The sequence below is a fragment of the Triturus cristatus genome, chromosome 2_1, assembly GCF_964204655.1.
Source record: "Triturus cristatus chromosome 2_1, aTriCri1.1, whole genome shotgun sequence".
Taxonomy (NCBI): Eukaryota; Metazoa; Chordata; class Amphibia; order Caudata; family Salamandridae; genus Triturus; species Triturus cristatus.
The window spans coordinates 210005776-210077864 of NC_140581.1; positions in this window are offsets into that span (position 1 = coordinate 210005776).

Genomic DNA, 72089 nt, shown 5'->3' on the forward strand with positions numbered 1-72089 from the left:
GGCCCTCCCCCTTCCCTCTGCCCCCCTTCCACAGACATCAGTCCTGGCAGCTCGCCCCTCGCTCTCCTGCTCCCTGCGCCGGTGGGCGGGCGCACAGGCTGGGAGCTGCAGTGTTGTGTTTCACTGGCTGGGCTCGGCGGCTGCCCGCTTCCTGCCTGGCTGACACAGCGCTTCGCCGCGGCAATGCCTCCAGACAGGAGCTAGGGCTGCTCTGCCTGCTTTGCAGTCTTCAGCTGCTGGAGCAGGCACTAAGTTGGGGCGCCTCAGGTCACTCAGACGCCACCGCCCCCCAACTACAAAGTGCATGCTCAAACCGAATTACACACAGGCGTAGGCGCCTCATTTTAAACGTTAGTGTGTTGTTCTTTTGTTTTTTTTTATCAAAGAGTAACAGGACGGGCAGCGCGAGGCGAATACATCGTTCAATAATAATCAGTGCTGAAATGAACAGGATGCAACGAGGGGCAGGCACCCCTGAGCCGGAAATAAAGGCTGCGCCGTTAAAGGAGGCAGCCTGGCTCTCTCACTCGCGGGGCGCCGTGAGGGTGGGCATGCGAGGCGCTAAGGTAGGCAGCGAGCGGCGCCACTGATTCAAGCAGTACTACGAGGGGGATTGCAATGCCAGTCAGACGGGAGTGAGTGTAGTGTGTGAAGGTGAGGTCACGTGGAGGCCAGAGAGGAGACGTCCGAGCTAGGAGGGAGGTGAGAGGCCTGACAGGAGTGAGGGGGTGTCTGCGATAGACGGGGAGGAGAGGGTGGCAAGTACCAGCGATTGCGAGATAGGTGGGAGGGATTCACATGTATAAGTGCGGGCGAAGTGGTGTGGACTGAAGTGAGGGGGAAGTCTGACCTAGTCACCTAGAAGCGGTGTGGTACAGACATCAGGAGGAGAGGGATGCCTGAACTGAGGGACATAGAAAACAAGGCAGAGCAAAAGGCAAGCGCGGTCCCGAAAGTGAAAGAGTCTTTATTGGGCCATGTGTTTGAAACACATGGCCCCATAAAGATAAGAAACCTTTTGCGACACACTGAAGGCAGACGAGCCTGGCCAAGTGAGCCGTCTGAAAAAGCCTAAAGTGAACGTCACAAAGAGCTCTTTTCCAATGGCTGGCCACCATTTATTATAAATGGTGACACCAGCCAATGGGAAAGAGGGGCGGGGCTTAAAGCCCTTTACAGAAGTAACTCAAAATCATTAAATCTTGCCGAGCGAGCTGCGCATGTGCGCAGCCACGCTAGTCGAGACCTAAAAAAGGCTAGGAGAAAGGCAAAAAGATGACCCTGCAAAAAGGGCCAAGTCCAACAGTTTGATATTGCTAGAGATAAATAGTGAAAAGAGCATGTAAAGAGAAAGAGAGAGGGTGGGGCACACTAATAGCAGAGGTAGAAAGAAAGGTAAGGTTGAAAGATAGATAAGTTATAGACCTTTAAATGCAAAAGTAGATATTGCAGTAAACAGTTAAAGAGGCGAGGTTGTGACAAAAACATAGAGAGAAGAAATGTAGAGAGGGAGGTGAGGATGAGTGAGGAACAAAATGAGAAGAAGTATAGAAAGGCAAGTCAGGTGAAGAGATCAGTGGGGCAGAGAGAAAGATAGAGAGAGGATGAAGGGTAAAATGAGATGAGGTGTGGAGAGAAAAGCAGCAAAGTAGAGAGAAACATAGCTGAGGTAGAATAAAAGATGTGAGGTTGATACTGTGGTAGAGAGAGAGAGGGGTTAGTAGAGAGAATTGTGAAAAGTGAGACAGATAGGAACAGAGAGGTGAAGTAAGGAAATGTATAGAGAAGGGATGAAGTGGAGAGGAGTCGAAATAGAGAAAGTGCAGACAGAAGGGAGCACGAGGAGATAATATTAGCTAGGTAAAAAGAGACAGAGGTAGAGAAAGAGAAGTAACAAGAAAGGAATGAGGTAGTAAAAGATGGGAGCTAGAGGGCGAAGAAATAGTAAGAAGGGGTGAAGAGGTGGGAAAGCAAACACATTATGATGCACACTGAGAAGTTAATGAAAAGAGGTAGCGTAGAGCAGGATGGGGTTGTGAGAGATATGTGAGGTAGAGAAAGGTAGAGAGAGGTGAAGTAGAGAGAAGATCGAGAGAAAGGTAAAGAGAGGTACTATACAGAGAAATGGAGAGAGTGCTTAGGTAAACATAGATTAGGGTGATATACAGGTTAAGTAGATGGAGGTGAGAACAGCAAATAAATGCAGAGGGGGAGGGAGAGAGAAAGAGACAGAGAGTGCTGAGACAGAGAGAGGCCATAGAATAGTAGAGGCATAATGGTAGGAACAAAGAGTGGTAGAGAGAGATGTGACTGTGCACGTGAGAAAGAGTGGGGGGAGAGGTGTATTTGGAGAAAGGCGAGCAGAGAGGTGAGGAAGAGAAATGTGAGATAGAGAGCGGCATGCAGCAATAGGTAAAGAGAGGGATGAGATAGAAGATGTATAGTGAAGTGAGGCGAGAGACACAAGACAGAAAGAATATTTGTACTAAATTACCACCATCTACCTGCGTGAGAGCGCAAGGGTCAGTGAAGTCTGCGTGTTCTGTGGACAGATTAAAAAAGATGCTGTTTTCAACGCACACATTTATCATCGCGGAAATTCTGACTCACATTTCTGGGGGCGTTTGGAAGGTTGTGGCCGGGGCTATTATCCACCTTACTAATTCCTTAAATCAGCTCCGATGATGGAAACCCAAATGCGATAAGAAAACACGAAACTATTACTGGGCTATGGGGTTAGTATTTAAGAGTTTTTCAGCCCCGTAGTTTCCTACTTTTGCTGACTCCTCAGCTGAGCCTCCCACCTCTGACTTACACAACAGAGGCCTCCATCTGCCCTAATGGAGCTGATGCCAACCTGGCACGTGCGCACATCACGCCCTTCATCACCCTCACTCAAAACTATCAGACTGAGCGCAAGTTTGCTAGAACCACTCTCATCACTTCTCTTCCCTTTTCATTTAATTTGGGAGCAATGCAACGCTGAGCACACACTTTTCTCGCTTCTATTTTTTGATTGCTTTTGACTTTGCAACATATTTTTCTGACTCAGTCTGCACAGCCTGCTTATTGCTCGTCGGCTGACCTCTTGAATCTTCTCCCCCGCACTGCGCCTACTCTTTGCGCAGTGCCTACGGCGGCTCTCATTGGCTGAGCTGGGATGTTTGTTACTCAGTTCCACACACAGGCGCCAAGAATAACGTCACGTATAGTTGTAATGCTGCTCCTGTGCCTCAGTGGATGGAGTGAGAGCAGCAGGTTCCGTACCCGGATTGGCGATTTGTCAGCATGTTGCCAATCATAATTTTCTTTATTCTGATAAAATGCAATGCAACCCCAGTTGCTACTTTAAACGAGCATTGCCATAGGCAATCGGTCCCGCCTTTGGGACCTAATGTGTTTGTAGCCAGGCCACACATTATCCTGGGTGCTGTGCTGCAGGGATTGAAGAACTGTACAATTCCTACACAGTGGGTCATACAATGTGATTGAGGAATACATGCTTGCCTCAGGAAACATTTATAGGCACATTCCAAGGCTTTTTAACACACAGACAGAAAGACAAAGGCCTTGATGCAGGTCAAAAGCACTATAACACTCTGTGTGCGACTCCATCACTAGAGTATTGAACAGCCTATGAAAAAAACGCAATGAAGTACTTTCCCTTGGCGGCGACGTCCCTCCTCCCCTAGGCCTCTATCCACCTGGCACCCTTCTTCAGAGTATTCCATTCAAAACACTGCTTGCACCATCCGTTTATCAGCAAGCACCCGGCCCCACCTTCTGTCCCAGCCCTCTGGGTATGGGAGCACGAGACATAGCAACAACAACAAAATGCTCCCATTTGTCAGGTAGAGGGGAAATAGTGAATAAACAGAGACAGCATGCACCTAAAAACAAAAAAAAATTCTTGATCTTGTGCAATGTAACTGGCACTTTTGTAAAGTGCTTCAATACCTAGGGATCAGTTGAGTTCGTGCTCTATAAAAATGCCCCCAAAAATCGGGTCACTCAAGTTCATATTATACACTAAAAAATGTCTCACAGTCCCTATGAAGCTGCTGTGAATGTGCTTTGAAATTAGAGCTCTGAGAGGAGAATGACAGGAAGAGCCAGCGGGTTGGGCATGCAGCAATATCGGAGGAGGTGGGTGGGACGGATTCTGCTCTCATTTGTCAGGTAGAGGGGAAATGATGAATAAACAGGGGCCGCCTCAGACTCACATAATCTGGCGTACCTAAAAACAAAAAAATGTACCTGACCTTGTGTAATGCAATTGGCGCTTTTTAAAGTGCTTCAATACCTTTGAGTCAGTCGAGTTCGCGCTCTATAAAAATGCCCCCAAAAATGTATCATTTTTATGTAACACACGGTTCCTTTTGGGGAAATACTTGTATACTTGAAGAAACAAAAACACAGTCATACGAATAAAAATATATAGCAGGATGCACACAGGGAAGACTCAACACTGAGAATACCCACAAATAATGTTTCAAAACATAAAAGCAGTTGTGATGATAATTAATATACATTGTTCAAAGATATCTACACAATATAACATGTCCAATGAAAATACGAACCCAAGGGAAACTTATAAAAAAAAAAAATCATATCCATTTATAAGACTGTAAATGAAAAAAAACAGGGGTTTCCAACGCCAACAACAAAGAATCCCACTTTATGCAAAAGGTTTCAAACCAACCCTTCGAGTCAAAGGATTGGGATATACAGTTCGTTTGAATTGTTAAAATAGAGAGTGTTGCCGTAGTCAGGTCTGCTGCTGACAAGCGCGTGTGTAACCTTTGTCCTGAACCCGGTGGGGACCCACTGTTGTGTAGTTCCTATAAAACTATATAGGATCTGCACGTTTAGACAACATACACTGTAGGATTGATATCCAGACTGATTCTAGACACCCCCACCGGGTATGTTAGCCTGTATACCAGCTAGCCCACAGTGCCACTTGAAACCCCTCTTACCAAGGAGAGAATAGTTCTTGGCAACTATCGAACATGACAACCCTGATCCCTCAGGATCATGGAAACAGTGCGATACTTTTAGCTCAGTCACTCGTGCTCACTTCTTCTCAGAGAGATACATAGAATAAACGGTGGGGACGTTTTTCAATAGGCATTTATTGAACCAGCGTTAATGTAGTGTAAAATAGGTGTGCCGAAACAACCACTAAACAGTAACAGATACAAATGATTATAAGCACTAACAGAGTAAAAGGATGGTAGATTTCTACCATTGTGCTAAACAATGAATACAGGCAAGTATATAAAATACATGACATGTACCTTAGTGTACCTACCATGTATGTGGGTGTAAAGCCAAGAATCCCTCTAAGATAAAGTCAACTCCATTACCTGAAGTGAGAGACTGTGGAGCCCTGTCTTGGTCTCGAGATGATTATCAAAAAACTACCTGAACAGGTCAAGTAAACAGGAACCTAAACAGGAAGAACAAATGGTGTTGGAAACAATTTGATCCTGAAAAACACCGATTGGAAAGAAAGGGAAGGATTATCTCTTTCTATAGTCCCCTCACTCACCAGGGTTTCCCCACGGTGACATGCTTCATCATAGGGGTCCTCCCAGTCCTCTACGGACTGAGGCGTGCTACGACTTGCGGTGTTACGTAGGAGCACTTAAAAACTGTGGGCTATGTGTAGTGTAAGTGAAGAGGTGGTGGAGTGGGATAATTAAAATAATCAGCTAGTGGGCTAGGAATAAACTTTATTAGTGCTCTAAGCTGAAAAAATTAAAAACGGGGTAATATGACAAGGAAACCTAACTGTAATGGAAAGGTGTGCCTAGCATATGTTCTGGTCAACTAGTTTCGAGCTTCCCCAGCTCTTCGTCAGGACTACACTGGGACCAGCCCAGTGTCGAGAAACTTGCCACTCCTAGTTAACCTGAATTAGGTGCAATAAGTGTGATGCCACAATTGTAAGGCATGCGTTTTAAAATACATACGTAATGTACGTCAGCACAATGGTTTAGGCTTGAAGCGAGGTTTGGCTTCCATTAGGTGTCATTGTATGCGGGGTTCGACGTACAAATGTACGAGATCGCCGCATCCCCTCCGGTGACCATGAAGCACAGTGTTGCTTTTTTCTAAACCATTGTGCTGACGTACATTACGTATGTATTTTAAACCCTGGTGAGTGAGGGGACTATAGAAAGAGATAATCCTTCCCTTTCTTTCCAATCGGTGTTTTTCAGGATCAAATTGTTTCCGACACCATTTGTTCTTCCTGGTTAGGTTCCTGTTTACTTGACCTGTTCAGGTAGTTTTTTGATAATCGTATTAGTGGAGGGTGAACCTAACCTACAACCTCTACTTCCCCCTCATGTTTTGGTCTCGAGATGGACACCCCACAAGCGATGTCAGACCAATGCGCTCTAAAATGTCTGCGTGCAGGAACCTCAGTGTCTCGCGTCAGTATGTCGGCATGGAAGTCCTTTTCTCCTCTGACTTCCTCAGGAAGATATGGTGTTTATATACTCAAAGTGGTACCCTCAGGGGTTCTACCTTGCTGTGTCATGTCGGACTTAGGATGACGGAAAGAATGACCCTTGTACATAGTAATTATGCAAGAGATGGTAGGGAGAATATAGGTGAAAAGTTTAGGTGACTACCTGAGCCTATATAGGGGTACCGATATGAAACATAACACCCACTCCTCATCGGACTGGACGACATACTAAAAAATTCTAACATACGGCTAAATGTTGTATGCAAACTATTAATAAGTCCATCAAAAATAATACTTAAAAAACATACTTTTTTTTTAAATGCTAAAAAAGAAAATATATTGCATGAAGTTTGTACTGAATGTGTTCATATATAGATAGTCCGAACAATGAGTGACTGTAAGCCATGCAGTTTTGAAAAAGTGTCTTGTTTAAAATTCCAATTTTGGTTGTTTTTTAAAAAGCCGAATTTTCCCAGCACACGATGAACCAAATGTTTATGTGTCCTGTCTGGGAGACGCAACATCACTGTTTCCTGCAATCGCAGACAACGGTCCCTGCAACACCTCGCAGATCAGGTCAACCGAGCACAGATGTTCTTCTGCATTATCCACAGCCAATGCTGGGGAAGCCTGTGTGCAATACAAGGCCTGAGTATTTGTTGAAGAGCAGGTATCCTTTCCGACAGGAGCTAAAACATCCTGTGGTGGCTCTAAGAATGCAGACATCAACATTGGAATACGCTGAGGACACTGCAGAACGTGGGCCGTTATCGGGTCCAGTAAAGCATTAACGTCAGGTGGCGCAACTGGTGGAAGTGTTAGACAGAGATCCAACATGCATTCTTGTCCGCAGAACAGGCATCAAAGGGCAGGCAGAATACAGTCGATCCAGACTGGTCAAATGATAAGAACCAAGATTCACTCAGTTCGCAAAGGCGAGGTGTGCCCAGATAGAGTACCATGCAATCACGTTATGGGCGCTCCAAGAGCGTTTTTTTCAATCGACTTGGTGAGTGAGACATCCGTTGTATAGCAGAAAAATGACAATCAGGATACTTGCTATTAGGAAGAGGATCAGCGGAAGCCCTTCAAAAATCGTTCAGAATATGGAGTGTATGATGTTGGGAATAACTCTGAGGATTGTCTGAAAGGTGCTTAACAGTCCAGAACCCATGATCCTAAATAGGTGAACTATTCCTGTCATATCAGACATGTTCAAGATATGTTGTACCATTTCTGTGCAATGGAAAGGGCAGTGTCCGAACTAGTGCCTGTATCTCAGCTGAAGACCTTGCAACCTGAAGATCATAAGTTTCTCGGGCGGAGGTTACAGGCACGGTTTGCTGTAAAAGCATGGCTTTCATTCGGCTCAGAGTATCAAACCGTATGAAGAGAACATTCAACGAAGGCCATAACGGTGCCTCCCTGACTGCCTGTTCCTCAGTAAGGAATATACAATCATGAGACTCCTGTGACTGAGACTGAGTTACCGGATATGGCAACAAAGCGGCTAGGTTTAGTATCGCACATCTCTTTAGTGTAATGTGAGGGGCCAACAATGTCGATTCGTATCCTGTCAGACGAGCACTAGTTAAATGCTGCGTCTTTGTCTGATTTAAAAGGGCATCAACCGCATGGGGTACTAGCACCAACAGCTTATGTGACAAAACTATCCCTTCACTCTGACGTATTGACACAGCTGTTGCTGCAACTGAACGGAAGCATCCAGGTAACGCACGAGCAACAGGATCAAGTACTGCTGAAAAATATGCACAGGGACGCTGTTTGTCACCGTGTGTCTGCAATAAAACTGACAATGCGCATCCATCTTTCTCATGTACATAGAGTGTAAAAGGCTTCGTATAATCTGGAGTACCTAACACTGGTGCTGAACAAAGAGCTTGTCGTAACTGTCGGAAAGCAGTCTCACATTCATCTGTCCATGGGAGGGGCATTGGAGTATCTTTAGTCAAAAGTGCTAGCAAGGGTTTAACAATGTGTGAAAACCCTAATATCCATTGCCTACAAAAAGAAGTAAGACCAATGAATGCATGGACATCTTTCTGAGTACGGGGTACTGGTGTGTCTAAAATAACTTGAATACGATCTGGTGTGAGTGCACGGCCCTCCTTAGACAGAAGGTGACCTAAGTAGGTTACCTTCGGTCTACAATATTGCAATTTCTTTCGTGACACTTTGTGATGATGGGAAGCAAGAAAAGAAAGCAAGGACAAAGTACATTTCTCACACTGTTCAGGGGTATCGGCTGCCAACAAGATGTCATCGACATATTGTATGAGAGCCACACCTTCAGGCAAAACAAAAGAATCAAGTTGTCTTTTTAATGCTTGACTGTAAATACTAGGACTCTCAGTATAGCCTTGAGGAACTCTACAAAATCTATACGATCGATTATTCAAAGTGAAACCGAACAAATATCGGCTATCAGGATGAATAGGGATCGAAAAGAAAGCATTCTTCAAGTCTATCACAGAGAATGTAGTTGCTGTCGGAGGAACCTAAGTAAGGAGTGTCGTTATGTCAGAAACCACGGGGTATTGTGGTACTACAATCTTGTTAACTTCTCGCAAATCAATAATGAATTGGTAAACCCTAGTGTCAGTATCTTTTTTCAGAATAGGAAGAATCGGACTGTTACAAACATTGTAAGGAACTTCCTCAACAACCCCCACTTCAATGATATCATGGACAATACGTATGAGTGCTTCTTCGCCTTCCTGTGAAATTTTGTATTGAGGCAAACGTGGCAGCACAGCGCCCTCCTTGACACTAATATGTACTGGTGAAATAACCATTTGCCCTACATCAGTGTCTGAAGTAGCCCACAAAGTACTAGGGAGTGAACCTAATGCAATATCCTCTTTAACAAGACAAGCTCTCTCCTTCACAGGATGGTTGTCATTCAAGATAACACCTACACCTTCTGGAGAACATCGTATCGTAGCCCTGAAATATTTGAGCATATCAAGACCCACAATATTGTCTGGTGTATTCGGGGAAAGCAAGAATGGACATGGAGCAGTAAATTTATCCACATGGAATGCAAGTGGTTGTGACAGTGGGCTAAGGGAAGGGGTTCCATCAAAACCTATCGATATAATGGTTAAGCCAGACAGGGGAGCCCTTGGAACCAATTGTTTAGACAAGGCGCTACGAGTAGCTCCTGTATCAACCAGAAACTGATCAGTAGAACCCAACACATTTGCTGTAACATAGGGACCCCTCTGATCTACTGGAACTTCAACTGATTCCTTAACCCATCCTAGGCAATCCTATGCATGAGCAGAATCTTGAAAATCAGACGGCACATAGTCAGACATTTGATATTGGTTCCTTCTATCAAAAGTGTCAAACCCATCCTGCCTACGTGTATTAGCATCAAACCTAGCACGATCACCTGTGCTTCCTCTAGGCCCTGAATATCCTGAACGATTTCTCATTTGTCCCCGACCACGTGGACACTGCTGAGCACGCAGTGCTGGACAATCGGAAGCCCAATGCCCAAATTTCTTACAGTACGCGCACTGGTCAACAGACAAATTCGAACGAGTATAAGAAGGGAAAGACAAACCATAAGATCCACGTCCACCTCTATCACTACCTCTAAAAGGCGGACCATAAGCCTGAGCCAACATAACCTTAGTTTTTAATTCTTTAGTCTTTTTATACTCATTACCCTTTGCTTCTAATTCCTGGCGTTCATAATACTGAGCCATAGTCAAGAGAGAAACCGGAGAAGAGGTAGTCCATGATCTCTCACTGGCTTTTAGGCGACTAGCTATTCCTGGCAACAGGTTAGCAACATATTTATCGACAAACAGATGTCTGCCCGTGTCATCTGTCAATGACTGGCCACTAAAATCGTGGAATGCTTCTTCAAAACGTGTAAAGAAATCAGAGACTGATTCATCTGCCTTTTGCTTACAAGACGCTAAAACAGTCCAATCTATCTTTTTAGGGGGAATAATAGTTTTTAACTTAACTAATATAGCTGCGGGAAGATCTAAAATTAACTGACATGGCTTCTGTGCGGGTTCCCTTTCTACATCCATTTGTTCTAAGTCTTTCCATAACGCCCCAAAAGCTGCACGATCATCAATTTTACGAACAGTTCTCCACATATCAGGTGGTAATGTCAATCCGAAAAATAAATCAATATCAGGCAAAGTCATAGTACAAGAGCTAATAGCACCCTCAACTTCCTCATAAAAAGCGGCTGGATTTTTCCGCGGATGAGGCAATGAAGTTTTAAGTGCCATGACATCCGTCCTATTCCAAGGAGTGTGAACCCAATTATAAATAAAATAACCCTTTGCATCGAGAGAAGCCTTATCATCACTTGTACCCTGTCCTTTAGGAGGAACATACAAAAGCGCGGCCTCCCGCATAGGTTTCGCATGAACTATCATAGTCTTATCTGTTCCGGAGATAGAAGCTTGTGCCATGCCGGTCTGAGATGTCCATGCAGCTACGTCTGCAGCCTTTTTCTCCTCTGGCAAACGGACTGCATCAACATGCAGTTTAACCAAACGCCTGATTGTATCAGTCACCTGGGAGAAAACAAAAAGACCATCACGCATTTGCTTACAATTATCTGCTACATCGTCGGGCTCTACCTCCTCAGAACATTTCCTAAACAGCTCAAGGACCTCTGCGGCAAACTCCTCAGTAAAATACAGCTGCTCCCTTTCCTGCCACCCTTTCATACTATCTAGAAGTTCAGAGGCGGGGGCAGTGCTACGAACTGCTTTAAGAGCAGCAGATCTAAGCTGGGACGCACGCTCAGCGGTCAACATAGAATGAGTTTCTCGTGCCTTGTGTTCCTCCGAACTAGAGTCCTCATCTGACTCATGAGGGGCAGAAGGAACAGTATACGGAGGTGGAGGACGATCTAATAATAAGTAATCATCTTGTGGTTTATTAAGTATAGGATAAAGGTGCCGCCGAACAGCGTATTGGCCAGTTACCTGTAAATTGCGCTCCCTATCTTCTCTCTCTTTTAACTCTTTCATTTCTTTGTTTTTCAACTCTAATGCTTTCGCATAAATGTTCTTTCGCTGTTCTTTTTCAATCAAGGCTTGCTCACGCTTCATTCGTTCACGCACTTCTTTCTCCCACATTTGTACACAGTCAAACATATCTTGCCTAGTCTTTCGCTTAAACATACATTGTTCCACATACTCATTCTTTCGTAAATCAAATGACCCATGCATAGGCCAACGCAACTCAGGATCCTTACGAGTCTATTTATTCCATAATGTGCTGTACATTATAGAAGAAAGACCATACTTAATATACATATCCCTATTAGGCGTCCCCTCCGGGGGGGCCGGTTGTGCTTCATCGAGTCTCAAATTGGTACCACTACAAAAGCAACACATCCTACGAAGTGTGCTAAAAAGAGACATGCCAAAAATAGTGCAGAATATGCAGTATTAAAATCAAAGCAGCACTTAAGGTACCTTTAGTACGATGTGCCGTTCAAATCAATTCTCCTCATTATCTGCCTATATAAATTGCAATTTATATATAAGTCACATAGAAATCCAAGTTGGCTAACACAAATTCCAAAATACAAAAGCCGCAGTAAGTGTTACTAAACTACCTTACCAATCCCAGGCATAAAAACCAACAGCAAGCGCCACAGAATGACACTTACCAATCACTTGGTGTCCAGATTCCAACTGCCAAGTTCTAAAATCGACCAAATGGTCACTGCACGGCGAATCAACAGAAGAGATCTCAGTCGAGGACCGGCACCACCTGGATGGTCAGATCAGAAAGAAAGGAAAAATGCCGTGGTTGCCAAGACTCGGGTCTCATCGGGCAGCGATCGCGTCCAGAGCGAGATTCCAATCCTTCGTCGCGACCAATCCTTTGGGCATCCGAGTCGCCGATGAGCCCCACTGGTTGGGCGCCAATTTGTAGAAGTGGGCCTCAGCTAGGCCTACCAGTGCAAGGGGTTCGCCCTTCTCTGCACAGAGTCCTCAGACCAATAGGAAGAAGTTGGCACAGAAACTGGATTAGAAAATACAAAGTTTAATAAACTTCATGAGGTGGAACTACATTCACACAGCACCCTTCGGTATTGAATGAAGTAGCACACTGCACAGAAGGAGCATGGTCCTTTTCTACCCACACAGGGGCTTAAAAGAGGGCGGTACAAGTACAGGAGAAGGTTTTATGTACATATAAGGTCATATAGAAATGCACAGTCGACAAGTAGGAGGAGGTAACAGTTTGCCAATGCTAGTAAACACATCCTGACAGTTACATACTACTAACAGCTGCAAGGACAGTCGATTCGTATCTTGTCAGACGAGCACTAGTTAAATGCTGCGTCTTTGTCTGATTTAAAAGGGCATCAACCGCATGGGGTACTAGCACCAACAGCTTATGTGACAAAACTATCCCTTCACTCTGACGTATTGACACAGCTGTTGCTGCAACTGAACGGAAGCATCCAGGTAACGCACGAGCAACAGGATCAAGTACTGCTGAAAAATATGCACAGGGACGCTGTTTGTCACCGTGTGTCTGCAATAAAACTAACAATGCGCATCCATCTTTCTCATGTACATAGAGTGTAAAAGGCTTCGTATAATCTGGAGTACCTAACACTGGTGCTGAACAAAGAGCTTGTCGTAACTGTCGGAAAGCAGTCTCACATTCATCTGTCCATGGGAGGGGCATTGGAGTATCTTTAGTCAAAAGTGCTAGCAAGGGTTTAACAATGTGTGAAAACCCTAATATCCATTGCCTACAAAAAGAAATAAGACCAATGAATGCATGGACATCTTTCTGAGTACGGGGTACTGGTGTGTCTAAAATAACTTGAATACGATCTGGTGTGAGTGCACGGCCCTCCTTAGACAGAAGGTGACCTAAGTAGGTTACCTTCGGTCTACAATATTGCAATTTCTTTCGTGACACTTTGTGATGATGGGAAGCAAGAAAAGAAAGCAAGGACAAAGTACATTTCTCACACTGTTCAGGGGTATCGGCTACCAACAAGATGTCATCGACATATTGTATGAGAGCCACACCTTCAGGCAAAACAAAAGAATCAAGTTGTCTTTTTAATGCTTGACTGTAAATACTAGGACTCTCAGTATAGCCTTGAGGAACTCTACAAAATCTATACGATCGATTATTCAAAGTGAAACCGAACAAATATCGGCTATCAGGATGAATAGGGATCGAAAAGAAAGCATTCTTCAAGTCTATCACAGAGAATGTAGTTGCTGTCGGAGGAACCTAAGTAAGAAGTGTCGTTATGTCAGAAACCACGGGGTATTGTGGTACTACAATCTTGTTAACTTCTCGCAAATCAATAATGAATTGGTAAACCCTAGTGTCAGTATCTTTTTTCAGAATAGGAAGAATCGGACTGTTACAAACATTGTAAGGAACTTCCTCAACAACCCCCACTTCAATGAGATCATGGACAATACGTATGAGTGCTTCTTCGCCTTCCTGTGAAATTTTGTATTGAGGCAAACGTGGCAGCACAGCGCCCTCCTTGACACTAATATGTACTGGTGAAATAACCATTTGCCCTACATCAGTGTCTGAAGTAGCCCACAAAGTACTAGGGAGTGAAGCTAATGCAATATCCTCTTTAACAAGACAAGCTCTCTCCTTCACAGGATGGTTGTCATTCAAGATAACACCTACACCTTCTGGAGAACATCGTATCGTAGCCCTGAAATATTTGAGCATATCAAGACCCACAATATTGTCTGGTGTATTCGGGGAAAGCAAAAATGGACATGGAGCAGTAAATTTATCCACATGGAATGCAAGTGGTTGTGACAGTGGGCTAAGGGAAGGGGTTCCATCAAAACCTATTGATATAATGGTTAAGCCAGACAGGGGAGCCCTTGGAACCAATTGTTTAGACAAGGCGCTACGAGTAGCTCCTGTATCAACCAGAAACTGATCAGTAGAACCCAACACATTTGCTGTAACATAGGGACCCCTCTGATCTACTGGAACTTCAACTGATTCCTTACCCCATCCTAGGCAATCCTATGCATGAGCAGAATCTTGAAAATCAGACGGCACATAGTCAGACATTTGATATTGGTTCCTTCTATCAAAAGTGTCAAACCCATCCTGCCTACGTATATTAGCATCAAACCTAGCACGATCACCTGTGCTTCCTCTAGGCCCTGAATATCCTGAACGATTTCTCATTTGTCCCCGACCACGTGGACACTGCTGAGCACGCAGTGCTGGACAATCGGAAGCCCAATGCCCAAATTTCTTACAGTACGCGCACTGGTCAACAGACAAATTCGAACGAGTATAAGAAGGGAAAGACAAACCATAAGATCCACGTCCACCTCTATCACTACCTCTAAAAGGCGGACCATACGCCTGAGCCAACATAACCTTAGTTTTTAATTCTTTAGTCTTTTTATCCTCATTACCCTTTGCTTCTAATTCCTGGCGTTCATAATACTGAGCCATAGTCAAGAGAGAAACCGGAGAAGAGGTAGTCCATGATCTCTCACTGGCTTTTAGGCGACTAGCTATTCCTGGCAACAGGTTAGCAACATATTTATCGACAAACAGATGTCTGCCCGTGTCATCTGTCAATGACTGGCCACTAAAATCGTGGAATGCTTCTTCAAAACGTGTAAAGAAATCAGAGACTGATTCATCTGCCTTTTGCTTACAAGACGCTAAAACAGTCCAATCTATCTTTTTAGGGGGAATAATAGTTTTTAACTTAACTAATATAGCTGCGGGAAGATCTAAAATTAACTGACATGGCTTCTGTGCGGGTTCCCTTTCTACATCCATTTGTTCTAAGTCTTTCCATAACGCCCCAAAAGCTGCACGATCATCAATTTTACGAACAGTTCTCCACATATCAGGTGGTAATGTCAATCCGAAAGATAAATCAATATCAGGCAAAGTCATAGTACAAGAGCTAATAGCACCCTCAACTTCCTCATAAAAAGCGGCTGGATTTTTCCGCGGATGAGGCAATGAAGTTTTAAGTGCCATGACATCCGTCCTATTCCAAGGAGTGTGAACCCAATTATAAATAAAATAACCCTTTGCATCGAGAGAAGCCTTATCATCACTTGTACCCTGTCCTTTAGGAGGTACATACAAAAGCGCGGCCTCCCGCATAGGTTTCGCATGAACTATCATAGTCTTATCTGTTCCGGAGATAGCAGCTTGTGCCATGCCGGTCTGAGATGTCCATGCAGCTACGTCTGCAGCCTTTTTCTCCTCTGGCAAACGGACTGCATCAACATGCAGTTTAACCAAACGCCTGATTGTATCAGTCACCTGGGAGAAAACAAAAAGACCATCACGCATTTGCTTACAATTATCTGCTACATCGTCGGGCTCTACCTCCTCAGAACATTTCCTAAACAGCTCAAGGACCTCTGCGGCAAACTCCTCAGTAAAATACAGCTGCTCCCTTTCCTGCCACCCTTTCATACTATCTAGAAGTTCAGAGGCGGGGGCAGTGCTACGAACTGCTTTAAGAGCAGCAGATCTAAGCTGGGACGCACGCTCAGCGGTCAACATAGAATGAGTTTCTCGTGCCTTGTGTTCCTCCGAACTAGAGTCCTCATCTGACTCATGAGGGGCAGAAGGAACAGTATACAGAGGTGGAGGACGATCTAATAATAAGTAATCATCTTGTGGTTTATTAAGTATAGGATAAAGGGGCCGCCGAACAGCGTATTGGCCAGTTACCTGTAAATTGCGCTCCCTATCTTCTCTCTTTTAACTCTTTCATTTCTTTGTTTTTCAACTCTAATGCTTTCGCATAAATGTTCTTTCGCTGTTCTTTTTCAATCAAGGCTTGCTCACGCTTCATTCGTTCACGCACTTCTTTCTCCCACATTCGTACACAGTCAAACATATCTTGCCTAGTCTTTCGCTTAAACATACATTGTTCCACATACTCAATCTTTCGTAAATCAAATGACCCATGCATAGGCCAACGCAACTCAGGATCCTTACGAGTCTATTTATTCCATAATGTGCTGTACATTATAGAAGAAAGACCATACTTAATATACATATCCCTATTAGGCGTCCCCTCCGGGGGGGCCGGTTGTGCTTCATCGAGTCTCAAATTGGTACCACTACAAAAGCAACACATCCTACGAAGTGTGCTAAAAAGAGACATGCCAAAAATAGTGCAGAATATGCAGTATTAAAATCAAAGCAGCACTTAAGGTACCTTTAGTACGATGTGCCGTTCAAATCAATTCTCCTCATTACCTGCCTATATAAATTGCAATTTATATATAAGTCACATAGAAATCCAAGTTGGCTAACACAAATTCCAAAATACAAAAGCCGCAGTAAGTGTTACTAAACTACCTTACCAATCCCAGGCATAAAAACCAACAGCAAGCGCCACAGAATGACACTTACCAATCACTTGGTGTCCAGATTCCAACTGCCAAGTTCTAAAATCGACCAAATGGTCACTGCACGGCGAATCAACAGAAGAGATCTCAGTCGAGGACCGGCACCACCTGGATGGTCAGATCAGAAAGAAAGGAAAAATGCCGTGGTTGCCAAGACTCGGGTCTCATCGGGCAGCGATCGCCTCCAGAGTGAGATTCCAATCCTTCGTCGCGACCAATCCTTTGGGCATCCGAGTCGCCGATGAGCCCCACTGGTTGGGCGCCAATTTGTAGAAGTGGGCCTCAGCTAGGCCTACCAGTGCAAGGGGTTCGCCCTTCTCTGCACAGAGTCCTCAGACCAATAGGAAGAAGTTGGCACAGAAACTGGAATAGAAAATACAAAGTTTAATAAACTTCATGAGGTGGAACTACATTCACACAGCACCCTTCGGTATTGAATGAAGTAGCACACTGCACAGAAGGAGCATGGTCCTTTTCTACCCACACAGGGGCTTAAAAGAGGGCGGTACAAGTACAGGAGAAGGTTTTATGTACATATAAGGTCATATAGAAATGCACAGTCGACAAGTAGGAGGAGTTAACAGTTTGCCAATGCTAGTAAACACATCCTGACAGTTACATACTACTAACAGCTGCAAGGACAGCTGAAAACTCACTGGGCATGTGCAAAGGTGGAAGATGCTAAATATAGTTTGTTTCTAGGCAGATTACAAGAGCAGTCAACACTGAGGGAGGACAAAGCACATGGCAGCACATGGCAAACAAAATGGCTGCCAGAAATAAAAAATGGATTCCACAAAATGGACAAGATAGCCTCTAAATACAAGATGGATTCCGCTAATGCTAATCCAATCGCTGCCAATTTACAACACTGGATAGAGATCTATTTTCTCTAAACTTTTGTTTTTTATTTTTATTATCCCGTTTCTTCTCTCAGGTGCTTGTTTGGTGTTATCCTTTTCAGGGCCACCCATGAGTTGAGGTTTTGTTGCTCTAGCTCCCAAACTATCTCTACATAATTCAGCATAGGTGTCTTCAATAATTTAAGGTAATTCACGTTATTGTTGTAAAGGAGTGAAATCCCTGAAGTTTTGGCGTATTGCCACGGTTGCTGACTCCCCTTTTATATTTGCTAATATTATAGCTGATACCTGGGCAAAATTACCTAATAATTTCATCCCTAAGTTCAGAGCAGGTTCTTCTCCATAATCAGTTTGTATTTTTCTCAATATGTCTGGTATTACTACTAATTACGGGATACCATGTGTTCTGGTATATATGGCATACAAAACACAATGGTCCTAGACCTTTAATTTGAAAGGATATGATTCAGTTCTCTATTCAAATGTAATTTAATGGTAATTCATATGAGCATTGTTAGGTACCATGTACCAACTCAAAATATTAAATACCTGATTCAATTATAGCATTCAAACAGTGCAAGACCCATTATTTTAATCACCAAGCATTTTATTACGTCAATGGTGTATAATTACAATTTTTTTTTATCAAATTGTTAGGCATCCAACATTAGATATAAGGTTGCTCCAAGCGGAACGTGCAGAAGAAAAGTGCTCAAGTGCAAAAGAATGTGAAAAAGGAACTACAAAGTAGTGACATATAAAACAGAAGAATTGATATTTCTAAAACAAGTAGACCGGTTGTAATTCACCGTCCTATTAGGCCTGGCCGCATTCACAATAAACAACAAGTTGATTACACTTCACAGTTTAAGCAAAAAGCAAATTCTTGCATTGCACGTTTATTAACGAAAGAATATAAGGTCCAGGCTAAATGTTAGGGGCGTCGATGTTTCGACCCGACTTGTGACCACGAGGGTGATTAAACCTCGGTCTTGCGGGTCTTCCTCAGGACTGGGTGGAGCAACCCGATTACTTATAGAGCTTAACCATATACCCGTCAATCTACAGGTAACGAATTCCCATTAAATGGAGGTCCATGAAATTTCTATGGGCCAAAGAACATCTCAACCAATGAATGCACGTAAAGGCACAAGCCTTAGTTCTACTGAATGTCAAATATTGTGCAGTAGACGGTCCTTAAGCCCTTCCGGTGCTGAATTAAGCATTAATCCATGTCGTTTCTAAAGGCACCTCAAAGCCGTCGTCTTAGTTATACTGGATGTAAGGGAACGTTCCTTACGACAAAAAAGTTTTTCCTCTTCACCGTCGCAACTGCCCATCCAATGACTTGTCTCCGTGAATAAATCTATGGTTTAGTCCCAGTCCTTGACCAATTTAGGGTTACCCCATTTTTGTAATGGCCTGGTATATATGGCAGCGAAAAATTTACCCCAAGAGGTACAATCCTCTATCTGGGGAGCTATCCCCATTGGCAAGCAGATTGTTGCCATTCTGTGTTTTTCTTGAGGGCTTGTGTGTGGAAATACCGCCTCTAGCTGTATTACTTTCTGAGCTATCCAGAATGGCATTTGCTCACTATTAGTGTGCATTTTACCCATGACTGCGTGTAGCGTATGTGGTGTTATTTTAGTTGTAGATCCCTGAATTTGCCCTTGTTGGCGGAAGTGTGAGCGTTCTCATCATGAACTGTGTCAGGTTTCTGTAAAGTTTTATTATTTCTTTATGAAGTGGATATAAGTCTGCCACTGGCATTGAGTCTATCTCTGGGTGTGGTGTGTAAGCTGCTAGGACAGGCCAAGTGGATCCATCTCTTCCGAGAGGACCTAGTCTTACTTTGTCTTTTGTGTGGGGGAGGACGCCTTTAAACCAGTTTATGTGCTCCTGGCAGGTGAGCGGAACTGCACTGTCCTCATACGGACAGTATTCATCTGGTGTTTCATCTTCAGTGTAAGAATGAAATGTATTTGATTGTGCATCTGCTTGTGGGAATTTAACCCATGAATAGAATACCTCTGTTCTATATGACTCGTGAGCCTCAATCACGAAGGTTACATTCCCACCCCTGACTGTAACTCCGTAGTCTGTTAACTTTTGAGTAAGGGCAGTTCTAACATTTTCTGAAATGTTGATTTAACCATCCTCTTCTTACTCCCTGATTCCAGCAGGTTGTGCGTTCACAGCGGCTTCCTCGTCAGCCATTGTTGACAAAAGTTTCTCAAGGAAGAGTTTCAAGGAAACCGAGATAAGGTTTTATGCACAATAGGAACTGTTTGTCAAAAGCAGCTATCAATGATATCATGTTAGCAAAGATAGCTGATAAGTTCACAGTCTATAGGGAGACACCTTATGAATGCGGTGAACAAATCGGCCATACTCTTTTAGACCCGGACAAAAGCACGGCCGGAGTGAAGTTACGGAAATTCGGGATCCACTACAGGGTATGGTTTCTGATCCAGTAGGAATCAGGTTGGCATTTAAAAGATTCTATCGGACACTGTACTTAGAAACCAGTAAGGGGGATGATGATGATATCATCAATGATCTAGATTCCCCCAGATTTGATGAAGAAGAACAACTGGGTCTAGAGGGGAGTCCTCATTGGGAAGAGATTTTAACTGCTATCTCCATTCTGGCGACAGGGAAGGCAGCCGGCGTTGATGGTATACCCATAGAATTTCTATAGAGTATTCATGCTGGAACTGAGGGATTGCCTAACTGGGCTGTTTACAGATATTTTTGAAGGAAACAAGCCCCCACCTTCTTTGTCGCAGGCATAGATTGTGGTTTTCCCCAAAAAGAATAAACCTGTAATGGAACTCGGGTCCTATAGACCGATTACATTGATTAATGGGAACTCCAGAATATATTTAAAGATTCTAGCCTCCCGACTGTCCCCAATCATCAGCAAGGTAGTAGTTGAGCGGCAACATGGGTTCATATGCAGTAGAAGCACTATGGACCACATTAAATGTGTGATTGCACTGTTCGATGCAGCCCAGGTTGCAGGAGACCCTATGGCTTTGATTCTGCAGGATGCAGAGAAAGCTTTTGATGGGGTCTCCTGGAAATACATGTAGAATATGATACAAAAGGTAAATATACGACCTGAGCTCTTAAGGCTCTATATGTTAAACCAGAGGCCAGGGTGTTTGTCACAGGGGAACTCTTGGACTCATTCGAGATCTCAGGCAGGGGTGCCCGTGCACCCAACTTATATTCACCCTTTATATAGACCCATTTATATGAGGGTCAAGCTTAATGCTAGGATCCTGCCCATGGTTTTCAAGAGTTTGGATACAAAAACAATTGCCTACACTGACGATATTGCCCTAGTCATGACCAAACCCTCTACAGCACTTGTTGAGATTGAGAAAGAGGCGGCTGAGTTCGGACGCATCTCAGACTGTTCACTAAATAGGGAAAAAACTGCAATATTGGTCAACAATCAGATTTCCCTACAGGACTCACGGGTATCCACTAGCGGGGTATATCTAGGAGTGGCCTTTTCTCCCGATCTGGATCTTATCACTAAAGATAATCTCGAGCCCTTGAACGAAAAATCCCCAAAAGATTTACATATGTTAAACAACATGCACCTATCCCTGGCCAGCCGCTGCAACGCTATTGAAATTATTTTTTCCCCAAAATCCTTTATCTTTTTCGTGCTGTCCCTCTAGAGATTGGAACCCTCTGGTTAAAAAAATTAGATGAAATGATCTCTCGGTTTGTCTGGTCATACACAAAACCAAGGAGAGCTCTACATTTTTTTTACCATTCCTATAGAGATGGGTGGGGGCTTCCGAATTTAAAGCTGTATTATTGGGCTGCTATTTTGCAGAATATGGGGCCCTTGGATATGAAATTGATAATAAATGTATATATTTTTTAAAAGGAACTGTTTGTCCTACAAGCTTGATTAATCTACAGCCAATACACAGGATAGGACTAATCAGCTGTGGCGGATAGTTCCCTTCCCACTCCATATATCTGTGGGGAAATGTGAGTAGGGGTCTCTGAGAATAGCACAACTGAACTACCAAACCAGTACCAAACCAACGTTGGCGGTGCCATGTCGTGTAGTTCCTATAAGCCTATATAAGATCTGTGCGTTTAGACAACATACACTGTAGGATTGGTGTCCAGACTGATTCTAGACTCCCCCACCGGGTATGTTAGCCTGTATATCAGCTAGCTCACAGTGCCACTAGAAACCCCTCCTACCAAGGAGAGAATAGTTCTTGGCAACTATCGAACATGACAACCCTGATCCCTCAGGATCATGGAAACAGTGAGATGCTTTTCCCTCAGTCACTCGTGCTCACTTTGTCTCAGAGAGATACACAGAATAAGCGGTGGGGACGTTTTTCAAAAAGCATTTATTGAACCAGCGTCATTCTAGTGTGAAATAGGTGTGCTGAAACAACCACTAGACAAAAACAGATATAAATGATTATAAGAACTAACAAAGTAAAAGGATGGTAGATTTCTACCACAATGCAAAAAAAATGAATACAGGTAAGTGTATAAAATACATGACAGTAGAATGCGTACTCCTACGATGCGACCCCAACTAGATCTACCTTACATGTACCTAGCATGTATGTGGGTGTAAAGCCAAGAATCCCTCTAGGATAAAGTCAACCCCATTACCTGAAATGAGAGACTGTGGGACCCCGTCTTGGACTCGAGATGGACACCAATCAAGGTATGTCAGACCACTGCGAGCTAGAGTGTCTGCGTGCAGGAACCTCAGCGTCTCGTGTCAGTGTGTCGGCATGGAAGTCCTTTTCTCCTCTGACTTCCTCAGCAAGATATGGTGTCTATATACCCAAATTGGTAACCTAAGGGGTTCTACCTTGCTGTGTCATGTCGGACTCAGGATGATGGAAAGAATGACCCTTGTACATAGTTATTATACAGGAGATGGTAGGGAGAATATAGGTGAAAGGTTTAGGTGACTACCTCAGCCTATATTGGGGTACCTATATGAAACATAACACCACTTAAAAATCTTCTGAAGCAGGCGGAGCGTGTGGAAGCAGGAGGATGAGACGATTTGGTGGTACATTGAGAGTGAGGAGCCTAGGATGATGCAGCAGTTTTGGGCAATGGTCCGTGGGTCTGGTGGTGTTCAGAGTGGGCTACCAGGAGTTGTCCCAAGAGGAGGGGGTAGGCCCATGATGAGGACTTTGGTCTTGTCTGGGTTGAGCTTGAGGCAGTTGTCCTTCATCCGGGTGGCGACTGCCTTCATCCAGTTGTGGAAGTTGCTCTTGGTTACTGTGGGTTGGTCTGTGAATGAGAGAATCAGCTGGGTGTTGTCGGCATAGGAGATGGTATTGAGCTCATGGCTGCTGACGATGGTACCCAGGGGTGTGCTTAACAAGCTTTCATGGCGTTCATCCTTTACTTCAGATCCTTTACCTCCTATGGGACTGCATGTCCTTTGTGGGAGGAGAGGTGCCTTGCCGAATCCTACAATTTTGGCATTTGTTCAGTCTCACTAACTTCATCAAAATGTATTATATGTCCTCATCCTCGACCACCTCGCCGCTCTCCTAGAGTGTTCATACATGAATACAGGTATAGGGGAAAGAAGGGCTAGCTGTACTGTTGGCAAGTGTACAAACTGTTGCTGCAGGACTCACGGGTATGCACTAGCGGGGTATATCTAGGAGTGGCCATTTCTCCCGATCTGGATCTTATCACTAAAGATAATCTTGAGCCCTTGAACGAAAAATCCCCAAAAGATTTACATAGGTTAAACAACATGCACCTATCCCTGGCCAGCCGCTGCAACGTTATTGAAATTATTTTTTCCCCAAAATCCTTTATCTTGTTTGTGCTATCCCTCTAGAGATTGGAACCCTCTGGTTAAAAAAATTAGATGAAATGATCTCTCGGTTTGTCTGGTCATACACAAAACCAAGGAGAGCTCTATATTTTATTTACCATTCCTATAGAGATGGGTGGGGGCTTCCGAATTTAAAGCTGTATTATTGGGCTGCTATTTTGCAGAATATGGGGCCCCTTTTGCAAGAGAAACCACCCCAGCAAACAGGAGTCGAGTATTTCCCCTCTCCAATTGAATTAATGGTTGGTGAAGGGGTGTGGGAGAATATATGGAGGCAAATCGACTTGAACTACTTTAAGCGGGTTCTCTTCAAGACCTTACTGAACTCTTTTACAATCTGGTCAATTGTCCATAAACTAACGGGTCTGGGCAAGCTAAATGTTTACACCCCCTAAATGATAATAAGTATTTGCCAGGTATTTTTGGGGATCAGCACACCCTACGCTGGTTAAAACTTGCCTAAATAAGGTGGTCTTTTTCTTCTCTCCTATGGGTATAAACTAGTTCCAAGAGATTAAGAGTGAATTCGACATTAGCCATAAAGACTTTTTTAAGTATCTACAGGTCAGGGATTTTTTTAAATTGTAAGGGAGGTGGCCTGATCGGATTCAAAAGGTGTGATTTGTGTGAGGCTCTGACAGGGGGCGCAAATCTCCAATTGGTGTTTTTAACTCACTTCCCAATAAACGGATGAAAGTTGACATGGACAAACACTCCTTGAGATGGCAAAAACAAATGGCTGTCCCCGAATCTAGTTTCCGAGAGTACTTCACTTTGGCTCAGTCATTGTTTCTATTCTCGAAACTACATGTACAGTACTATAAAACTTGTTTTAACCTATATTACACTCCTAGCAGGATCATCAAATGGGGGGGATGGGAAAGGTTCACGATGCCCTTGATGTCATCTTAGGAGGGCCGATATTATACATATCTCTGGTACCTGTCAGTCCCTAACCCTGATTAAAACCCTGATTGCAGAATTTTGTAGCACCAAATTAAATATTCAGGTATTTTTGACCCCGCTGTGATTTTTCTGGGTCGTATCTGACGATGAGAGGCTGTCAAGAGGTAGGGTGTTGGTTTTGATTGCCATGACCTTTTTCAGTTTATGTATATCCTCGGCATGGCTAGATAACAATCCACCCGTGTTTCAACAATGGCTAACTAGGGTGGTGGCAACATGTAATTTAGAAAAAACAATTTTCTCAAGTAAAGGTATTCGTAGTAAAAGGAAGGGTCTTAGGAGATGGGGACCGCTATTGGACTGGAATGAATCAATGCGTTGAGGAGGTTAAGCACAATGCACTTTAATTAGGTGTTTGTTAGGATTTATGTATTTTAGTTCCGAAGGACCTCTTCTTGCATGAAAGCTTATGAAATGCGATCTGTACCATTGGTAAATAGATGTTGTTTAATTGTGTAGCCGCGGTGGGTGGGGTTGGGGTTTTATATTGGGGTAAAATGACAGTCTTATGTTCTGTATTATGCACTTGGATATGAAATTGATAATAAATGTATATTTTTTTTTAAAGGAACTGTTTGTCCTACAAGCTTGATTCATCTACAGCCAATACACAGAATAGGACTAATCAGCTGTGGCGGATAGTTCCCTTCCCACTCCATACATCTCTGGGGAAATGTGAGTAGGGGTCTCTGAGAATAGCACAACTGAACTACCAAACCAGTACCAAACCCACAGTGGCGGTGCCCTGTCGTGTAGTTCCTATAAACTTATATAAGATCTGCGCGTTTAGATAACATACACTGTAGGATTGGTGTCCAGACTGATTCTAGACACCCCCACCGGGTATGTTAGCCTGTATACCAGCTAGCTCACAGTGCCACTAGAAACCCCTCTTACCAAGGAGAGAATAGTTCTTGGCAACTATCGAACATGACAACCCTGATCCCTCAGGATCATGGAAAAATGAGATACTTTTCCCTCAGTCACTCGTGCTCACTTCGTCTCAGAGAGATACACAGAAAAAGCGGTGGGGACGTTTTTCAAAAAGCCTTTATTGAACCAGCGTCATTCTAGTGTGAAATAGGTGTGCTGAAACAACCACTAGACAAAAACAGATATAAATGATTATAAGAACTAACAAAGTAAAAGGATGGTAGATTTCTACCACAATGCCAAAAAAATGAATACAGGTAAGTATATCAAATACTTGACAGTAGAATGCGTACTCCTACGATGCGACCCCAACTAGATCTACCTTACATGTACCTAGCATGTATGTGGGTGTAAAGCCAAGAATCCCTCTAGGATGAAGTCAACCCCATGACCTGAAATGAGAGACTGTGGGACCCCGTCTTGGACTCGAGATGGACACCCATCAAGGTATGTCAGACCACTGCGAGCTGGAGTGTCTGCGTGCAGGAAGCTCAGCGTCTCGTGCCAGTGTGTTGGCATGGAAGTCCTTTTCTCCTCTGACTTCCTCAGCAAGATATGGTGTTTATACTTTATATACCCAAATTGGTAACCTCAGGGGTTCTACCTTGTTGTGTTATGTCGGACTCAGGATGACGGAAGGAATGACCCTTGTACATAGTTATTATGCAGGACATGGTAGGGAGAATATAGGTGAAACGTTTAGGTGACTACCTCAGCCTATATTGGGGTACCTATATGAAACATAACACCACTTAAAAATCTTCTGAAGCAGGCGGAGTGTGTGGAAGCAGGAGGATGAGACGATTTGGTGGTACATTGAGAGTGAGGAGTCTAGGATGATGCAGCAGTTTTGGGCAATGGTCCGTGGGTTTGGGGGTGTTCAGAGTGGGCTACCAGGAGTTGGTCCAAGAGGAGGGGGTAGACCCATGATGAGGACTTTGGTCTTGTCTGGGTTGAGCTTGAGGCAACTGTCCTTCATCCGGGTGCCGACTGCCTTCATCCAGTTGTGGAAGTTGCTCTTGGTGACTGTGGGTTGGTCTGTGAATGAGAGAATCAGCTGGGTGTTGTTGGCGTAGGAGATGGTGTTGAGCTCATGGCTGCTGACGATGGTACCCAAGGATGTGCTTAACAAGCATTCATGGTGTTCATCCTTTTACTTAAGATCCTTTACCTCCTATGGGACTGCATGTCCTCTGTGGGAGGACTGGTGCCTTGCCGAATCCTACAATGTTGGCATTTGTTCAGTCTCACTAACTTCATCAAAATGTATTATATGTCCTCACCCTGGACCACCTCGCCGCTCTCCTAGAGTGTTCGTACATGAATACAGGTAGAGGGGAAAGAAGGGCTAGCTGTACTGTTGGCAAGTGTACAAACTGTTGCTAGAGCTGGCGTTCTAGCTGTGTCTAGAGACCAGCTGGCAGCAGTAATGGCAGCTGCTGTTGAAGCTGTGGTTGTAGCTGAGGTAGTATCTGTGCTGGGTCTAGTGGAGAGGTTCTCTTCCACCTCAAAATCTTCATGTGCAGATTAATCTGCTAGGGAAAGTGTTGCTTGTTACGTTGCCCATCTATGTACATCATCCTCATTTAGAGATGCAAATACTATAGTAGACTGGTAGAGCATGAAGTGCCATGTTCTGTTCATCCTGTTCTATTGGTGCCCTTACCTCAGTATCTGTCCACTGAAAAACAGAGCCAGCATTTGTGTCATATGCATTTTAGATTTACCTCAAAAGGCCTACACCTGTAGCAGACAGCCCTGTGTATGTACTTCCCTCCTCATAATGGCCTTAGTCCCGCCCAAGTCCAGTTTGCTTCCATGGGACATGGAATCATATCTCACAAGATTACAAAGAAGATTCAGAGTCCTATGTGACCAGGAGGCCATAATGAGTGCAGCGGTGTATAAACCATACGAAAGGTGTGGACCTTTTTTAGGTCTCGCCTGACCCAGCGCATGCGCTGGTCTGGCGAGACTTATTGAGAGGGCTCCAAAAAGTGCTACAAGGCCAGCCTAGAGCCACAGTGCATGTGCGCGGGCGCGCGCGCCGCTTTTACCGCGATTACTTTCACTTTCGCGTCCGCACGGACGCTTGGCATAGCTAATAGGTCTCACTTTTGGGACCTTATAAGTGTTTTGTTATGCAACTGTTGCATGGCTAAACACTTATAAGGTCCCAAAGGCAAGACCTATTGGTTATGCTAATGCTTGTTTTTATTGGAACAGTGACAAACAGTTTTGCATCGCATCCTTAAAGAGATGGTGGGAAAACTCAACGTGCGCTATCAAAATTGAAAAATGTTTGCAATTTACGTGTTTAAAATGCACACATTTGGCTCGTTAAGAGCTGCACAGGAAGCCATTGTAATGCAGCGGGGGGAAGCCTGGTCTCCACTGGGGGCATTCAAGGACGGGCCTGCAGCGTTCATAGAGCTCTGCCTAAGCCCCTGCTGGGACACTGGCGGCCCCTTGCTTTTATCCATCCAGGTTGTCAATTTTATCAGCTTTAAAGGGATTAAACGCCCCTTCTGCATGTGAAAATAGCTGTGAAACGCGAGAGCTCGGCACCAGTTATTTCCAACTAACTGCTCATTCAGTCCGACTATTTTTATTGACATTTTGGCCATGTTTAGCTCATTACTAAACGAAGACTACGAGGCCCAGAATGCAGAGGAGAACAACGGACTGGTTTAGCTACACACAGATTTACCTGGCAGCATTGAGAGCAGCGTGGGAGCATCTTTAATTTTGGCGTGAAAAGAAAATTCTTAGAGGTTAAAAAGATTATTCCAAGAAGACAGTGCAGACCAGGTGGGATCAAAATGGAGCAAATGAACCGCCTGCAAGGTGACTTTCATGCAGTCTTGTCTTTTTCGACCATCACCCCGCCATAAGCATGGTGTGACTTGTGTAACTACTTTTTCTGCATTATAAACATGTTTTAACCCAGGATGCTCGGTGATACTAGTTTCCATTCCGCCTGCCCCCACTCCTCCTGCTCATCTACTCCTCCTCAACCTCCACTCCCCCCTCTTTCCCGCCACCTCCACTCCCCCCTCTCTCCTGCCACCTCCACACCCTCTCCCCCGCCACCTCCACACCCTCTCCCCCGCCACCTCCACACACTCTCTCCCATGCCTCCACTCTCCCCTCCCCCTCTCTTCCTTCACCTCCACTCCACCCTCTCTCCTGCCACCTCCACTTCCCCATCTCTCCCTCCACCTCCACTCCCCATCTCTCCCTCCACCTCCACTCCCCATCTCTCCCTCCACCTCCACTCCCCATCTCTCCCTCCACCTCCACTCCACCCCTCTCTCCCTCCACCCCGCCCCTCTCTCCCTCCACCCCGCCCCTCTCTCCCTCCACCCCGCCCCTCTCTCCCTCCACCCCGCCCCTCTCTCCCTCCACCCTGCCCCTCTCTCCCTCCACCCAGCCCCTCTCTCCCTCCACCCAGCCCCTCTCTCCCTCCACCCCTCCCCTCTCTCCCTCCACCCCTCCCCTCTCTCCACCACTCCCCCTCTCTCCCTCCACCTCCACTCCCCCCTCTCTCCCGCCATCTCACTATCCCCTCCACTCTCCCTCCTCCCACCCCCCACTCTCCCTCCTCCCACTTCCCCCTCCACTCCACCTTCCACTCCACCTCCCTCCCTCCACCTCCACTCCCCCTCTCTTCCTCCACCTCCACTCCCCCTCTCTTCCTCCACCTCCACTCCTCCTCTCTTCCTCCACCTCCACTCCTCCCTCTCTCCCGCTACCTCACTATCCCCTACACTCCCCCTCCTCCCACCCCCCACTCTCCCTCCTCCCACTCCCCCTCCTCACTCCCCCCTCCTCCCACTCCCCCTCCTCACTCGCCCCCTCCTCACTCCTCCCCCTCAATCCCCCCTCTCCCGCTACCTCACTATCCCCTCCACTCCCCCTCCTCCCACCCCCCACTCTCCCTCCTCCCACTCCCCCCACTTCTCCTCCTCCAACTCCCTCTCCTCACTTCCCCCTCCTCACTCCCCCCTCCTCCCACTCCCACTCCCCCTCCTCAATCCCCCCTCACTCCCCCCTCTCCACTCCACCCCTCTCTCCCTCCACCCCGCCCTCTCTCCACTTCCACTCACACCGTCCTACCTCCACTCCCCCTCTCTCCCTCCACCACCACTCCCACCTCTCTCCCCCTCCACTCCATCTCCCTCCCTCCACCTCCACTACCCCTCCGTCTCCTTCCCCCTCCCTCCCTGCACCTCCACTCCCCCCTCCCTGCACCTTCACTCCCCCTCCCACCTCCACCCCCCCTCCCTCGACCTCCACCCCCTCCTCCCTGCACCTCTACTCCCCTCTCCCTCTCCCTCCACTCCCAACCTCCACCTCCACTCCCACCCTCCACCTCCACTCCCCTTTCCCTTCCATCCACCTCCACTCCCTCCTCCCTGCACCTCCACTCCCCCCTCCCTCCACCTCCACTCCCCCCTCCCTCCACCTCCACTCCCCCCTCCACTCCCACCACCTCTCTACACCTCTACTCCCCTCTCCCTCTACTCCCACCCTATACCTCTACCCCCTCCACCTCCACTCTCCCTTCTCTCAACCCCCACTCCCCCTTCCCTCCACCCCCACTCCCCCTTCCCTCCACCCTCACTCCCCCCACCACCTCCACTTCCCCCACCACCTCCACTCCCTCCACTCCCCCTACCACCTCCACTCTCCCCTACCCCCCACACCTTTACTCCCACCTCCACCCCTGCACCTCCTCTCCCCCTCCCTCCACTTCCACTCCCACTTCCCTCCTCCTCCCTTCACCTTCACTCCCCCCACTCCCTCCACTTCACTCACTCAGCCCCTCCCGCCACCTCCACTCACCCCCACACCCTCCCTCCGTGCACCTCCACTCCCCCTCCTCCCACCCCCTCCCTGCCTGCACCTTCACTCCACCCCTCCTCCACCCCCTCCCTCCCTGCACGTCCACTCCCCCCACTGCCCCCTTCCTTGCATAAACAAAAAAACTAGAACACATTTTTGGTGTTAATTGTTGTTTTTATTACGATACTTCAGTTGTATATAATGCTGTCCAGGTTATATATAAGGTGACAAATGGTTATAACACTTTTTTAACTATAACTTATAACTTTTAAACATGCTGCACAACATTCACAATGCTCTGCAACACATATTAAAAACGTTAACAAAGCCAGTAGCTCTCTCTAAACACTTATAAGGCCCTAAAGGCGAGACCTATTGGCTATGCCAATGCTTGTTTACTCTGCTTTAGAGCTGGAAACCCAGGACATCTGTTCCACCTTCCACGGTCATCTTGCTCTTTCTGAATCTTTACCCTGCAATCTGTAAAAAAAGGAAAAAGGACAAATAGTGAGTGATATTGTTCTTGTGTAAGCGCCAATTAGCAAAGGATAGTTTAGCACCTAATTTGAAGAATCTAGAATAAAGCACTCTTGCATATATGTTGCTCTTATCAATTGGTGAATACCACTAAGAAAACAACTCTGATTCAACAGTGATTTTATGGACAACAGCAAGATATATTAAACTGTGACTAAAGTTGTTAGCCCTGACATCCTGTGAGTGGTATTTCCCCAAACGTTTTGCCTGCACCCCTTCTCTTTACTGCATTTGTTTTTGTTGGCTTTAGGTGTTCAAAGAGCTTTTGCCCTCTCCTTCAAACATCTGAAAACTGGACCACACCTAATTGACAAATATAATTTACTTGTAAGTCCATATTAAATGGCACTGCCATTACCCAGGGCCTGTAAATTAAATGCTACTAGTGGACAGCATGCCTCAGGCCTGCCACTGTAGCCTATGTGTGAGTAATTTCAGTAATTTTGTGTTACTCTTTGACTGGGAATTACTGGCAATTACTCCTCCTTGCATAATTGAGAGTAACTGGGGGGGGGAGGGGGGGGAATCCTTTAGTGGGAGCACATTTTGTGAGCAGTCGCTTGCTTTTACTATTCTTGTTCTGCTGCATTTACCGCTGTTCCTTAGCACAACATGGATCCTTGCACCCATTTTGGACACAAAGGGGCATTACTCTTCTTACATAATTCAAGCATAATCTTGGATTGGAATTCTTAGGTAATCCTGCATGGTTTCGCTACACAGAATTGTGCGAGTTACACCCGCCCCTAGTTTTAAACTGTCATTTTGACCTGGAAAAACAAATCTGCCAATAGGGCAGGGTGCATTTTATTTCAAAAGTAGGACATATGTACTTAAGATTTACATGTGCTGGCAGTGAAAACTCCTAAAGTCGTGTTTTGCTGTTGTGAAGCCTATCCCTCTCATTGACTAAGTTTAGGTTTAGGTAAGAAGTGCTAACTTTAGATTGGGAGCAGATAAAGGTGGTGTTTGCCACATTTAGAAAGTTAAAGACACACAATTGATGGACTGGGTCCAAACTGGAATGGCATGGTGAGCAAAAAACCGATGGATTTAGGCCCAGATCTCTGTACTTGGGGTGAATGTATGACATTGTTCTGCATTCTGTCCATCAATAGTTCTTTGTGCATTTGCCACCCCGAGTGGGACGGGTATGCTCAGACATGAGTCCCGTGCTCTCCATGCCACTGGAATCAAGCTATGCTGGCTGAAGAGGGGTGAAACCGCTAAACCGGTCCTAGGATGCTTGTTTCCAGTCCAGGGAAGACCTGGCCTAGCAGTTCAGGCTGGACTGTTCCCATTGGGCACAGGGTCAAGACTGATTTGCATATGGCTGGGTCCAAACTGGAATGACATGGTGAGCAAAAAAACGATGGATTTAGGCCCAGATCTCTGTACTGGGGTGAATGTATGACATTGTTCGGCATTCTGTCCATCAATAGTTCTTTTTACATTTAAAAAGTTGGCATATTTTTGTCTCAAGCAACTGTGCAGTTTTTGCCAGTTTCCTGGTTCACATGACTGTGGATGGCTCTGCTGTTAGGGTTTGTGCATTGCTTGCAGACACTAAGACAAAAGGGGCGTAGGTGTGGACAGGAGGGTCCATCCAGGCAGGATGACTTGAGATGGGCTGTTCCCGCCCCTACTTACACTTCAAATGGCTTTGTCCACAGCACACACAAATGAACCTGAAACCAGACCTGCCCTGCCATTTGTCACCCCAGACAGTTTGGAGCTGTGACCAGGGAAGGGGGAAAACATTCCAGAATCGGTGTTGGAGGGGTAGGTGAGAACACTCTTTGACCTATGAAAGATTCATAAGTATAACTGTTCTGCTGCTTTACGGACTGTCTTGCTGACTGCAGAAGGAAGATTGGGTCTGCTGCCTTGATCCCAGTCTATCCAAAGTCACTCAAAGGGTCAGATGGTGGACTTCCTGTGTGTGCTACCGGGACACAACATGCTTCAGAGGGCCCCCAGCAACTACTGCGCTTGACCAGCTGCAATGGGACCTGCCTAAACCTGCCTGGATTTGCTTGAGCCGTGCTGCTAGCCTCTGCTGATCCCCAAAGTGGTGCCCCCCCGGTCCTGGGCTCCTCGTTACTGTGAACAGGGCTGTTCGCGCTGACACTCTGCTGCCCGCAATGACCACAAAAGTGAAGCTTCAGTGAGACCTGCTCTGCACGCAGACAGTGACTGTCTGCGATGACCGCCAATGTGATTGTGAAGCTCTAGTGATGCCCAGATCCTCACACAAGCAATGAGCATTTGCGATACTCGACCTGCTCTTCAAGTCAAAAGCCTACTCCTCGTGGCCTCCTCCAACTCCAATGGAACTGTTTGCACTGGTCTTGAGAAGATAACGCTGTAGCATAATGCTGTAGTGAGAATAACCATATCCCTGTATCAGAACCCGCTCTTTCCCCCGGTCTAGCGCGACAAAATGAAACAATTGACACTTTCTGCTTTGAAGCGCTCTTTTCACTTAAAACTTTAAAACGTAATATCTCTGGTTCTATTGATTGGATTTTTTGTCATTCTGGTATTGTGAAAAATTGAGTTGTTGGCTAAGTGGGGTGTTAACACTGGTCAAGCAACAGCCACAATCCTGTGTCAGGCTGAACCACAAAAGTCACTACATTGACTTCTGCTTAACCCTTTAGTTGCTTGGCACAAAAGCAGTGAGGCTTAACTTAGAGGAAATGAATAAAGTTTATATGAAGTACAGAAACAGGCCTGTCATTGCTGTAGCGCAAAGTGCAGATCTCACATTGCCGGTCGTCACTTGTTGGGATGAGGCACAGGCAAACCCGAATTTAACCTGTGCTCAACCCTATGGTAGCTTGGCATTGAGCAATCAGGCTTAACTTAGAGGCAACGTGTAAAGTATTTATGCAACGCAAGATAGTAATAAAGTGAAAACACAACACAAGAAAAATCCCTCACCAATTTAGAAAACAAGAGTACATTTTAATAAATTATTTGACACCAAATCAACAAAAATCCAATCAGTAGAAATGGAGATATGAATTTTTAAAGTTTAAGGTAAAAACGAGCTAAAAGATAAAAGTGCCAACCACGGACATCTAGTTGATGGAGACTGGGTCAAAGGTAATTCTTACCTTCGGACTTGGATGAATTTTTAACAAAAACAAAAATGTCCTGAGAAGGTAGATGTTCAGCGGAGCAGGGTTGCGGGGTGTCTGAAGAGGAGGTGTCATTGGGGAGGAGGTGAGCAAAGTCAAAGGGAAGATTTATATGTTCAGACTTAGTCTGGTTTTTGGAAATTAAAAATCTCTAGCAGGCATAGACAGGAAGCTGTACTCAAGGAGAGATCCATGAGACCAGATTCCCATTTGATGCTGGGCAGAGAACGCAGCGGGAGCTAATGCAAAGTCTGGCCGACCGGCGATGCATCTGGGGCGGATAGATGAGCAAATTGGTCCCGGCTTCCCTCAGTTCTCTGAAAAGTGTTAGGAAAAAATGTTTTATGTCCCAAATTTTAGATTGTGGATATCTGGTAACCTTTAATATGACAACCAAAGGTCAAGGATTGGAGGGGCATAACTTAGTGGCGCAGGACTCCTTCAGGGTGGGGCCAGGTGCAGGTTTGAGATGGTTAGAGCCTTTCTGTCCTTGAGGCTCTGATCAGGAGTCCAGACAAATAGCATTTGGACTCACTCTGGTAGTCCTGGGTTCAAGTGGTGAAACAGGTCTAAAGCAGCTGGGCAGGCCTCTGAAGGGTCAATGCAGGCCCCAGGCAGCAAAATAGTCTTTCCAGGTGCAGCAAAGTAGTCTTGTGACGTACACAATTACGCACATCGGCAGGCAGTCCTCTGAGAGTCCTTCCTCAGGTCCGGAAAGTTATCTGAAGAGTGGGTCTGATGATCCTATTTTTATACTTGCTGCCTTCTTTGAAGTAAAAGAAGTTCCTAGAGAATTGCCTTAAGTCATTGAAGTCTCCTGATTCTGCTGCCCAGGCTCCATGCTGGCTGCATGAACAATACAGGGCTAGCAAATCATTTGTGTGAAGACAAAGCACAGCCTATTCAGTTTCAAATGGGGCTGTGCCCTGCTCTGTCCCCCACCTTGCCAGTTGATGGCTCATCCAGGCACACCTAATCCCTCTTTTGTGTTACGGAGAGGAATAAACAAAGTCAAACTACCAACCACACCCTGTCATGTGACCTAGGAAGGGCTGTAGGCACCAAACAGGGCAGGAAAATGCCAGCTTTCTAAAAGTGATGGTTTCAAGAGGGCGACAGTGGCTCCCCCAACTGCTGCACTGCTGAAATGAGGAAACTTTCCTCGTAAAGTGAACAACATTTTTCATTATTTAACCAAAGTAATCCATAGTAATCCTCGAATTTAATAACTTGCAATTACTCCACGTAATCCTTGTTATAAAATCACTCCTGAGACAGCTGAGTTGAACTGGAATACTTTATTCCGCATTTTCAAATGCCGTATGTTGCCCATTCAGCTTATACATAGACACGTGCTGTCAACCTTCCTTTGAGCCAACACTGTCAGGGGTACTGCAATAAATCAGAAAAAGCTGCATAAACAACATGCTTAATACCTGGAGATATTTATGATACTGTAACCAATATCCATTGCCCTATTTTCTCATAACCTCCCTCCTTACCCCACCTCATGAATGTTCACTGTCACAAAAATTGCTTGAAAACAAAATGATGCCACCCTTATTAATGAATCCCTTAAAAAAAAAATTAGTGTCAACAACAACTATAATTCCAATATTTTTCTTGTCCCTCTGCTTTAACCGACCACATGAATCCCTACCACACAAAAATGAAAATACAGTGAGCAAGAAGTGACAATAAAATACTCACTACAACCCCTTTCCCTCAAATTCACCAAAAGGAAAATGTATTCTTTTACCTCATGGAGCCACAGCCGGCTGTTTAAAGTATACGTATAGTAAAGTATCCTTCAAATACAGAAAATCATCACCCCCTACCAACGGAAACCTCTCTTAAAACCTTCTCACTCACGTTTCCCTAATTAATCCCTAATGAAAGGAAACCCCGTGACCTGTGTGTCCTGTGCTGCCTTCTATTCCCATAATGCGCTAACCAAGTTTATCTCAAACTGTGAACCCAACTAATATCGAACAGATTCAACCTTAAAATAATAAACAATAAAACAAATCAATATTAACTTGTGATGTAAAATGACATATGTAATCCTGTAAAATCAATCGTGATAAATGAAACATAACAGTCCGGTGCTTTAAGACCATTGCATTCAGTTCAACAAAAACCATGATGTATTGAACAGCCTTAAAAATGTCCGTGCAACTTAATCTTAGTTCGAAAAATGTGTATATTTGCAGTTGTAACTTGATGACCCTTTCAACGGTTCACTCGAAATCTTTCGATATTATAGCTGTCTCCAAAGTGATTCTTTTTGTTAGCGCAATTTTTTCAATGATGGATGAACTCTGGGGTGCAAACTCACGTTTGGGACGATGATAAATTGCTAAGCAAGTGTCAAGATGGCGAGTGTACTTCCCTTGATGTGTGGTTTCGTTTTTGCTTTGACTGCCAGTTAATGCGTGCAAAACAGCGCTGTGTCCTTCCCAGCACAGTTAATCAATAATGATGGTTTCAAGAGGGCGACAGTTGGGGGCACCACTGTCGCCCTCTTGAAATCATCATTATTGATTAACTGTACTGGGACGGTAACAGCGCTGTTTTGCACGCATTAACTGGCAGTCAAAGCAAAAACGAAACCTCACATCAAGGGAAGGAGTGCACTCGCCATCTTTACACTTGCTTAGATTTCTAAAAGTGCCATTTTCAAAATTGCAACTTGAAATTCGACTTTCCCAATAATTAGTATTTTTAATTACAATTTCTCAGACACCAAACACTAAGGTGCCGATTCCGATCCGGGTCGGAAAGCACTCCGACCGAGCCGGATCCGGATCCGGAGTGTATTCCGACCGAGCCGGAGTCCTGCAGTCCGACCGAGCGAGTACGATGCGGCCGTATGCTGCCAGACTCGGTTCGGTCGGACTCCCATAGAAGTCAATGTGAGCCGGTCGTACGACGCGTACATGGGCTCCCATTGACTGAATGGGTACGTCTCGCGCAAGGGTGCCCCCTACAGTGGGTACGCATCGGCGCCATCTGCACCGTACATGCCTCTGTTGGAGGGACCCTTGGGTCGTCCCCTGTGTCTGAGTCGTAAGGCTGCGGGTGACAGGGGTCCGACATGTGTGCTGTATAAATACTTTACACATTGTCTCTAAGTTAAGCCTTACTGCTTTGTTGCAAAACTACCTGTGGGTTAAACATAGGTAAATTTTGTGACTTTTTGTTGTTTACCTCGACTAGGATTGTGATTGTTGCCTGAGTGGGACTTACACACCCTTCAACCAATAACCCAATTTCTTACAAAACTGTTAATCAAATCAAAAGCACAAACACACCAAAATTTAAGAATTAACATAAAAGCTTTTGTATCAGGTGAACAGATATAATTTAGATTATAACTGAGAATAACAATTAGCGATCATGCTTTCTCTAACTAATAACTAAGGGCCACATGAACTAACATTTCGGTTTTTCAATTTCCTTATAGCGAATCCTTACGATTTCCTTACGAGTTGGCAGGGTATGCTCAGACGTGAGTCCCTTGCTCACTTTGCCACTGGATTCAAGCAAGCCTGGCTGAAGACGGCTGAAATGCCAGAAACCGGTCTTAGGAAGCTTGTTTCCGGTCCAGGGAAGGCATGGCTTGGCAGTTCGGGCTGGACTGTTCCCATGAGGCACAGGGTCAGACTGATTTGCATATAGCCATGTCTGAACTGGGGTGGCAGAGTGGGCTAAAGAACGGTGATGGATCAAACCCAGATCTGTTGACTGGGTGTGAGTGTTTGATTGGTTCTGATGCTCCGTCCATCACCACCCCCTTTTGTACCGCTTTGTTCGCCATAAGTTGGCAGGGTATGCTCAGACGTGAGTCCCTTGCTCACTTTGCCACTGGATTCAAGCAAGCCTGGCTGAAGACGGCTGAAATGCCAGAAACCGGTCCTAGGAAGCTTGTTTCCGGTCCAGGGAAGGCATGGCTTGGCAGTTTGGGCTGGACTGTTCCCATGAGGCACAGGGTCAGACTGATTTGCATATAGCCATGTCTGAACTGGGGTGGCAGAGTGGGCTAAAGAACGGTGATGGATCAAACCCAGATCTGTTGACTGGGTGTGAGTGTTTGATTGGTTCTGATGCTCCGTCCATCACCACCCCCTTTTGTACCGCTTACTTCCTAAAAGTGGCATTTTCAAACACAGAATGTTAAAACCAACTTCACTAAAAGATGCATTTTATCATTCTGAGTTCAGGCATACTAAATTCGAATTTCTACCATGTTCCCTGAGTCAGTTAGGATTATAAGATGTAATAACCAAACTGCCCATTCTGGCCTATGGAGAACAGGTAGCCTTGCAATAGTGAAACATTAAAATGACTGTAATTTACTATTAGAACATGCCACACACACCAGGGCATGTCCTACCTTATCCTTACAATGCACCCTGCCCTTGGGCCTACCATAGGGGTGTCTGATATGAAGAAAAGGGAAGGTTTAGGTACTGGCAAGTGGGTGCACTTGCCCAGTCAGCATGACAGTACCAGACTGCACACATGCTCTGCAATGGCAGACCTTAGACACATGTTTACAGGCTACTTCTGTGGGTGGCACAACCAGTGCTTCAAGCCCACCAGCAGTATTTGGATTTACAAACCCTGGCACTCCTGGTGCACTGTACTAGGGTCTGACAAGTAAACCAAACCATCCAATCATGGAATCACAAATCATACATCAATTTACAATAGGGAGAGCATATGCACTTTAGCACTGATCAGCAGTGGTAAAGTGCCCAGAGTCATAAAACAGCCAAAACCAGGTCAGAAAAAATATAGGAGGAAGGCAAAATGTTCAGGGATGACCCTGCAAAAAGGGCCAAGTCCAACACCTCCCTCCCCTGGAACACCTAGGGGAGATTTTAGGGTTTCTAAATATGTGAAAATATCAACAATAGAATCACTTTCAAGCTCCTCACACACACCGACAAGGTTCTCCATGAAGCAGGACCAGAATACCTGAACCACACACCCACCAGACAACTCCGCGCCACCCAACTCGCCCTGTCCTCTGTCCCATGGACTCACAAGACCAGAACTGGAGGAAGATCCTTCTCCAATCTCGATGCCAAGAAGACCTGGAACACCCTGCCCCTCCACCTTAGGCATTCCGAGTTGTTGACCTAGTTCAGGAAGGACCTCAAGACCTGGCTCTTCAACTAAACCTCCACACCCAGACGGATCAGCAGCCTCCCCCCCCCCCCCCCCCGGCGCCTTGAAACCCTCACAGCTGTGTAGCTGTGCTTTACAAACCCCTAATTGATTGATTGATTGAAAATATTGCAGATCCTCACTCCACAGTGCTCCTACCACAAAAGCCGATTTTGGGAAGCACTTTACTACAATGTGGGAGGTGAAATGTGCAATTTGACTAAACCCAAGGCATATACAACCTATTTTATAAGGGTCCTCCTTATAAATACCTGACAAATACCTGACACCCCAACACTGGGACACCTAGGGAAGACCCTGGGGGTACCTAATATGCCAAAATATTGTTGTGTATTAATTTCTCAGTGCCCCAAACACCAAAGTCGAGTTTGGGCACAATTTACATGTTAAAAGCAGCCCTGCAACACAGGGCTGCTTTTAACTGACCTCAGGCCTCAGCAGTGCACACAAGCAAGTGCAGAAAGGGCTGCTGGCCTCTAAATTGCCCTGGCCTATTATATACTAGGTACTTAAATGTAGTTTTGATTCCCCTGCCCTATTATGGACTAGGGCCTTATTGGGGAGGCCATGTCAATCCTAGGGGTACCCTAACCCATAGTGTACTCTAGTGTATGTAGGTGTTTTCACTATATTCTAAGTGTGTCTTCACCGTACCACTGCTCCTGGGCCTGCCTAGCAGAGCCTAGGGCACTCTCAGAGTCAGAAAACCAGCATCCAAGAGTGTCAGATGGGGCAAAAAGTGGGGGGAGACTGCAAACAGTTCCTTATTTCCAACAATTATTAATGTGTCTTAGATAAATAAACATCACCTATGGGAGGAGGGCAGTCATTAACCTACATGGATCTTTAGGTGTGGCTTGAGAGTGTAACTGTCATCTGACCCTGTGTGATCAACAGAAAAGAGAAATCAGAGTCCTACTGAAAGAGAGGTCAGGTTCCACATTTTGGTCCTTCCGAGTACAGGATGTGATTGGGCAGATTTTCTGCTTCCACTAAAAAGACTACATGTATTGCATGTTTTGGCTTTTGGCAAAGTTTATATTTTATGTCCATACAGATACAAGGAAGGCTTTTCGGGCTACTCTGCTCTGTCTTTGGTGTGTCATTTACATTTTGCTTCCATCCATGACAGCAAACTGCATTAGGGTAATGATTCAGTCTGCATCAGTCATTGGCTCTTTTGCAATGTGAATGATGGCATGCGTACATCCACTTGAAAAGGCATGCGCTTTAGTATCAAGGTTAGTTGGCCAGTCCTGTATTTTTAAATTGTCTCCATTTATAGTTCCATTTCTTTCATGTGCCTCTCCTCTTTTTATTTTAATGACACTACAGTTTTACAGGCAGTGCTAACGGGTTGCCTGCTTGCCCCTCATTTCATCTGCAGTGTGAAGTATTCCACAAAGCCACTTCCTCTCAACCAGGAGATAATTATTGAATGCTGTTGTCTATAGTGTATCACTGTTTTACCACTACAAGATGGCAAACTTTGTGGTTCTAAATGTTGCAGCGTTGCTCAAATTTTAAAACAATGATAGTTCAGATCAGTGAATCTTTATTTCGATGGTTAAAAATCATCATAAAAATACATTTTATAAAATCATGTAATTTACATTTCTGAACTTCATTAGGATAAAAAGCAAACACCAAACAAAGCTGATACAATTCATGCAAAAGAGGTAGAATATTATATACATCATTGCTTAATCTCTTGTGTTCCTTAACCTTACTGCTACTTTTAAAAAGCTTATTACAGAGCATAAAGTGCGCGTGTCATTTGCTCTTTGAAGAAACAGTAGTGCGGATTTAGCATGACGGAATTTTCCCTCCATTAAAATATCAACCAAGAACGTGCGCCGAGGGGTACTATAAAATGGACACAATAATACAAAATGAAGGGTGTCCTGCGGAGACCTATTGTGGCAGCCGCAGGCACCCTTCTGCTCAATAGTTACAGTAAAACCAGATGGATAAGATAAAATATTAGGTAACAAATTGAGCCTAAAACGACACATTAAAAACCTGTCCTGCTGATTATACGTCAGAAATAAATAGGGTTCCATGCACTCCCCATTCTTGACCAGGCAATAAGCCGCTACTGAGCGCTTTGATAATGCGGGAGCTGCTCTGACAGTTTCCAATTTTTCCAACAGCAGTTTTTTAATTTGTGGTTTCCGGGTCGTAGAAATTGTACACGGATTGATAAAGAGGGTATGCTGGTCTATGGTCTCTAGTGTTGTTTTAACATATTTCAGCCAGGGGATTTGCAACCCTTTATCCCTTTGCAAACAGTCTGTAACAATTTCCCTACTCAGTTCCGCTTCAGGATTGGCCCAAATTCTGAGCCATGCCATAACCGGCCTAATCTTCACCTGGTCTGTGATGTAGGGAATCCCAAGTTCCAAATGTGCAATTTTCGCTGGGGTAGACTGTGGGATCTTTAGGATTCTACGGAGAAATTTATCTTCCTCTTGCTGTAAGTGTTTAGCATCCCTAAAGCCCCACACCTCGGCTCCATACAGTGCCTTTGCAGTACTTATTGAGCCATATAGGCTCATTACTTGTTCTGGGGACCAGCGTCCCAACCTGCAAGCAAAATTTAATATTGCACCATTTGAGGAGACCAGTTTTGTACAGTGTTCCTCAATCAGCGAATTAAACTGGATCTCACCATCAAATAAAAGGCCTAAATAGGGAAAAGTACTTACAGTGTCCATTATGTGGGTCCCTATTTTAAACACACATTTCTTCGTGGGCCTTTTGCCTGCAACCATCACAAATGATTTGCTCAGATTCACTGTCAGATCTAAATTGTCCATGAACTTTACAAATCCATCGATGAGCGATTGTAGACTCCGTGGTGTTCGTGCAAGCAGGACCGCGTCATCCGCGTACAGGAGTACCGGAATTTGACGCTTCCCTACTTTGGGACAGTCTACAGTCTGGGCGATAAGACTTGTCTCTAGATCATTGATATACAGTGAGAACAAAAATGGAGCGAGAATACACCCATGCCTTACTCCGCTTGTGCATGGAAATGGTTCAGTTCGCCCCCCCCTCCGCACTAAAGCAGACCCTAGCAGTGGTGTTCCAATGCAACTCTCTCATAATATTTATACGACCCGGGTCTATTCCCAAATTATTCATCATTGCCCACAATTTGTTCCTATTCACATTATCAAAGGCCGCAGCCAGATCCATAAATCCCATGTAAATGGTGCCATTCCTTGCTTTGGTGTACTTAGCAACTAGTAAGTATAGATTTAAACACTGATCACTAGTCGATTTTCCCATTCTGAACCCATACTGTGTGTCAGCTATTGTGTGGTGCTCTTCTGTCCAGGTCATAAGACGGTTCAGAACCACCCACCCAAGTATTTTGGCTGAGACGTCAATTAGCGATATCGGTCTATAGCATTGGGGATTGTCCCTATTCCCTTTCTTGAAGATAGGGACGATTAGTGCAGTAGACCAAGATCGCGGGAGTCCTGATTTAATGGCCGTGTTTAACACCCTCGTCAAAATTGGCGCCCACAGGTCGATGTTACTTCGGTATAAATCTGGGGGTGTACCATCGGGCCCTGGAGCTTTGTGCGGTGTCAACCCTTGAATTGCCTTAATGATCTCTGTTAGTAAGAGATCTATTTCCAGACTCCGTGTGCCATCCCAACCCCCTTCTTGTTTTGTGTCTTTAGAGTGGTTGTAGAGACCCTCAAAATGAGACACCCATTGTTGAGGGAGGATATTTGTGCTATTAACCGGGGCGCTACTATCCTGGAAACAGGGCCTGTTAATGATCCTCCAGAATTCTGTGAAGTCCCTGTTTTCTCCTGCCTCTCTTAAATCAGCCCAGACTTCTGCTTGTAGGGTAGCCTTTCTTTCTTTTATCTTTATCTTAATTTTATAAATTTGTCTACACTTGGCCACTTCAACCTTGTCCCTAGGGTTAGCTTTAAGGCTTGATTTTAGATTTCTTAATGCTCGAGAGCAATTAGTATCGAACCATCTTGGCTGTGTGCCTATCTTTCTAGGACCTTTTACTTCTAATAATTTATCGGCCAGTGTTGTCAGTTCCCCGAAGGACGCGACTAGATCAACTCCCCCTATCTTAGGGTCTAGGCAGTCTTCGACATACTTTTTGCCTTTTACAAGTAGTGTTGTGTAAAATTCCTGGGCATTAATTTTCGCCCACCTTAAACGCCTCCCCTGGTCTGTTGACCTTAGACTGATATCCACTTGTTTATTCGTTTCCAAGTGGCCATTGTACAGTAATTCTAAAACTAAGGGATTATGGTCACTAAAGGTACTCCATTTAGTACTGGCCTCTATAATCCAATGTTTTGCAAAGGGGGATATCAACATGAAATCTATAATGGAGGAGCATCCTCTTCCTTTAAAAGTTGGCACAAGGGTGCCCTCTGGACCCGGGACTATCAAATCAATAGTGTGTACTAGTGTGTGGGTGCCAATTAATTTAGTTAGTGTTGTTCCCTCAGTGCTATGCTCAAAGTGTGGCCCCTTCGTGACCGGGCAAACGGCCCAGTCTACAGTTACCGGTAGCAGGTTTGGGCAGAGGTGTCAATTTAAGTCTCCCATCAGTAACACAATTGGTTCTCCCCCCCTTCCTTTGATCAGCTTCTTGGGTGAGTCTAGCGTCTAGTTCCTGCAGGACAGCGTTCCTACCATTTATAGGACCTGAATTGTAGATATTGAATAGCTGTACCCTCAACCCTTGGAATGTTGCTGCTTGAAGGGTGTGTGATGTCCAAGATGGTAATGTCCATCTTCCCTTAAGATGAATATCCACGTACAATGCTAGCCCTCCCCTCGCCCTTCCTGCTCTACTTTCCTGGGCTGGGACAAAAAAGCACTTATAGCCCTCTAAGTGATAGAGATTGAACTTAACCGCCCAGGTCTCCTGTAGAGCTAATATATGAAAACCACGTAGATGGTTTCTCCAATCTACATTTCAAATTTTCCGGCTAAGCCTGCTATATTCCAGGACATTATGTTCACCCTTCCCCCTAACACCCTCGCAACATTTGAACCCTGGGCGTTTGGTCTGACTACATCCCTCCTTGCTGGCGTGAGCTCCTGTTTCTCCCCGTCCTGCTTTAAAGGGGTTACTGCCAGCCCCTTCGGCTGGTGGCTTCCCCAGGATACTAGTTCACTGATATCGGTGGACATCCTTCTTTCCATCCCCTCCTGATGCATCTCTAGTTGGGGTAGTCAATCGTTCTCGTCCAGGGACTGTAGGGGGCTGAATCTATTTGTCCACTGTGGGCCACCCTGATTTAATATTGGCAGGCCACGGTGTTCATATTTCCTTGCCCGGTACCCATCTGCTCCTCTGCCCCTTCTTCCCTGTGTGTGAGTTAAGGGATAAGTGATACAATTTCTGGGATAGAAGTACCCTAGTGGCATGGATCGTATAGTGCTGGTCGCATTCCTATTATGATTGCCCAGTATGTACTCCACTAGGTTCGGGTTCCTAAAGTTTGCAATAATGCAGTTCCCTTCAATATCTTTCCTTCTGCTGCCAATCCAATTTGCTCTCCTAACATATAGGATTTCTCCAGGTTCCTCCCCTTGTAATGGCCTATGTATGTTCAACCAGTTAATAATCTTGTTTTTAAGTTCCATGTGTGACTCTTTCTGACCCATCCTTAGTTCAGGTACCCCGGCAAACACAACAACATAGGGACTTGCTTCCGGGGGTAAATTTAACCATGGAAGGGGGGAGTGCATTCTATCCATTCGCTCCCGTCCTGCCTGGTAATTATCTTTCAGGCTATGAGTTGTGAGGTTCCCTGTCTGTGTCTGAGTTGGATTGGACTGCATCTGGGGTTTATGGGTGTCATAATTCCCACCTTTTTGAATACTTCTTTCCTCAAGGTGAGCTGAGGCTTTGGGCAATGCATGGACTTGTACAATAGTGCATTGCTCATTACTTACACAGTTATTGTTAGCTGGAATTTGCCGTGTTAAGGTGGTCACTGCTGGTGTGGCATTTCCAATGAGATTGGAAATTGTGGTCTCCTTCGTCTTGCCCTGTTTTTGCAGTTCATTGGCAATTTTGTCTAACTCACTAACTGGTTTTATTTGGCTAACAATGAAAGCCTCAAGATGTTTTTGGAGGTCAGCAATTACAGGGTTCATCCACCCCGGAGGAATTAAGGGACATGGAGCTTCTATTTCCACGACCTCATCATCTGTTGTATGTGCCTGACCGCCCCCACTGGTTGGTTTCAGTTTTCTAATATGTATATTCTTGGTGCCCTGTTTTTTACTTCTATTTCTAGTTCTTAATGTTCTATTTTCAACCCTATCGGGGAATGGCCCAGCATCTGTTACCAGTTGGCCACAGGGGACAGCTTCAGGTGAGACGTCCAGACTGCCATTATGTGAGGTTTCACAAAAGTTTAAATCTGTGGTTTGTATAGGTGTGGTTTGTATAGGTGTGAGGGGAATATTTGTAGGTGTCATCGATAAGCGCCTCTGTGTGCGCTCAATTTCCCCGTTAACAACCCCAATGACCTTCCTTAGCATTAAATCTATTGCAGTTGGTGGTGCTGTGTGTCCTACTGGAGTGTTGGGGTCAAGCCCCATTTTTGTAGGAATGAGTGGTGTGCGTGGTTTCCCCTTGGTAGAGCGCGTTTTGGGTTTGGTAGCCATAGTACAATAATCTACGCTATTCCCTGCCTCCCAATAAGCTCACAGCGGGGTGATTGGGTGCTGCTGGACAACCCTGCTTTTATTGACAGTTTAATTCGTTTTAAACCCCTTACAAGAGGAGTCCGTAGTCCGCTGTACACAGATATTGTGCAATGTCCAAAGTCCTAGGCTGAAGAGTTGTGGCTTAGTGATAGGAACAAAGTTATACGAAAGTACCTGATTAAAAATCCAAGGGGGGTGGCCCAGCCCAGCCTCATCTGGCCACTGATGGCCACAGAGGGCCCGGCCTTTGCCCGGGCTTAGCCCGCACACAGTCCCGCGACGCGGGGGCTCTCTCCAAACTTAAGCGCCTCCGGGCGCGGTGTCGGCGGTGGCAGCTTTCCCTGCAAATGCACCTGGTAGCTGCAGTCCCCCCTTCGGCCGCGCTGCACTGATGGAAGGTGCTGCAGCGGCAGGAGGACCAACGAAATCACCAGCGGGACACGGGAGTAGAATGCAGATTGCCAGCTTATGCCCCCAACAGCTGAACACAGAGCCCCGCTCCACCGGGGCTCTCTCCAAACTTAAGCGCCTCCGGGCGCGGTGTGGGCGGTGGCAGCTTTCTCTGCAAAGGCTCCTGGTAGCTGCAGTCCCCCCTTCAGCCGCGCTGCGCTGATGGAAGTTGCTGCAGCGGCAGGAGGACCAACGAAATCACCAGCGGGACACGGGAGTAGAATGCAGATTGCCAGCTAATGCCCCCAACAGCTGAACACAGAGCCCCGCTCCACCGGGGCTCTCTCCAAACTTAAGCGCCTCCGGGCGCGGTGTGGGCGGTGGCAGCTTTCCCTGCAAAGGCTCATGGTAGCTGCAGTCCCCCCTTCGGCCGCGCTGCACTGATGGAAGGTGCTGCAGCGGCAGGAGGACCAACGAAATCACCAGCGGGACACGGGAGTAGAATGCAGATTGCCAGCTAATGCCCCCAACAGCTGAACACAGAGCAATGATAGACTAATTGATACCTTTGCAAAACAGACACCTGCTACTATGTTTAGTTCTGTTATTGCAAACATATGCCCATCGTGTTTAGAAGGTAGCATAGTTCCTTTTTTCTACTTGTATTCTTTTAATTTATCTTACCTATGTTGTTGTGTTTGAGTGTGTTTTATTGCGGTTGTGTCAGAGGGTGAAGATAAGGATGAGTAAGTGAATGGATGAATGGATGCAGGAGTGCAAAGATGAGTGTGAGTATGATGAATTATTGAGTTTCTACAACCATCAGTGACCCAAAAGACACTTTCCTTCAGAAGCCAGACCTATTGGCTTTGCCATTGTTTGTTGTTAACACATGGAGCAAGTATGAATGATTTTCGAAAAGCTGTTGAGCATTACAACCAAGTTCTAGGCAGTTTCTAATTGTGTGCATTATATGATTTTCTCACACACAGTGATAGTGCATGACAGTGGTTATCTTCTAACAGAATCAGGAATATGATTACACAGCATCCTTCAAGATATTTTGTTCACCAGCTTCCTGTTTCCATGTCTGCAAACTTGTGTTTAATGTTCAGATATGCTACCCCGCATATCCTATCAGATTGTTTTCTGAGCAAGTCATGCAGATTTTACAGCTTGTCTCAAATTAAAAATTTCGCTCACAACTATATTTTCATTATTTATGCTGTTTAATGAAGTGTAGCTCTACTCATGAGGCAACAGAGTAATGTACAATTATACATGTGGAAAATCAGCATGAATTGCTTTTTATGTAGTGCATTCAGTGCTTAATTTGTATTAAAAAAAAAGTGCCAGGGCCCTCGTCAGGAGACCACTGCAGCTTGCACCATCCGTTGTCTCTGCCAGAGCTGTCAGTGACAGCACCAACATACTACTACTCATCTCACTCTTAAAAGTGTGACAGTTTCAGGCCCTCAAAGCTGTAAAAACGTCATGTGTGGTATGTATTAGTAATTTATTATTGTGTATTAAATTAATTACAGATTAATTACACATTACACATAAAGATAATTTTTAGGTCTCGCCTACGCAGCGCGCATGCGTTGCATAGGAGAAAGACCTTTAGCCAGCGATGCGCCTTTTCAGCCAAAAACATGCCCGCATTGCATTGCTTTTAATGGCAATGCGTGCACGTTTGGCGATTCCCTTGCGGGAGCGAGCTTTAACACCATATGTTTGTAATTAACTTGCAAACATACGGTGCCCCTGCTTGTTCCCGGAAAGGAAACAGGCGCCGTTCCCCCTCCTCTCTCCCCTCACCCTGCTGTCTCTTCCTTTCCTCATCTTTTTTTCCCCTTCAGCGCGAGGCGCTCTGTGACTGACATCGGCTGTATCATGAACTTGTTAATATTCGGAGAAATCCTCGCTTGCATCTCAATCTTTTTTTATTTTTGTTATCTTTAATCACATCTTCACCGAAACATGAGTAACTTATCCATTCCTAATTCCTTTCTTTGATGTGACTAAAATTAGATCAAAGCAAAACCAAAGGGGATGATATACGGAGTGTTAAACATTGCAAGCACTCACCCCCAGTCAACTGATCTGGGTTTAACCCATCATCATTCTTTAGCTCACTCCACCACCCCAGTTCAGACATGCCATATGCAAATCAGTCTGACCCTGTGCCTCATGGAAACAGTCCAGCCCGAACTGCAAAGCCATGTCTTCCCTGGACCGGAATCAAGCATCCTGGGACCAGTGTCTGGCTAATCAGCTGTCAGCAGCCAGGCTAGCTTGAATCCAGTGGCAAAGTTAACAAGGGACCCACGTCTGGGCATACCCTGCCAACTTAGGGCGAACAAAGCAAAACCAAAGGGGATGATGGACGGAGTGTTGAACATTGCAAGCACTCACCCCCAGTCAACTGATCTGGGTTTAATCCATCATCATTCTTTAGCTCACTCCACAACCCCAGTTCAAACATGGCCATATGCAAATCAGTCTGACCCTGTACCTCATGGAAACAGTCCAGCCCGAACTGCCAAGCCATGTCTTCCCTGGACCGGAATCAAGCATCCTGGGACCGGTTTCTGGCTAATCAGCCGTCATCAGCCAGGCTAGCTTGAATCTAGTGGCAAAGTGAGCAAGGGACCCACATCTGGGTGAATGTATGACATTGTTCTGCATTCTGTCCATCAATTGTTCTTTTTGCATTTGTCACCCCGAGTGCAACGGGTATGCTCAGACATGAGTCCCGTGCTCTCCATGCCACTGGAATCAAGCTGTCCTGGCTGAAGAGGGGTGAAACCCCGAAACCGGTCCTAGGATGCTTGTTTCCAGTCCAGGGAGGACCTGGCCTGGCAGTTCGGGCTGGACTGTTCCCATTGGGCACAGGGTCAAGACTGATTTGCATATGGCTGGGTCCAATCTGGAATGGCATGGTGAGCAAAAGGAACGATGGATTTAGGCCCAGATCTCTGTACTGGGGTGAATGTATGACATTGTTCTGAATTTTGTCCATCAATTGTTCTTTTTAAAATTAGATCAAACATAAAGTTATCAGGAGGATTGTCTTGAATATCAAAGAGAGTCATGTTGTAAGGATAATGAAGCTGAGTGTAGTAGCACGTGCTCAATGAAATCCAAGTAGAGATATTTGGAACTGGAGATTGTAGAGGGGTGTCTTGCTTCAGAGGTGGAGCAAGCAGGGACAGATAACTGCACTTTCACCACCGCTCAGCTCCCACCCGGCACTGCTCTTCAGTAATGAGCAGTGGCAGGTGAGGTTGAAATGACGTCATGCAAGGCGCCATGTACATAGTCTGCAAGCAGTGTGTTCAGAAAAAGCTGCCTACCCCTCTCCTCATGCCGATGACGTCACCTATCTCTGGGCCGTGAGCTTTGAACGGGGCTTCATTCCCTTCAATGGAAACCCCATTCTAGGATGGCAGTCATTTATCCTTTCATCACAAGGTGGACAGATAGGATGCCTCTTCTCAGAAGCCTCCTGCTGTAGTAGAACATGGGCGAGTGGCATGCAGCAGGCACTCGCTGTACAGGCATTGGAGGAGCTCAGCTGCGAAGAAGAACGTGGACCATTTTGTTTTGCCAATTACACCTGCATAACGTGCAGCTGTAGTACTCATGGGCTGATATATGATGTTCCCGACTTGGAAAGCAGTCCAAGAATGTTTCTTTGCAATGAACAAATAAACTTCCTGACTACAAGCAAAGCTTCAAGCCACATCTATCACCGCCCATTTTCAGATTGTTTGGCTGAACCAGCTTCTCCCCAGCCACTGAATTTCATAAAAACTTGCAAATAGGCAGCTCGCTGGGCTGGAGTCTCTTGTGTAGTTTTAAAAGGGGAATCTTTGGTGAGATCTTAACAAACATTCTGAGCTTATCCTTGTTAATTTGCAAATGGAGTCTTTCCTTCCAGTCAGTCCGTTACGTTTACATGCAGCACAAAGCCCACAATGCAGGTAACCGGTCTGTGAGAAGCGGGGACGCCTGCAGGATGTGTTTAATCCCTTAAAGCATTTCTGGTGGGGGAAGGGGTATTTTATTGGGTTAAGTTGTTGCCTTCATTTAAATTGGTTTATTTATTGAATCTTACCCATAATATGGATAAAAATCAGAGAGAAGTTTTCCAGAAGTATTTATAGAGTGTTCTTGGATATGGCTAAAACCTAAGCAAAAACTCTACGAAGATTTGCTGTTTTGAAATGTAAAAGTCTGTTCATTGCATCCTTTTATATCCCACTAACATTTCCACTGTCAAATCTCAGTGCCCTGTGACTGATGACTTCTAGGTTCTGTCCAGATGTCAGAAAAGATGTATTTTTTAGTTATTTAAATGGAGGCAGAGTGGGGTGTATGCAGAGCTCCTCAGCAAATGTGCATCGGTTTGGGGGGGGACATATTCTGAAAGTATCATCACGCCTTCCTGTCTACACCGAATGATCCGGAGAGCATGGCGCTTGAAGTGGAGCCTGGGTGTTAGAGCATAGGTTGATCTTGGAGCTGAGGAGGTTGAATCATCCTTAATGTATTGGGACTCGCGTATAGCTCTGGGCTAGAAGGTGAGGCGCTGATTTAATGCTAGTAATAATGGCTCTTCTTTTAATCTGAATTAAATGCTATGGAATCCATTAAAATGTAGTTTTTGTAGGAAAACTCTCTGCTAAGTGTTTAGACTGGCACATTGTTGGCCAAATTCAGTTTGTGGAATAGTGAGAGCGCTCATTTCCCCCCTGCTTTTTTTCTTTTTCTTTTTATTATTTGCCAAATCCAAACAAAATACCATAATGGTAATCCATGAAAAAAAAGACCGCACCAGGTATTAAGAGATTTTTCAGTTGTTGAACAGTCTTCAGGCAGCTAGAGCAATGTTATATTTTTCTCTGTACAATTTTCACAAGAGGAACGTAATTGCCCCATTGTTTCTTACGGGCATAAACCCATTCACTTATCTCTTGTGGTAGCACCACTTTCCTTTGTTTTTTTCTAATCGGTATCATTTATTTAATTCCCCCCTTCTGACAAGCATTCGTTAACTGTTCACACTCGTTCCTCCTTTAAAATAAAGGGGCAGATTTATGAGCCCCTTGCGCCACTTTTGCGTCACTTTTCCCATGTTAAAAGTGACGCAAAAGTGGCGCAAGGGGCTCATAAATCTGCCCCAAAGTGTCTAATGACCACTCTGCCTAAGTTGTAGAGACCAACCCACCTTATTTACAGATGTCTAGTGTCAGGTACATCTTTACCTCATGGAAAACTATAGTTGCTCCGTGAGATATTCTGGTGTTTTTCATATGGGTATACCCTTTTGCTAGCACCTCTTCCAGGGCTGCAAACCCTTTCTTCATTTCTCCTTTTCTCTTCCAGTATTGTTCCCAATAAACACTGTTTTTACTGATTATGTTGGAAACCATTCGGTGACTGGTCACTGTCTTGCCACTGTGTCGGATCAAAAGGTATTTGTATGTGGTCAACTTAATGTCATTTGTAAAGAATCCCCCATGGGGCTTCTGCATCTTGGGCAGTTGAAGGAGTCCCCAGGATAAATGTGCTTCCGCATTCTTTGTGTCAAACACATCTTGTGTAAATAACCAAACTGGATCACTTTAAATCTACATTATGAGATATTGTCTTAACTTATTCTCATGCCTCATTCTGGTCTTTGTCTGTGATTGGTTCCGGACATTCGGGCTGGCATCTGATTTTAGAGATTGTCATTGTCCCGCCCCTTTCAAGTTTAAGGGCTTGATAAAAGCACCACCAACCTTTGAAACCCAGTGCTTCGTTTACCATCGTTATCATTGTCTTCGAGGGTACTGCGGCTTCTGGGAAAGGTCTCCTTACCTCTTGCAGCCTGTGCAATTTTTTGCATATTGTAAAGCTGATTAGCACCTACCCCACTCAACTTTTCGCTTGAGAGGAAGCACATTGATGTAGTCTACATAATGTAAAAGAAGGCTCGAAGTATTCATGGTCTGCATTAAGTGGAAAATTAAATATTGGGCAAAAATATGACTAGCCTCTGTGAGTGGGATATCAAATTTAAACAAGCATTGGCATAGCCAATAGGTCTCGCCTTTGGGACCTTATAAGTGTTTAGCCATGCACAGTTGATGTTGTTGCACCAAGGATATTGTGCTGGATAACTAAACACTTATAAGGCCCCAAAGGCGAGACCTATTGGCTATGCCAATGCTTGTTATTGTTTGCACTCGGCACAGCTTTAAGAAGGTGCGCTGGGCCAAAACAGTGAAAATGTGCCCTAGGGAGCGCATTCAGGTGAAATACAGTAAAGCTGCTTTACAGCCGCTCCATGATTTCATGGTGCAGGTGGCAACCCGCCTGTACTTTTGGAGGGAATTAGAGATGCCCTTGCAGGCGGGTGCAGTCATTGACTGCACCCTCCTTCAAGAGGATGTCTGGGGGTCCATGGGACCCTCTTTCCCCCAGCCAGAAGGCTGCCATCAGGGGGAGCGCTGACAGGGCGCCACCATGTCAGTGTGACTCCTGAGGGCTTCTTTGTCTCCATGCCCACGTCGGATACAGCGTGGGCGCAGAGGCAAAGGAATTCTCTCATTTGCATGGGGCATGCCCCCATGCAAATGAGGGAACGTCCTCTTGAAGATAGAGCTGGGGCTTTATGTGCACCAGTGCTATCGGTATTACGAAAAGGGACGCACATACGTCTGCTGCCCTTTCTACAATCTCAAAGTGCCCCGGGGGCACGCAAAGCGGGTGCAAATGCCCATTGCACCCCCGAGGCACTTTATGTAATAAATGTAATAATTGCCAGTGCTGAAAATTAAATGCTGGAGCTGAGCACCGGAAACCACTGGCTCAAATTAAGCACTGAGCGCATCACACTATCTGTCTGCCATTTCTTAGTTCTGTAAATCACAATAGATGTCATCTATCAGTATTTAGCTCACTGAACCATCTTAAGTAGCTTATTACGGTCACCGGACTCCAACTTTCTGCATGCTCAATATCTTGGACAAACATGCATTTGCTTGTACAGCTTGCATCATGCACAATTGTAATTTTTTTTCATCAAATGAAGTCAAATAGTGAACCTGATTGGGGTGTGCTTGAATATCACAGTAATAACCTACCTTGCATTCACACAGCTTGAGATTGTGTCCTTTAAGTGACAGGGTTAAAGCAGGTGTACAGGCAGTGGTCATATCGACTGTATGCATTTACTTACCACTAAGGTCCTCAATCCAAGTTCCATGTTACCTTCATGGGGAGATGCTAGGCCTGGAATTAAAAGTTCTTGCTGGTATTTCTCTGTGATTTTACGAGAACTATGTTTTTTCTACGTAATGAGGAATAACATGTTAACCTTGTAATACTTGGTCCACTTCTGCATGTTTTCTATCTTTCTGGAGAAATAATGGGTCCTAATCAGCAAACATTTTCCACTTGCTACATGCATGTAGTGAAGGTTCCGGGGGCTTTTTCAATTTAGCTAAGAAAAAGGAAAAGGGGCAAGGGGTAATGGGCAGTGGAATGGCAGGTTTCATTTTTTCTCAGCAAGAGGGAGCTTCTTCCACTCACCCCATGATGAAGGATGTGGGCGGGGCACGGGCAGAGCAGCTGCCTGCAGTCAAAGAAGCTCTGCACATGGTTCCGGGTCTGGTGTCCCCAGGCCGATAGTTATTGCTTCCAGAGTTTGAGGAGCCGCAAAGTATTATCTCAGAGACTGTGGAACATGTGTAGCTGCCCAGATTGGAATCCTGTTGGGGTGATAACTTTGCAGGCAATTTATAATGAGGGCCTAAATGGGACAGTGCATGTGCAGCATTTGAACAAGTGAGTGAACCTTTTCTTTTTCAGTTCATCATCTGTTTTGTATGATATACTACATTCACCTGCCATGTGCCCATCGCCCATGTGCATGGCATTTGGCCAGGCTGACGCCCAACCTGCTTCGATAATCGCAGTGGAGGTTGGTTACAGGTCCTGCCTGGGTTACATTGCTGCCAAAGTTCATCCTGATTTACCAAACAACGCCTAAGTTATTTGTGAATTACACCTTTTGTGCTCCCACCTCCCCATTTATCTTTGCTTCCCTTGATGGATCTGTTCCAAATTTGATATAGATAACAGAGACCGAAATCCAATAAACCTATGCCAAATTTTATGTGGATTCACTAATGGTGAAAAATATATTAGGAAATGGGCATTTTTTTCACCCTCCCTTGAAATGTGGCCCAATGAACCTGCACGAAATTGAGAAAACTAAGAGTATGCTCAGCATGCCAAGGTGCCAAATTTTGTGCAGTTCCATCAAAGGTTGTCAACGTTAATTTACTCCCCCTTTTTAGTCCTCCACATTTGATCTCCATGAAACCTGATATGCCTGCAGTGGGGCTAACTTGCCATATGTGATACAGATTTATCAAACAGCACTAAAGTTTAAACAAATAAAAATGTTTTTGCCCCGCTCTTTTAACTTTGCCCCACCCTTGATGTATTAGCACAAAACCTGACACAAGTAGAAAAATCAATCCTTCTGGGCTTCTGACAAATTGTGTGCAGATTTGACACATAGTGCTAATATTATTAGCAAATGAATTTTTTTTGACCCCCACCTTTTCAACTGAGCCTTTCTTGATGGATCTGCACAAACTTAAAAATACTGAGAGAAGGCTGAACAGGCTAATTCTCTGGCACATTTTTTCAGATCCATGAAACAGTGACAAAGTTATTAGTAAATAAAAAGTAATTATGTGCTCCCCTCTTAACATTGAACTTCAGTGGATCTTCATAACACTTGAAATACATGCCAGGAGTGCAACTTGCTAACTTCCTGCCACATTTTATACAGATTTGCAGATTCATAAAACAGTACCGAAGTTATAAACAAATGAATATTTTATTGAACCCCGCCCACATTTAACATTACCCCTTTGATGGATAGGCACTAAACTTGACATACCAATACAAAACTATCCTTTCAAGGTTCTGCCAAAGATTGTGCAGATCATCACACAGAGACAAACCTATTAGAAAATGAACACACCATGAGTAGTTAGGATTAGGTTAGCATTTCAATTGAAAGAAGCTTTTTGTTTTGCTAATAACTTGACAAATTCAAAAACAAATGATTATCCGGTATGGGTTTGGCAACTCAAGTCTCCTTCAGATATATTGAAGGAGTGAAAAAGAAGTTTGGGTTTAAAAAAGTGGCATTGCCCATTTTCATTTCCACATGATTACTTACTCTCCACTACAGAAAAAGCACCCCGAAAGGAAATGAACCAAACTTTGCGTAGAACTAGAACTTTACTCAGAGAAGTACCGTTGCTTGGTTTTAGGTAAATCTTTTGAATAGTTTTTGAGAAATGTTTCTTACACAACTAAATAGGGAGATCTTGAAAAGGTTAAAACAAATTACATTTGGGCACTGCCCATGGACAGTGGTATAGCTATCTACAGACCTACATTTAATAAATAAATATCCTCCAATGGACAAGGGAGCTTTTTTCTCAAGCCATCTATTTTCGGTATGCGGTCCCAAAGTTGGGTCAATGGATCAGAAGGCTTTTATTGTTGTCCACAACAGAACATTTTGTGCTGCAGCCACCATTACAGGATGGAAGATAAGGCTCTGTCTGCAATTCTGCAACCCATTTAGAGTTGAATCCAATGGGATTGTTGACCATGCTAACGGCATTAGTAACCAAGCCTTGACCACTAAGTACAGGTCTCAGTTTGTACCATTATCTGTAGGGAGGCCAGAGAGCATTAAACCAATCAATCAATCAGTGTATTTATAGAGCGCACTACTCACCCCTGAGGGTCTCAAGGCACTAAGGGGGGGAGGGGGTTGCCGCTACTGGTCGAACAACCAGGTCTTGAGGAGTCTTCAGAAGGTCAGAAGGTCTGTCGAAAGTGGGTGGGGAGGGTGTTCCATGTCTTGGCGGCGAGGTGGGAGAATGATCTGCCACCGGTGGTCGTACGGTGGATGTGTGGGATGATGGCAAGGTCAGCGAAGTGAAGCGAAGCTGGAGGTTTGGGGTGTAGAAGGTGAGTCGTTTGTTGAGGTATGCTGGTCCAGTGTTGTGGAGTGCTTTGTGAGTATGGGTGAGGAGCTTGAAGGTGATCCTCTTGTTGACGAGGAGCCAGTGCAGGTCTCTTAGGTGGCTACTGATGTGGCTGTGGCGGGGGATGTCAAGGATGAGGTGTGCAGAGGTGTTCTGGATGCGTTGAAGTTTTTTGGGGAGTTTGCCCGTGGTTCCCGCATAGAGGGCGTTGTCGTAGTCCAACCTGCTGCTAACGAGGGCTTGGGTGATCTTCCTTCTGGTTTCGGTGGGGATCATTCTGTAGCTCTTGCGAAGCAGGAGGAGGGTGTTGAAGCAGGAGGAGGAGACAGCGTTGACTTGCTGGGTCATAGATAGTGTTGAGTTCATGATGAACCCCAGGTTGCGTGCGTGGTTGGTGGGTGTCGGTGCAGCTCCCAGCGTGGCCGGCCACCAGGAGTCGTCCCAGTTCAGTTTCAGACGAGTGGTCTTCATCCATTCTGCGACAGCCTTCATTCCTTTGTGGAGGTTGTTTTTGGCGGTGGCCGGGTCCTTGGTGAGGGAGCGGATCAGCTGGGTGTCGTCGGTGTACGAGATGATGTTGAGGTTGTGCAATCAAGCACTGTTGGCGAGCGGTGCCATGTAGATGTTGAAAAGGGTCGGGCTGAGGGATGAACCTTGGGGTATGCCGCAGGTGATCTTGGTGGCTTCGGATCAGAATGGGGGAGGCGGACTCTCTGGGTTCTGCTGGTGAGGAAGGAGGTGATCCAGTCCAGGGTTTTGCCACGGATCCCTGCATTGTGGAGGTGTGTGCGTAGGGTGTGGTGGCAGATGGTATCGAAGGCGGCCGAGAGGTCCAGGAGGATGAGGGCTGCGGTCTCGCCGTTGTCCAGTAGGGCCCTGATATCGTCGGTGGTGGCAATGAGGGCGGTTCCGGTGCTGTGGTTGCTACGGAAACCGGATTGGGACGAGTCCAGGGTGTTGTTCTCCTCTAGTAAGTGGGTCAGTTGTCTGTTGACAGTCTTCTCGATGAGTTTTGCCGGGAATGGGAGCAGGGAGATGGGCCAAAAGTTATTGAGGTCCTTTGGGTCCGCCTTGGGTTTCTTGAGTAGGGCGTTGATCTCGGTGTGTTTACAGATCTCAGGGAAGGTGGCGGTATCGAAGGAGCTATTGATGATCTTCCGGAGTTGTGGTGCGATGATGGAGCTCGCTTTGTTAAAGATGTGGTGGGGGCATGGGTCGGATTGTGAGCCGGAGTGGATGGTGTTCATGATTTTGATGGTGTCCTCGTCGCTGATGTGGTTCCAGGAGAGCAGGAGGCCGGAGTGCTTGGGGGGTGGTGAGTCTGAGGTGTCGGCCTCTATTGGGGGGGTCTGGGTGTTGAAGCTGTCATGGATGTCTGCGATCTTGCGGTGGAAGAACGTGGCTAGGGAGTCGCAGAGGTTTTGCAATGGCGGGATGTCATTGGAGCTGGAGCTGGGGTTGGCGAGTTCTTTCACGATGTTGAAGAGCTCTTTGCTGTTGTGCACGTTGTTGTTGATGTGTTCCTTGAAGGAGGTCCTTTTGGTGGTTCGAATATATTGCCTAGATGAGTATTGGGGAGACGCACTACATACGAGGTTCTCTTTAGAGTTCCTATTTATGTGCCTGGCCTAGATTATCTTGGGAAGATGGAGCATGAGGAAAACGTTGACTTGGAAAAACTTTGAATGTCTTACAGAGTATCCAAGAGGTCAGAGACAAGCTGTCTAATGTGAACCATTTTGAAACAATAAGCAGCGAAAAGAAGGTTGCAACCATTGCTGATGGATGGATCCCTAAAGTAGGGGATCTAGTTCATGAAAAGATCCAGGACAAGAAGCTTTTGAACCATCTTACAGACCACCAATTACAGTGAGTGGGGTAAAAGGCAAAAGAACTGTCATTTGCCTATTTTGCCTAGTTGAAAGAAAAACAGACAGGTGTCTATCAACCACATGAAATAGCACTATGTGGCAGATCATCGCAGACACCAAGAAGGATTCAGAGTAGAACTTCTCGGCCTCTCCTCCACACCCTCCACACCCACATCGGTCATGCAGATCAATTGACAGCACAGCTCCCCAATCCACCTCGCTAGGGGTATGAGTTAGGGGTGCCCACTATCGCCACTCTAATTCGCAGTACAACATCCAGATATTAAAATTAGACAAATAGGGAGAGAGAGGGCATCCTATTTGGGGGTCGAGAACAAAATAGCGCATTTTGTAAATGACATACTACTCACTCTCACAAACCCTGGCACCTTACTGTCTACTTTGGCCCACACACTTGATCATTTTGAACACCTATGCAGCTTTAAATAAAAAGGAAACATCCCATGTCCTCAATCTCCCAAAACCAACACATGAGAAAGCACAACAATGCATCCAAATCCCTTATCAATTGGCAACAAATTCAATACTGTACCTGGGCCTACACATCATTCTACATGTGGAGGAATGGTCCAGAATTAACTGGGAGTCTTGTAAGAATTTGTTTTTAGATGATCTTAGACGGTGGCCACAACTTTATCTCTCATGGTTAGGGCGCATTAATGTGGTTCAAATAAATATCCTCCCCACGCTACAGTACCTCTTTCAGTCCCTGCCAGAAATGATTCCTACACCTGTTATTTATGTACTTCAATCTGAAATGTGCACCTTTACATGGAATGGGAAACAACCCTGGGTATCCAACAAACTTAATGCTTCCTAGAGACCGGGAAGGATTGGCATGTCCTAACCTCACCGATTACCTTTGGACTGCACACCTATGGTATATTTCAGAATGGGTAGTTCAAGAAAGTGAGCAGCACAGGCTCCACATGGACATGGCAGTTGCATGCTACCCCTTGTGGGTCCTAGCCTGGCTCCCAAAGCAATACCGACCCAAAAGCGCATATATAGCCATTCCCACAAAAACACTCCTTACCATCTGGGATCACTTAGCCATCGAAAGAAACCTCATAACGTTCCTATTACGAACACTTCAATTGTCAGAAATCAGAACTTCACCTCCACCCTATCTCATAACGTCTTCCCAGAATGGTCACACAGGGAATGTAGGATACCAAAAGACCTCTTTCTCGGGGACTCCATCAACACATTTGACAAATACAAAGACTTTGGGCTTTCCAAACACACAAGACTATAATACTTTTAACTTCATCATTGCCCCCTCCATATACCCAACTCAACTTTAGCTAAATACACCTTTACACCGTTTGAAAGCTTGGTGCATGCATACGTAGGCTTCAAGGGGCTAATATCCTGAACATACAAAGTCCTACAAGATTCTAGGTCTCACAGCCATAGCAACTCAGATGGGAAACAGATCTGCACTGCGGCATCCCACCAAAAGACTAGGACAAACTCTTGCAAGATATTCCCAAATCACTACGGAGCATCGCACAGTGAGAATCAGCATACAAACTCATGTACCAATGGTACGTTACCCCGACTTGACTTTATAAAATCTTTCCCGCCCAGCCCAATCAATGTTGGCAGCAGAGAATAAGGAACATTCCTGCATATATGGTGGACCTGTGCATTCATCCAGACTTTCTGTCAGAAATTCTTGGTCATATCAAGATACAATAGGATACCATGCCCCACCTGAGCCGCGTATGGTGCTCCTAGGTATGCCAATTTTAAGAAGATCCTTGGCAACTATTCATTCACGCATTTGTGCCTGCTGAGTGCATGATGGGTGTGTATATATAGATATATGTGAGTAGAGGGTGACATGGTAGATGACTTGTTTTTATGAATTGATTGATGTAATTATTTATATTTATATATAACAAATCTATTGTGACTATAACAACCATGAATAATATTAATTTCTATTTTTTTGTATCAAAGTTTATGGTTCTTTTCCTATGCCCCTGTGTGCTTTCAGTTCTGTCTAGTGAATAAACAGTTGCCGAGGATCTTCTTAACATTGATTTCTATCCCTGGCCTATGAACCCTAGTTATGAGCAGGGGAACCCCTTTCTCTACATTATAACTCCTGGGTATGCCACCATCAGCGGTGAGCTCTCTGATTCTCAAGGGACATGACAGGAGCAGCAAAACAATTGATAGCCCTATATTGGTAGAGGCAGGAAACTCCAACTGTGACTCTTTGGCTCCATAAAATGTGTCAGGTTCTAGATATGGAACAAATTATATCCAGGATGACACTCACAGAACACAAATTCGCCCACGTCTGGAAGCCACTGATAGACTATACGTTTCCGCTCAAACACCAATAATTCAACCCCACAAAGCCTTCACACCCTCCATCTCTTTCACTGATGCATAAGTTACAAGTAGGGTGTTACCAAGCTAAGCCTCATCTTACGAAGTACTACCCCTTCAGGGCCTCAACCCCTTTGCATGGTCAACAGCGTGAAACCGGTACATAGTTTTCCACAGCGTCACACCTCTATCATCATTGCATGAAGGTTGCATAAAAGCTGCTCATCCGTTATTGTACACAAGCAGGCACTTCCCCCCTCTCTACCCCACAACCCCCAACCACAAATCTCAGTTACTCTTTACTTCCCTTCTGTTCATTGTTTGAAATTCAGCCAACTTGGTTACGGACAGTACCGTACCACTGTCATTGCGATTGGACATCAGCTATCAGTGCTTTCTGACATGTTTATTGCTATACATGTAAAACTTAATAAAAAGATTTAAAAATAAGACAAAACACCTCAGCGGTTACCATTATTTTTGCATCATATTGTGGTCCAATTATAATTGATACTAGATAATCTGCTATTATGCATGTTGTGGATTCCTTTCCACCCCTCCTTAATCTTTCACTGCTAATCCTGATCCTTTGGTACTATCCTATTGGACATTTATTTATCCAAAACTACAGACAGCTATATGGGTTTATCTAAGAGACAGACAAATATTATCTCAACTTCAAAGGATAAGTATTCTAGAGACCTTAAGTAGGCAAATGGTTGGTAAACGCCTTAAGGTTATTGTCTTCTCGAAGACTGTCTTTCAAACTATGAACATTCTTTTTTAATCCATGCAAAACAGATTTTCCATGAAACTCTTGTTCTCCTATTAATATTCATAAAGAATGTTGCGCTTTTTGTTATTCAAGCCACGTTTCATACACTCAGATACTAACTGATTAATCTCATTCAACTTGAAAATTACCTTGTTCCTGTTGATGGGGTGCTGACTCGGCAGGGAAATGAGTGTCTTTGCATTACTCAGTTTGATTATGGTATCATAGCTAAAAACATGATAGTCATCAGAACATGTCCACTCTAATGGTATAATTCCTAGACAACTGCTTGTGAAGTTTTAGGTGTGTGATAGAGTTAACTGCATCAAGAGCTCGAATGGACACTGGAGTACCGTTTTATGTCAGATCCTTTTTAGGTCTCGCCTGGCGAACGCAGATCATTCGCTGCTTTTGCCTTGGTGAGACTCTATTGTTGTCGTTTTCGTTCGGAAAGGAGAAAAACCATGTACGCGCATGGACAGTCGATGTGCACGCGCATGGCGTCTCCTCTCTGGCTTCATTCAATGCCGCTCGCACGCGTGCACATCTCCTGTCCCTCCCTGTCTCCTGTTCGCTGTGCCTGCGCGGACAGAAGATGTGCACGCGGAGACAGCTTGTTAAAGTATGGCACAAGTCTGAGCCGTCAATGGCTTGCTTTCGGAGGCAAACTTCGTGCACCATCACAGCAGCGGCCTCATGCAAATACTAAATGCAAAAATACCTGCCGGTTCAGCTACGTCACACCTTATGTGTGGACGTGCATTACCAGGCATTGCGCATTCTTTTCAGAGCATCTGACACTGCCTCTGATCTCTACGTAACACTGCTTTTTACAGTATGAGCTAAACCGTCAAAAAGGCCAAATATTATGTTTCCTCTACCCTTAGGGCAAGAAGGACAGTAAGCAAGATATTGTCGGTCATTCGTGTATGTCGAAGCCAATTGGGGAGAGGTTAACAACCACGAGACCTGCGTAAGGGTTGGTTCTGTCAGTAGAGTCCTCGCCGTGTTCAGGGCCACTGGATTTATGCAACCGTGGAGGAACAAATTAGGTGGCGGGGTTTACTAAGTTCTACAGAAATAAAGGTTAAATTACTCAGCATAATGCGACAAATTCTTTGGCAGTATATTTTAATATGTCTTCCTTTTAACACAAATTGCAATTGGCTGGGCAAGGATTTCACATCATAAATTACACTCTTTACATTGCTTTTATATCCTCCAGATCGACTCATTTAATGCTTAAAAGTGCTTTCTTTGTTTTACTGGGGCGCTGAGAGGCAGCTGCAGGTTTTAAATTCACGTACCTTCAGAGGCTCAGGAGGGATTCATGAGACGACAGTTTGTACGCACTATGCCGGCATTCACACTCGAAGAATTCAAAGGCACAGGAGTTCACATACCACAGCTGCAAACTGGCAACCACACCGAGTGCTCACGGACACAGTCTGCTGTGACACAGACATTATCCCAGACAAATCCAGGGTGCAAGAGCAACTTGTGCATGCATTTGCCTCAGAAAGGCAAACACAGCTTTATGAATATGCTCAGTCATTGTGACAAAGTAAAACAAGCATTTGCAATGCAATAGGTCTCGCATTTACGCGAGTTTGAGCTATTGACATTGTAAATGACAATGCCTTTTATTTTTGTTTTCGTTTTCAAAACATAAATAAAAGGCATTGTCATTTACAATTCCAACAGCTTAAACTTGCGTGAATGCGAGACCTATTGCATTGCAAATGCTTGTTGCCTTGGTTGGAGCAAACATGAGTGCCACTGAGTGCTTTAGGTTGTGTATTCACATGGATTGAAGCAGTTAGCAGATAAAAGAGAAAGACAAGATTGTACATTGACTGCCTCCACCAGTTAAAGTTGGCTCCTATATCCAAAAGGAAAATTAAAATATTAAGTGATGATGCATGCCCGACAGGCTCAGCACACTATGTGTAAGCCCTCTGACTACCTGAATGTGAGACTGTAGAGAGTTTTAACCATCAGTCATCTTCTGGAATGTATTCTACCATGCATTCTCTTCACAGGACCTACCCATCAGGGCAAGGTTTATCTACTGGACCTCGAAGATGTCCATCAAGTAATTTCAATGAAGTATATGCCCTCTCAAGAGGCTTGGAAAATGGTTCTTTTCAGAATATGACCATTCATTCCATTCTGTGTACCTCTTGTGTACCGCATCTGACCATTCATTGCTAAAGCCTTATTGTTTCACTCTTCTGAGACCATACTGGTTATGAGATGCAACCAAGTGTACCTTCATCCACAGTCAATAGTGTATTCTGTTGCCTTCTATCAGTCAAAGGGGAGACTGACAATTGGTGGGAGCTGCATTCTAGTCTCAGGTTCACAGCCCTCTACCACTCAGGTGCACAACCCTCTGCCTCTAGAGCAGAAAGTTCAGTGAACAAAAATGTGAATGTGCAGCGCACACCTGGTTTATGCCCTGTAATCTAAATCTATTTTTTGGCCTGTGTTTAATGTGGGCGTGCTGGGGGGGAAGATGGAGGTAGCTGTCCTCCCTCTAATTAATGAATCTAATTTGTGTTTCAAGTGTAACTTAACACTTGACCCTGCCCGCACTGCGGGTGGCAAACAAAATATGCCAAATGTATACCAACAAAATTTATGCAAATGTTTATACAATACACATCACTTTAATTCTTTTGATTTTGCAACAAAATTTGTCATAAAAAATAATCTCTCACAACTACTTTTATACTTCAATACATGATATATGTTGAAACCAATGTAAAATGTGATTTTTTCCACATCAACATATTAAAATAATTAGAAACATTGTGTAGCCTTCTTGTAATTCATTTGTTTATTTGTCCCATTGCATTTCGGGATGCAAGATCCCTTCTTCAGGGGAACTGTTAAAAGTAAAACATGAATAAACATAACTTTTCATGGTTTATCCAGCACGACAATTTTAGTAGAACAATCACTTGTTATTATATTTAAAGAATATAATAAAGATTCTATTGATAGGTTGAAAAAGAAAAAGAAACGAGCCATCACCGAAATGAAACACCCAGTGTGTGTATCTCAACAGAGCAAACCTGCCCATTCCACTTACCAACTATGAATAAAAGACCGATTTCTGACGTTATTCAATTCTGAAAATGCCTCATGTGCTGTGATCAAAACGTATATGAATGTATTCAACACTGCCAATCACTGTAGATCTTTGTTTCAACTGAGTTCTATATTAGACCTGACAAGTTACCTTAGATGCAATGAAATTAGACGAGTCTGATGTAAATGACACAGGTTCTCCCCTTAGCTGCACACTGCAAGAAAAAAACTATATTGTGGACAGCTGTGATCATGCTACATTAAGGAACTACCATCAACCATTGAGTACTTCACTATTTACCAGCAAACTGTAGACCCTGTCTATCGCTGAACATTTCCCCGATGATCTCTTGAACTCCACAACACAGATTTTAATGATTCTTTCAACGCACTGTGTCAACTGTAAAACAATCATGGTCAACTCAGTCAACCACTGTCTGTGCATATTCAGCTTACGCTGACAGAAATATGCTTTTTGACTTCACACAAACTTTACCTTGAGTTATGTGTGCATAATTAACCAAGGTTTGCAGTGATCTCCTGTCCGATAGACCGCGTCTGTATGTTCCAAGGTCTCCGGCATACTCTACAAACAATCGTAAACTCGACCATGAAAACGCTACTGTTACCGCTTACCGAAAATCTTAATGCAGTCCTTTATGCACGCCGCAATGGGCGAACGTACCTGAAAATACTTGTACTTCTCCCGCGAAAACGTGAGTGAGGCAACCGCTAACTTCCTGTATCCTCCTGTCTACCGCGATGATTTAACTACCGACATACGTATCAACATAGAAATGAGACTAATGCTTGCGTCGATCCTCAGCCAAACGCGGCAGCCATCTTTGAACTGAATGTTTGCATTTCAGTGCTTGCTAAACGAACAGTGCTTAAAATTAAGAATCAATAAAGAAGAGTTTAAGTGAAAGTTTAAAAAAATGAAATGAGAAATTAACCAAGAGTGTGACGAACCATGTATTGCCAGCTTCCTAAGATTTCTCAATATGACATAAAATGCATGCTAATGGCGTCAAACATACCAGGAGTCAACAATACAATGCATTTCGTTACAGAAAACATATCATGTCAATTTTATCATTTAATCCTTTTGGTACCATTGTATCCAAAAATTTTATCCACCAAATTTCACGTTGAGAAAGCATTTTTGCATTATCATAATCTGGACGTAATTTGAGTTTTTCTAAGACTTGAAATCTTAATTGTGGAATTGTGTGATTGAATTCAACCCAATGTGTGTTAAGACTAGAAGTGCTAACTTTGTTTCTGATTTGACTTTTTTGTTCTGTAATTCGTATTTTTAAATTTCTCTCTGTTTTCCCTATATATATTTTGCCGCATGGGCATTTAATACTGTAAATAACATGTGTGGAATTGCAATCAGCCTGATCTTTTAGTTTAATACTCTTGTCTGTTAGGGGGTGTTGAATGGATGATCCGACTATTACATTGTTACAATGAATGCAATTCTGGCATTTTTTCGTGCCAGGTTTAGTTGTGCGCCCCATGTGACTTTGAGATTTGGCAGTCCCCATTTCTTTCAAATTTTTGCTCCGGGTGTACGCAAATAACGGTTTACTGGTGCATAATCCTTTGTTGAAACAAAGATCTACAGTGTTTGGCAGTGTTGAATACATTCATATACGTTTTGATTACAGCACATGAGGCATTTCCAGAATTGAATAACGTCAGATATCGGTTTTTTATTCATAGTTGGTAAGTGGAATGGGCAGGTTTGCTCTGTTGAGATACACACACTGGGTGTTTCATTTCGGTGATGGCTCGTTTCTTTTTCTTTTTCAACCTATCAACAGAATCTTTATTATATTCTTTAAATATAATAACAAGTGATTGTTCTACTAAAATTGTCGTGCTGGATAAACCATGAAAAGTAATGTTTATTCATGTTTTACTTTCAACAGTACCCCTGAAGAAGGGATCTTGCATCCCGAAATGCATTGGGACAAAGCAACAAATGAATTACAAGAAGGCTACACAATGTTTCTAATTATTGTAATATGTTGATGTGGAAAAAATCACATTTTACATTGTTTTCAACATATATCATGTATTGAAGTATGAAAGTAGTTGTGAGAGATTATTTTTGATTACAAATTTTGTTGCAAAATCAAAAGAATTAAAGTGATGTGTATTGTATAAACATTTGCATAAATTTTGTTGGTATACATTTGGCATATTTTGTTTGCCCCCGCGGTGCGGGTGTTGCAGCGTGGAATGTCAAATTCCCCCTTCGTCACAGACCAAATATCGCAATAACACATTCACTCAATTACATTCATTGGTGGGGCCCATAACACCAAAACTCACACTTCATTGATCTGTTTCCCTAGAGGGATAAGTTTCCAAACGCTGACATGAAAGGAATATATTTTCACCTAAACTCTAATGCGCATTGAATACTTATTAACTTCAAACCTCGTGATATTCCCCTCATTTGGCGATGAATCAGTTAGTTGTATTATAGTTTGGTAATTCAATTCATTTATTTATACTCTCCTCTTAATCTAATTTCTTCAAATAATCGACACAACATATTTGTCAATTAATCAAAACATCGTTTATCTAATTAAATTGCAAATTTTTTATAAGATCATTGTCCAAACCGCAGAACATCATATTTACCTAATCTTGCTATTAGTCGTCCTCTAAGTCAGTCAAGTCGTGGAAAAATCTTTAAATTCATCAAAGTCAGGCCGCAGTTCAGTCTCTCAAAGATTCAGGATAACAGCTGTCCGGCAGTGTCACCGTCCTCTCCATCAGCATAACGTCAGGAAATTCGCAGCAAGACAAATCAAACGAACTTCTTCCCTCACTATTCTACCATCTTTTATAATGATTTTAATGTCAAAATGTATCAAGAATGAGTTTTAGATAGTCCTGATTGGTGAATTTGGGGTCACTCGGTGAAGTTCTCACATAGTCCGTAAGATTAAGTCATCGCACTTGCTGGTTCCGGTTTTAAAGACAGTTCATTGTTGAGGTCTTGGCAACTCTCCCAGTATGACCTTGGTGGGTACATTTCCTGGGGTCAGGACGAGGCCATTGTTGCTGGCGGTGGCGCAGGCGCACTTCACCCTAAACCTCGTGGGACAGTAACAGTCACGTCGTACGTCTCAGTCGGCCATCTTTACGAAGGCCCAAATGGTCAACTTAAGCAAAACAAACACAAAAACGTAATTAAAACATTGAAATGGCTAATAAAATGTTAAACCCTCACTAATTCCCCTATGTGTAAGTAATTATCTAGCATAATAGCAACATTCAAAGCGTTTATATTCACCCAGTGATGTCATCTGGTGCAACTTACAATTACATCACAAAAGCTAAATATATCATGCAATATTCTCATTTTCTACCATTAGTATGCGTACATATATTAGTATACAATTCGTTTAGCCATGCAAAATGCAAATCCCACGTGTAAATCTTTTGTTAATATATTTGGTGAGTTTTCACTTCAAACAAATTAATAATATTACCATTAATTGATTATTCGAATTAATATAAACATGCAGAATGGGGGTATACAAAATGTTGTACTACCCACTCCAGCAATCCCCCCTTTGTTGATTATATCACCACACCAACAAAATTTTGTATCCCTTTTACGGAATATCAAAGTGATTTCTTGTTTTTATTCAAATTTCAGTTTCCCCTGTTTCTTCTCTTTTTTCTGATTTATACATACTCTCCTTGATTTCCTCCAATTCTATTTCTTCAAATTCTCTTTCTTATTTCTTATCTCTTCTCCTTAAATTTTCTCTTCTTAACTTTTTCAGATTGGTATCCTTTTTATGACAAATACACCCTAATCTTAATGGAAATATTATCTTACCTAAAAATGTGCTACCTAGTTTTACTACGAAATCTTTAATAGCTGATAATTTCTTTCCAATCTTTTCCCAAACACCTTCAACCTCCAGTGGTGCAATTTCATCATGCAATTCTGTAATATTCTTAATATAAATTTTCAAATCTTTACTTTCGTCAGGAATGTAAGTACATCCCGCGGACAGCAAGATGACCTTTCAATGCAGGAATTAAAATGGGAAAGAAGGCTTGGGATCCAGAATATAGATCTGCAGGAGTCTTTAGAATTGGCAAGTTCTATCTTGCTGTCCGGGAGCCTAAAGAGTCAGTGTTTTATGTCAATCTTTGATTTGTATTATACTCCAGCTAAGATTGCAAAATCGAAGTCGGGAAAGGGGGATAAATGTGCTCGGTGTGGTGAGATAGCAGCGGATGCTGCACATATGTTCTTTTTGTGCCCGTCATTAGCCCCCTTCCTCAGTAATTTGCAATTCTTTTTTAATTCTTCTTTAGAAATATCGGTAGTTGTTAATCCGGGCCTTGTCCTGTTTGGTAATGAGTTTGATCTAACAATTAGTAAAAGGCTAGCACCATATAGGGGTTTCTTATTTCTATGTATGGCTGTGATGCGCATTTGTATAACCTCACAGTGGCTGAGCCCGGATCCACCCCTCTTCTCTGAATGGAGGGCTAGGATTCTTGCTCTATACCATATGGAAATGGCTCTTTACAAACTGAAGGGTCATAGAAGAAAGCAACTTGGCGAGCAACTATGGGCACCGATAACAGGCTGGCTCTGAATAGTGTTTAATGTTAAAAAGCTTCAGTTTGGGAATTTATGTTCGTTTTGCCTTTGTACTGTATAAAGTTTGGCTATTATGTAATCTTTATGAAATCTGATACTGCTGAATAAAAATGTAAATATAAAAAAAAAAAAAAGGAATGTAAGTACATCAATGTAGAACTTTCAGCATTCCACAGACTCCACCCTCTTTTGCCAATAATATATCAAGGGCAAGTCGATTTTGTATTACCATAGCACGCATGGCAACCATTTCAGTATTTACCAATAAGAAACCTCCGGTGGTGCTTGTTGACAAGCGATCCACTACTGTTGAAAGTCTTATAATTTTGTTTGCATTCAGAGATATTCCCACTGCTGGTGTCAATGCTCCAAAAATGTCACCCACGATTTCTGTCCAAGATTCTCTCTTACTACGTGCTAAATAACTACCTAAACTATTTACACCATCTTCTCCTCTATCCATATGAAACATCTTTGGGAAAACCAGGCCTAGATAACATATGCCATACCAATGGTCTGGCAGACGATAATATGCCCTGTTCCCACAAATGAAATATAGTCCAGGAAAAACTGGATCTTTTCCACCTTTAAATCCCCATCCACCCATGATTCGGTATGTATCATGGCACTCGCTATTCCCTACAAAATGATTATCATATGCTGTTTGATTCCTTCTAATACACAATTTCCCTTTCTGAGGCCAATCTAAAGCCATAGCTGGACTCGTTCCCCCTTTCAAGTGTTTTTCCATCTCTACATCCCAGACTGTCTTCTCCACTTTTCCTTCTGAAGCCTTTCTTTGCATTTTCAATCTCCTTTCTTCAACCATATCTAAAAATGTATTTTCCTCTTTCTTTAAACTGCAAGTCAAATTATTTCTAAATATGCATTCTAATGTTAGTTCTTTAGTCTCTAAGAAAAATTCACCTAATACCTTTGCAGGTTTTACCTTGTTTAGTTTGTTAATTGACGGTACTTGTGAAAATATAGTATCTACATCTGAAAAATAATACTCTAATTTACCTGTTTGATAAAATAAACTAGCTATTACACTACATGTTATTCCATAAGTTACTGGAAGGTGGTGATAAGTCACTCCCTCCGATACAGAGGCAGGTAACTGCATACACACGTAGCAGTCCCTTACGCCCATTGTCTTTACATATTCATACAACAATTTTGAAAATACATTTTTAGAAAAATCTGGTATAGACCTGTCTTTATGTAAAACATTTTTATCTATTCTAGTCGGAACTACATTTTGAATCTTCCCTATATTAGTTATGTTTTCACTATGTCCTTCTAATGTATCTATAGTAACCTTAAATGAGATCAGTAGAGCAAGAATACTCCATAGAAGCATTAATAATCCTGTACGGGAAACAACCTTTACAACGCAACTTTTACAACGCACTACCATTACAACGAAACTGTTACAACGCAAAAGCATTGACAACGCATGCCATTACAACGCAAGTCTTTACATCGACTTGCACTAGATGGCGTGCTAACATTAAAAATAGTGTAGTTTACTATCCAAACACCTTCCCTACTGTTACGTGGACTGGAGTTAGAATAGTAAATTACACTTTTGTAATGTTAGCACGCCATCTAGTGCAAGTCGATGTAAATACTTGCGTTGTAAAGACTTGCGTTGTCACTGCATCTGCGTTGTAAAAATGTTGTTGTAACAGCATGCGTTGTAAAAGCATGCGTTGTAACATCATACATCCATCCTGTACAACTACAAAACATTTTACACCATCTCCTCAAAAATGTACATCTACCTTTGCTACTATCTATGTTTGCCATCTTTGCTAAAATGGACCGTGGCTTTTGACTTAGCCTCTTCTACTTCACAACTAGTTTTTCTAACCCAAGGCTCTAAGCACCTACTTGGTTCTACCAGTTTTTGTCTTTTTCAATATTTTAATTGTCTTCCTCTCAGTTGGGTTCTTGTCTCATTTCAGTTTGGCATTACATCATTTTTCACTTTTCCTTCGTTTTCGGTCTACAGAATGTCCTGAACATCCGCTTCTTCTCCAATATCGGACAAGATAACTCTCAGGATTTCCGATTCTTCGTCTTCCTCAACCACTTCCGGTACAACCACCTCTGGATTTCCTTGGCTATCCGCCTCTTCTTTTACTTCAGGCAGGGCCACATACGTCCATTCCGGTGATTTATACTTCTGGTTAGGTTTCCTTGTTCTTCTGCTTTCTTAAAACTACAATTGTTTCTTCTTCCTTTGAGTTCTCCTGACTCGTCACTTCATTCACCTGTTCAGCCCTTGGTGAATTTACTCATGTCAGTCGACATTTCAATCTTTTTATTTTATTCGGCCAAACGTCGTCTTTTGCAGTTCTTTTCAATTTACTCCCTTTATCGTTCTTTTCAGTCCTCCAAGCTCTCTTTCTTAGAACTCGACCTTCAGGTATCTCATCTTCGCTTTCCTCTGACTCTGTTTCAACTTGCTTTTTACTCTCAACAGTTTCTTTTTCCACCACTTCTTTTGTTTTCCCTACTTCTGTCCCTCCTCGAATCTCCGACACGCAATCTTCCTGCTGACTACTTGTCCCTGTTTCTAATTGAATGTTGGAGTTCCCTACACCTCCTCGGGGGTCTTCCGCAATACTCTTTCCCTCTCTCTCTGTATCTGGCACCTGTCCATCTAAATGTGTTGTTTCAGGTGGAATTTCTCTCAATCTTTCATCTGGCACTTCCTTCTTATGAATCTCTTTTATCGTTTCTTCACTGTCCTTTTCTTTGTTCTTTCCTTGTTCTTTCCTGGAAGATTGTGCTCTTTGTTCTGTCTCTGAGTCTGAACTGGTATCAGAAATCTGTAACCTTCTCCTCAGGGAACTA